General features: G+C 59.4%; 3 protein-coding genes across 3 annotated transcripts; 2 read left to right on the forward strand and 1 right to left on the reverse strand.

Moving 5' to 3' along the window:
• The first annotated feature begins 1,801 nt into the window (after positions 1–1,801).
• On the forward strand, positions 1,802–16,646 carry LOC103300544 (valine--tRNA ligase, mitochondrial). Its single transcript, XM_054721995.1, is given in 43 exon segments — positions 1,802–2,016; positions 2,567–2,709; positions 2,940–3,044; positions 3,372–3,503; positions 3,750–3,846; positions 3,928–4,016; positions 4,204–4,315; positions 4,427–4,495; positions 4,699–4,782; positions 5,005–5,137; positions 5,317–5,447; positions 6,016–6,063; positions 6,203–6,281; positions 6,648–6,901; positions 7,338–7,553; positions 7,669–7,750; positions 7,864–7,964; positions 8,180–8,301; positions 8,401–8,467; positions 8,571–8,668; positions 9,447–9,528; positions 9,654–9,773; positions 10,143–10,254; positions 10,731–10,819; positions 11,134–11,224; positions 11,404–11,531; positions 11,623–11,726; positions 11,841–11,922; positions 12,103–12,179; positions 12,253–12,331; positions 12,487–12,592; positions 12,700–12,770; positions 12,873–12,998; positions 13,166–13,270; positions 13,388–13,456; positions 13,576–13,654; positions 13,763–13,890; positions 13,993–14,145; positions 14,815–15,021; positions 15,618–15,729; positions 15,832–16,007; positions 16,123–16,251; positions 16,348–16,646. Coding segments are annotated over 42 exon segments (4,680 nt in total). The 5' UTR covers positions 1,802–2,016; positions 2,567–2,569; the 3' UTR covers positions 16,444–16,646.
• A 4,664-nt stretch (positions 16,647–21,310) lies between these two features.
• SFTA2 (surfactant associated 2) lies at positions 21,311–21,897 on the reverse strand. Its single transcript, XM_008157430.3, has 3 exons — positions 21,811–21,897; positions 21,504–21,592; positions 21,311–21,394 (listed from the first exon to the last, which is right to left on the reverse strand). Exons 1-3 carry the CDS (start codon positions 21,869–21,871, stop codon positions 21,311–21,313), a joined length of 234 nt encoding a protein of 77 aa, XP_008155652.2. The 5' UTR covers positions 21,872–21,897.
• Positions 21,898–29,220: 7,323 nt separating this feature from the next.
• MUCL3 (mucin like 3) lies at positions 29,221–38,611 on the forward strand. Its single transcript, XM_054722306.1, has 5 exons — positions 29,221–29,320; positions 34,673–35,964; positions 36,409–36,552; positions 37,171–38,004; positions 38,465–38,611. Exons 1-5 carry the CDS (start codon positions 29,221–29,223, stop codon positions 38,609–38,611), a joined length of 2,517 nt encoding a protein of 838 aa, XP_054578281.1.
• The last annotated feature ends 29,970 nt before the right edge of the window (positions 38,612–68,581 follow it).

Consider the following 68,581-nt stretch of genomic DNA (forward strand, 5'->3'; position numbering starts at 1 on the left):
ATATGTCAAATTTGCTGAAGGTGTTAACATAGATATTTTTACACTTAAAAATGTTGAATTTCGTGTCAAAAAAAGAGCATTTGCGGGAAGTTTTAATTCATTATTTTGAAGAAAAAGTTATCATATACTTTGGGAAGCGTATGATGAATATGCTCCATCTCAAGATACTTGTAAATGCTGGTTTAAATGCTTTAAAAGTGATGATTTCGACGTGAAAGAGAAAGAATGTCCAGGTCAAGTGAAAAAGTTTGAAGACCAACAATTACAAGCATTATTGGGTGAAGATGTGTGTCAAACTCCAAAACAACTTGCAGAAAGAGTAAACGTTGCTCAGCAAACAATTTCCGATAATTTACAAGCAATGGGAAAGATTTTAAAGGAAGGAAAATGGGTGCCACATCAACTGAACGAAACACAAATGGAAATCCGAAAAGTCATCAGTAAAATGTTGCTTCAACAGCACAAAAAAAGTCTTTTTTGCATCGAATTGTGACTGGCGATGAAAAGTGGATTTATTTTGAGAATCCCAAATGCACAAAATCATGGGTTGATCCAGGTCAACCATCAACATTGACTGCAAGGCCAAATCATTTCAGAAAGAAGACAATGCTCTGCGTTTGGTGGGATCAGGAAGGTGTGGTGTATTATGAGTATCTAAAACCAGGTGAAACCGTTAATACTGATCAGTACCAACAACAAATAATCAATTTGAACCACACTTTGATCGTGAAACAACCAGAATGTCCCAGAAGACACGGCAAAGTAATTTTGCTTCATGATGACGCACCATCACACACTTCAAAACCAGTTAAAGACACATTAAAAGATCTTGCCTGGGAAGTATTAACCCACTCACTGTATTCACCAGACCTTGCTCCTTCAGATGACCACTTGTTCCGATCGATGGCACACGTACTTTCTGAGCAGCACTTCAAAACGTACGAAGAAGTGGAAAATTGGGTCTCTGAATGGTTTGCCTCAAAACAAGAAAAGTTCTGTTGGGACAGTATCCACAAATTATCTGAAAGATGGGGAAATGTGTAGCTAGCGATGGACATTACTTTGAATAAAGCACTTTTGATGTTTCTCTTGAAATTGTCGTGTTCTCTTTGATTATAAAATCCGCATTATTAACCGGTACACCTAGTAGATCTCACCGGCCTTCGGCCTTCTACTCTGTAAAACGGGAATAATAAAACTGGCCTTACACGAATTTAGGGAAGTGTGTAGCTTTCATCGTGGCTGAAGACGGTCCGTTCCCTTTTCCTGAAGTAGGTTCATAAATCAAATCAGAGCGAGCAATTGAGTTAAACACTGTATTTACTAGGATCTTCTAACTTCACGAGGGCGGGGGCGGGGGTGGGGTGGCGGAAGCATGGTGGATGTGGCAATTATGATCTATTATTTAACGCGCGCAGTAAGCGCACTGGATCGTGTTAACAATTCCTAACTCGCGCAAACGCTCTGGAAAACGCATTATCCCAATTTTACCGGGAGCAACCGAGTCCACGGAACCCAGATTCCTGGGTTTTTAAAACTAAGTGCCTCACCACCAAGCTGTCTGCGCGCCTCCGCCAGGAAGTCCTCGGGCCGCCTCCCCTACCCGTGGGTTAGACCTGCCGAGGGCCGAGGGGCGGCGAGAGTGGAGAGCGACGCGGAACCAAGTGTCCCGGGCTCGGGTGTCCCGGGCTCTCTTTACTTGCTGTTTCCCCGCGGTGCCTTTTGGGAGTTGTAGTCAGACGCGCTTCAGCTAGCTTGCTGGGCGGACAAGGGCAAAACTCCAAATCCCAGTACGCCCCGCGGCGGGCGGGTGCAGCGCCTGCTCTTATCCTCCCTACTTTTCCACTCTTTCCCTTCTCTTCTGAATCCTCCACTCGGGACCCCTGTCTGTGAAATCCTTCGTCGCTCTCCTCACCCTTTTCTCTAAGTTTTAACCGTCCTTCCCCCTATTTCCTGGAGCCAATGCGAGACATTGACTCCGATTAAGCGACGTGCACGCGTTGGGGTCGACGAGTGGTAAGGGGGCCGGGAGAGGGGATGGCGGAGGGCGGGAGCGTTGAGTGAGAGAAAAGTAGGAAGTTAGATCGGACGTTGTGGATCAGGTTGAATGGGTGAAGTAGTAGTCTTGGGGGAAGGAAAAGGAAAGAGGTAGAATTAGATTTGGGAAACATGGAGGGGAGAGGTAGCTTATGGCCGTGCCCAGCAAGAGACGTGGGGCCAAGAAGTAGATGGGAAGGTCTGATAAATGTGGAGCTTATGGCTCCTCTGAGCAGGAGTAAAGACGAGACAAATTACCGAAATACAAAATGATTTTGAAAATAGGGGACAATTAACAGTTCTGTTGCTTGGAAATTGAGAGAAGACTGGAGTTGGGGCCAGAAGTGGGGTGAGGAGGCAGGAGAGGAAGAAGTCAGTCAGGTTTGGGAGAAACAGATGAGTGGCATGGAAAGGGAAACCGGAGAAAGGATGGGGCCCGGTGGGGCCGTGGATCGGGGCCCTGAATGAGAAAGGTGAGGGTGAGTGGGCACGCACTGTGGGTTGTGTTTCTAACACTTGCATCTCTCAGGTGATGGAGAGCGCCCCCTCGCGGGGTGGCCTGAACCGAGCACACCTGCAATGCAGGAATCTGCAGGAGTTCCTCGGGGGCCTGAGCCCTGGGGTGCTGGACCGACTGTACGGGCACCCTGCCACCTGTCTGGCTGTCTTCAGGTGAGGAGGCCCTGCATGTCAGGGACCATGTGGGAGATGTGATGGGCCTGCAGACTGGGAAAGTCAGCATGGGGAGAAGCATCATTCTAAGGGGCTTGGAGACTGAAGTGTATCAGGTCAAAACAGATGGTGTTTGTGGGACAGCGAGACTGGTCAGGTTGTGGGGGGAGAGGCTGAGATGCAGGTGGAGAGCAGTTGCTGATATTAACATTTGTCTCTGCCCCTTGCAGGGAGCTCCCGTCTTTGGCTAAGAACTGGGTGATGCGGATGCTCTTTCTGGAGCAGCCTTTGCCACAAGCTGCTGTGGCCCTGTGGGTGAAGAAGGAATTCAGCAAGTGAGTCTGCTGCATTCTCAACAGCTACATTTCCCAAACTGCTGTTCCTTGGAACATTTTCAGGACATATTAGTGGGTACAGCACAAAGCTCGTAAGTAAATAAGGTTGGGAAGCTCGGCATGCTGTAGTTCCTCGGGGCGGGTTGTGATGTCTGTAGCGAGGCTCCGGTAAGTGCTGCAGTACAGAAATTTGCCCTAAGAAGACTCTGATTTCACCCAGAAACAGTGCTCCAAGGATCACCAGTTCAGAAAAGGTCGGAATGGAGACCATCCGGGGCCTCCTTTTTTGTTCTCCAGACACCCCCTCACTCTCTGTTTCTGTCTCAGAGCTCAGGAGGAAAGTACAGGGCTGCTGAGCGGCCTCCGGATCTGGCACACGCAGCTGCTTCCTGGTGGTCTCCAGGGCCTCATCCTGAACCCCGTCTTCCGCCAGAACCTCCGCACTGCCCTTCTGGGTGGGTATGTCCTTCCTGATCTTCCTGAGCCGGGCCAGGGACTCAGCTGGTGGAGGCAGAGCTCCTGAGGGCCTCCGGCCCTGAGGGCGCCTCCTTCGGGAGTCCCTCTAGGAGTGAGTCGGACCGGATGTGGCTGCACAGCGTGGGAAGACCTCCCACTCGTGGCCCATGCGGACGAGGGTGGAAGGAGGGCAGAGGGTGGGCATGGGACACAGGCAGGGCTCCTTACTCTTGGCCTCTCCGGGCATAGGGGCAAGGCCTGGTCTGATGACACAAGTCAGCTGGGACCAGACAAGCATGCCCGGGACGTCCCCTCCCTGGATAAGTACGCCGAGGAGCGATGGGAGGTGAGGCCTCGGGATCCGTGTGTCTCTGCTTGTGCTCCTACTTCCCGCGGCCCTAGAGCCATCTGCTCTCGCACCCCTCAGGTGGTCCTGCACTTCATGGTGGGCTCCCCCAGTGCGGCCGTCAGCCAGGACTTGGCTCAGCTCCTCAGCCAGGCGGGGCTGATGAAGAGGTGAGGAAGCCAGATGCACGACTGCCTGCCTTTCCTCTGACCGAGTGCCTGGGGCTGGGAGCGGAGGGGCTGGACTGAAAGGGAGAGTGAGCGGAGGGCGGCCAGAGAGAAACCAGAAGACGGGGGACCAGTGGGGATGTGGCCGTTCTCCGTACGCCCCTCCCATCGTCCCTCTCCCCGTCCCCAGTGCTGAGCCTGGAGAGCCGCCCTGCATCACCTCTGCTGGCTTCCAGTTCCTGCTGCTGGACACGCCCGCCCAGCTCTGGTACTTCATGCTGCAGTACCTGCAGACGGCCCAGGTGAGGGCGCTCTCCCCAAGGCCCTCCCTAGGCTGCTGCCAGCAGACTGCGCCCTGACCCTCCTCTCCGTGTGTCCCCCACTCCTCTTTGTCTCTGCCCACCCCTCCTTAGAGTCGGGGCATGGACCTGGTGGAGATCCTCTCCTTCCTCTTCCAGCTCAGCTTCTCTACTCTGGGCAAGGTACGCAGGGGCTGCAGCTGGGGGTCTGGGTGGGCGAGCTGAAGGGGCGGGACGGGAAGGGGACGGATGGGCGGCTGTGCGGCAGCAGAGTGGAGACGAGAAGGAACAGAGCGCGGCCAGAGGTGGGAGAAGAGAGCGGGCGGGCGGGCGTGGCGGGGGCGATGGGAGGTGTTTCGGACCCCAGCTGGCTACCTCTTCCCCAGGATTACTCTGTGGAGGGCATGAGTGATTCTCTGTTGAACTTCCTGCAGCACCTGCGTGAGTTTGGGCTTGTTTTCCAGAGGAAGGTATGAGCACCCAATCACGCTGCGGGAAGAGGCGGGCCCATGTTGCCGGGGCCTTCAGAAAGGAGTGGGCCTTCGGGAGGCAGCAGGGAGCAGTTGCCAGGACTGAATACTTGGGTCCCTTGGGAGAGAAGTGGGGGTGGGGTGCACTGGGGGGGCTCGGGTGTCTCAGGAAGGAAGGCATGACAGCTGCGGGCCCTCCGCCTTGCCCTCCACCCTTCCCAGAGGAAGTCCCGGCGGTACTACCCCACGCGCCTGGCCATCAACCTCTCGGCGGGCGTTTCTGGGGCCGGGGGCACTGCACATCAGCCAGGCTTCATTGTCGTGGAAACCAATTACCGGTTGTACGCCTACACAGGTGAGGCGACAGGCCTGGAAGAGCAGGTTGGGATGGGAGTGGGGAGGGAAGGAGGCCGGAGGAAGTGTCTTTTACTCAGTTTACCTGACAGTGGACACTTCTGATTACACGAGGGCGGGGGGGGGGAGGGGGTCGGGGGGAGGGCCGCCTCCTCATCCTCTCTTCCCATCCCCGGTCAGAGTCGGAGCTGCAGATCGCCCTCATTGCCCTCTTCTCTGAGATGCTCTATCGCTTCCCCAACATGGTGGTGGCGCAGGTCACCCGGGAGAGCGTGCAGCAGGCCATCGCCAGCGGCATTACAGCCCAGCAGGTAGCCCCGCTTGGGGTGTGGCAGGAAGACGGGGTGCACTGGGCTGTGGGGTCCCCTTCGAGAAGGCCAGCCCCAGGCCTGTTGCAGCAGGTGGTGCGACGTGCACGTGCGGAGAGGCGCGGCTCTGGGGGGAGCGGCTGGAGGGAGGAGGGCGGGCTCTGGGTCTGCGTCTTGGCACCACTTCTGGCCGCACGAACAGGCGGTGCTCTTTCCGACTTACTCAGCCTCCTCTGGTGGGAAACGGGAGCCCTGGGTTTTCACCTCCCGGGGCTGCGGGGAGGGTTCAGTGAGGAGCAGCAGTAACACATGAGCTCAGAGCCTGCCACACCTTAGTGCTGCTATTTTAAAGGAAAACAAAATAAGGCTGCAAAGGGCAGATGGAATGGCAGACATGACCAGTGGGAACAGCAACTCGGGACCACAGCTGAGCAGGGCACGGGCTGCTGACAGCCATGTGGCTGCGCGTTTGGAAGCAGTAGGTGATGTTCCGTTGGCATTAGGTGACGGCCGAGGTAGTTTTCCTGCCCTCTTATTCAAGCCCTTGATTTCATTCTTCTCTGTTGTTTAGATCATCCATTTCCTAAGGACAAGGGCCCACCCAGTGATGCTTAAACAGGTACAGAAGGTACCACGCTGCTGGCGGCTGACAGCCCTGGCACCGGTGACCAAGCGCTGGAAAATCTGGGGGGTGCGTGGAGGGCTGGGCCCTCTGGAGCAGTGTTCCGGAATCTTACAGCCATCCCCTGGCCCTGCAGACCCCTGTGCTGCCGCCCACCATCACAGACCAGATTCGGCTGTGGGAGCTGGAGAGGGACAGACTCCGCTTCACCGAGGGTGGGTGGCTTTGCTGGCGGATTCTTAGCCATTGGCCAGAGGAAGGACAATCCGTCTGGATGAGCTGAAAAAGCTCTTGATGCATTTTATTTTTTTGTCTTGCTGACGAGGCACTTTATTTTCGGGCGAGTCTCAAATCTGTGCAGTTTGCGTTTAGAAGAGGGAAGTGGGGAGGGGTAACCTCTGGTTTGGGAAGCATTATGGGTGCGCTTACTGCACAGCGTTCCCTCCTGAATGTGGTTGGAGGAGCCATGGAAGAGACGAGGAGGGCGAGATGGGAACGGGGGGGGGGGGGGGGGGGGGGGTGGGGTGGGGGGGGGGGGCGGCCTGTGGCGCGGGGCTCACGGCCTCGCCTCCTCCCCGCAGGCGTCCTGTACAACCAGTTCCTGTCGCAAGTGGACTTCGAGCTGCTGCTGGCCCACGCGCGGGAGCTGGGCGTGCTGGTGTTCGAGAACGCGGCCAAGCGGCTCATGGTGGTGACGCCGGCGGGGCACGGCGACGTCAAGCGCTTTTGGAAGCGGCAGAAGCACAGCTCCTGAGCGCGGCGCCCCGGGGGCTTGGCGGGCGCGGGGGTTCCCGTGGGGACGCGGCTGCTCAATAAAGTCGTGGAAGTGCTCCTCGCGGCCCGGCCCCTCCCTCTCCGCCGCTCCGCCCCCCCGCGCGCCCATTGGCCGGGAGGGGACGGGCGGGGCCGCGGGGCCGGTTCCGGTTCCGGTAGCCCAGTCCTCGGCGTCGCCGCTGCGGGGCGCCCGGGGGTAGCGGCGAGCGCGTGGGGCGGCCTCGGGGCTGGGACGCGCGGGCGGCGCCGAGGTCGTGGTGACTGGCCGGACCCTTGCTGGCTCTCGGCGCGCCGGTGTCGGCAATCTCCCCGGATCCCCGAGCCCTTCACCTCCCCGCGTGTCAGAGGTCACCCCCTCTTCGCACGTGCGTCGGCTGGGGGCCAGACTGACCCTCCCCGGGAGAGCGCTGCTCGTGGCTCCGGGGCGGGGGCTGTGCGGGGTGGGAAGGAGTGACCGCCGTGCGAGGGGCGTGACCCGCCCGCACCCCTGACCTCAGGCGCCTGTGCGAGCCCTCCCGATGCCGCATTGGCCTCTGGCCCCTGTTCGACCGTGGGGGCTGAGGCCCTCCCGGGGCCTCCCCAAGTCCCATCCCCTTTCCACCCAGTCGGAGCCCTACGGGCCCCCCGCCTCCCGGAGGAACCGCGAAGCCAAACAGAAGCGCCTGCGAGAGAAGCAGGCGGCGCTGGAGGCCGGGCTAGCCGGGGAGAGCCAGGTGGGGCGCACCGCTGGTCCTGGGTCCCTGGGAAGACGGCGGGGCTGGCGGGGAGACTGGGCCCCAGGTGCCTGGGCAGCCCTGGGACCTGCAGCCCCCCCGCCCCTCCCCGCAGTCCCCCGCAGAACCCGGCAAGGCCTGGACGCCTAAAGAAATCGTGCTGTATGAAGTCCCCACGGAACCCGGGGCGAAGAAAGGTAACGAACCCTTCTCTCCCGGGGTCGCCCGTCGGGCTCTGAAAGCAGCCGGAGCGGCGGGGGTGAGGAGCTCTGCCCGCCCCACTGATGGCTCCCATGTGCCGCCTCCACAGACGTCTCCCGGCCCCTGCCCGCTGCTTACAGCCCCCGCTACGTGGAGGCGGCCTGGTACCCGTGGTGGGTGCGAGAGGGCTTCTTCAAACCCGAGTATCAGGTCTGTCCGGCGGGGGGGCCCAGGGGCGGTGCCCGTGAGGTGGGCGGGCTGAGTCTCCGGGGCGGAGCCCACAGCCAATCATTGGAGAGCTTGTCTCCTGCTCCACGGTCCCCCGCCCTGTACTTGCAGGACCCTTCCTTCCCGCGGTTCTTTACGCCATGCGGACAGCAGAGGGAGCTGTTCACCCCTCTCTTGCCCTTTGCCTTGGCTCCTAGACCAGGCTGCCCCAGAGCACCGGGGAGACCTTCTCCATGTGCATCCCCCCTCCCAACGTCACCGGGTCCCTGCACGTCGGGCACGCACTGACCGTGGCCATCCAGGACGCTCTTGTGCGCTGGTGAGGGGAAGGGGGCCGCTGGAGTTTCTGGAGAAGGGAGGGGACGGGGAGGACGGATGTGTAAGCTCAGGGCTTCACGTGTGCGTGTTCCTGTTGCAGGCACCGGATGCGTGGGGATTGCGTGCTGTGGGTCCCTGGCTCAGATCATGCAGGGATTGCTACCCAAGTATGTCATTTGCCACTTTCCTTTTCTCGGGTGCAAGAGAGCCCCCCCCCCCCCCCCCCCCACTCCCCGAAGCCCCCGATTCACTGTCTGCCTCCCCTCCTAGGCTGTGGTGGAGAAGCGGCTGTGGAAGGAGCGGGCGGTGAGGAGACAGGAGCTGGGCCGGGAAGGCTTCCTCCGGGAGGTGTGGCGGTGGAAGGAGGAGTGAGTGCCGAGATCATGGGTCTGGGGCCTTCTTCCCAGCCTCTCTCCCAGCTTGTGGTTGCTCTTCCCATCCCCCCCACTCCCCTAACTTCCAGAGACTTGAGCGCTGGAGCCGCTTAGCCTTTGGTGGGGTCTCCAAGCTGTGTGTCTGTGTGTCTGTGCGTCTGTGTGTGACACAGTAAGATGTGTTTATTGATGTATGTGTATGTGTGTACACTCACACTCGCCCACTGGCCCCATTTTCCTGCCTAGATCTTATCCCTCCTCACCCACGGCCACCTGCCCTCTGCTTGACCCCGCCCTCTGCTTGACCCCGCCCTCCTTTCCCCAGGTCGGCTGCACATGCCAGCTCCTCTGCACAGCTGCTCTGGGTTTCCCACAAGTCGGCTGCCCTGTTACTATAGAACTTCATGTTTTTACAGTATATATGTATTTTTACTAGTTTCAGAAAGGAAGAGAGAGAGAGGTAAAAACATAAATGAAGAGAGAGAACCATTGATCGGCTGCCTCTTGCACGCCCCACACTGAGGATCAAGCCTGCAACCTGGGCCTGGGCCCTGACTGGGGATCGAACCTGACCTCCTGGTTCACAGGTCGACGCTCAACCACTGAGCCGCGCCAGCTGGGCTCTGCTTTTTTTAGTGCCGTAGAAGGCTCCATACTGTCTGCATTAGCTTCCAGGGGCTGGCCCTGCTCCCTCCTCCCAGCCCCCAGGGTGTCCCTGGGCCTGGCCGTTGGTGCTCGGGACATGCTTGCTGACAAACCTCTCTGGGCACAGGAAAGGGGGGGAGATCTGCGGGCAGCTCCGAGAGCTGGGGGCCTCCCTGGACTGGGACCGGCAGTGCTTCACTATGGACGCGGTGAGTGTGCCCGGCCGGCCCGGTGGGGGCGGGTGGGGGCGGGTCGGTAGCAGGGTGGGAGTGCGGGCCCTGAACGGGCGGCGGGCTGAGAAGGGCTGCTGGGTGTGGACACTCGGTCACCCTAGGGCTCCTCGATGGCTGTGACGGAAGCTTTCGTGCGACTCCACAAGGCAGGGCTGTTGTACCGCGGCCGGCAGCTGGTCAACTGGTCGTGCGCTTTGAGGTCAGCCATCTCGGACGTTGAGGTGAGGCCGGGGAAGAGAAGCGGCCGCGGGGAGTGCGTGGCGGGTGGAAGCCCAGAGTCTGGAGCCAGACTGCCCGACTCAGTCCAAGTCCTGCCGCCGCCGGCTCTGAGCCTCGGTGTTCGCAATCTGCACATCAGGGCTGTCGGGAAGCCCTGGGTGCTGTGAGGACGAAGGGAGGCCTCCTGGGAGGGGTCAGCCCAGCACCCGTGTGGCTGTGCAGCGCTAGGTGAGGGCACCGGAGGCGGCACCCTCCCTCTGAGGCTTCAGGTGCGCTGCAGGGGGCTGGGCGGGAGGGGGTGTGGGGGTGGGAGGCCTGGGTGTGAGCCTTGCACGGGGCTGCTCTCAGACCCTGCTTCGTCCACCCTCTAGGTGGAGCGCCGGTCCCTGCCTGGCCCCACCGAGCTCCGGCTGCCCGGCTGCCCCACCCCTGTGACTTTCGGCCTCCTCGTCTCGGTGGCCTTCCCCGTGGATGGAGAGCCTGGTGAGGCCACCACACACCTCTGCTTCCCTGTTTCTCGAGCCCACGTGGGCCTGGGGGGGGGGGGCGGAGGAACCTGGCAGTGTTTGTGTTCTGTGGGCATTTAGCCTGGCTCCTGGGCCCTGGGAGCTCAGAGTAACTCTGCAGGAGGCTGCCCCCGGGGGACACAGGTCAGTTCTGGAGTGGGGTGTGGACAGGAGGTGCTCTCGGTTCCAGGCGGGGCTGGTAGGTGAGCTGGAGTGTCAGGGTGTTTGTGATTGGGGCCCGACTGTCCCCGGGTCCCCTGGGCCCCGTGCCTTCCCGAACACCATCCCTGTTTCTGCCCGGGATTCCAGGCACCAGCCTCTGTCTCCTCATGGCTCGTTATTTCAACCTGGACTGCCCCTGCCCCTCCCTTTCCCAGTCCTCCCGCCTTTAGCTGTGTCTGGGGTGAGGGTGAGAATGACCACTAGCTGGACGTGCTTGAACTTTACCCCCAGACGCAGAGGTCGTGGTAGGGACCACGAGACCAGAGACGTTGCCTGGAGACGTGGCCGTGGCTGTTCATCCCGATGACGCCCGATACACAGTAATGCCCGGCCCTCCTGCCCGGCCTCCTGCCACAGCTTCCTCCCCCCTCCCCACGCCGGCCCTGCTCTCCAGCTCAGCCCCCTGGGCCCGGAGGCTGCCGGTCTCTTCTCCGGGTCGCACTTGCCCTCTCGCTGGGGTTGACCGGGTCTGGCGGGGCAGGGCCAGGCTGTGTTGGCCCCCCAGCCCCTTGAGGAAACGTGGGCTGACCCTCGGCTCTTTACTTGGTCCTCCCCGTCTGGTCCTCGGGCTCTCCCGCCTGCCCCGGCCGTTCGGCCCACAGCCGCCGGGCCTTGCCCCTCTCCCTCCCTGCAGCATCTACATGGGCGACACCTTCGTCACCCCTTGACAGGGCAGCTTCTCCCCCTCGTCACAGACTCTGCTGTCCAGCCGCACATGGGCACGGGTGAGTGCCGTCGGGAGGAGGGAAGCCGGGTGCGGGACCGGGAGGAGGAGGAAAGGAGGGGAACCCGCATGGAGCAGTCTGGGTGGTGGGGTAACAGAGAGGAGGGAGGGCTGGGAGGCACGGGCCATAATGGAAGCCTCGCCTGGTCGGCCTCCCGCTCACGGGCTCCGCTCCCCCAGGGGCGGTGAAGGTGACTCCAGCGCACAGCCCTGCTGACGCCGAGCTGGGGGCCCGCCACGGCCTGCGCCCCCTGAGTGTCATTGCGGAGGATGGGACCATGGCCCCCGCCTGTGGGGCCTGGCTGCAGGTGGGACCGGCCTGCTGTCCCCACCCTGTGGGGCCCCGCCCCGGTCTCCCTTCTTCGGGGGCCTTGAAGCTTTCCTGCTGCGCCTTTCCAGGGTCTCCACCGCTTCGTGGCCCGGGAGGAGATCCTGTCCGCGCTGAGGGAGCGGGGCCTGCTCCGGGGCCTCCAGAGCCACCCCATGGTGCTGCCCCTTTGCAGGTGACCCCCCAGCGTCCTCACCTCGGGCTTCCGGAGGGTGCGGGGCTCTGGGGCTGGAGTGCCGGCTGCTGTGTCCTCAGGGCTTGGGCCCGGGCTCAGCCGTCTCCCTTTCAGCCGCTCCGGGGACGTGGTGGAGTACCTGCTGAAGAGCCAGTGGTTCATCCGCTGCCGGGAGATGGCGGACCGCGCCGCGCAGGTGAGGAAGGACGCCGGGATGCAGAGTCAGGACGCTGTGGCAGGGAGGCGGCGTGGTCCAGAGGGCTGGCTCGTGTCCTCACTCAAGCCCAGAACCTTCTCGGGAGGTTTGGGAGGTCCTTTTGAGCTGAGAAGCAGGGGCGGGGGGCGGGCGGGAGCACTGTGGAAGCGTCTCCCGCAGGCGGTGGCGTCGGGGGCCCTGGAGCTGAGCCCATCCTTCCACCAGAAGACCTGGCAGCACTGGTTCTCCCGCGCTGAGTAAGAGGGGCTCTGGGGGCGGGCGGGGGCGCTGCTCCCGCTGAGAAGCCACTCTGCTCTGGCTCTGTGGCAGAGACTGGTGCATCTCCCGGCAGCTGTGGTGGGGCCATCGGATTCCAGCCTACCTGCTCGTCGGGGAGCCCGGGACGGTGGTAGGAGGCGGAGCGGGCGGGCGGTGCGGGGCTTAGCCCGGAGTCGCAGGCCTGCGGGGGCTCAGGCCATCTGGCCCGTGGTCCAGCCTCAGTCCTGTGACCTCCCCGCACTGGCTTCCCGCCTGCGGCGGCTCCTCACGCGCCTCGTTCTGCAGGGCCACGGGGAGGACTGCTGGGTGGTCGGGCGAACGGAGGCCGAGGCCAGGGAGGCGGCTGCAGAGCTGACAGGGAGGCCAGGCGCCGAGCTGACCCTGGAGCGCGGTGAGGGCCGGGCCCGCAGGGGTGGGGTGGGGGAAGCTGGCGGGGAGGGTGGGGCTGAGCGCGCAGGCTGAGGGCCTGGGAGCTGAGGTTCCGGTTCTGTTTCGCAGACCCCGATGTCCTGGACACGTGGTTCTCTTCAGCTCTCTTCCCCTTCTCTTCCCTGGGCTGGCCCCAGCAGGTGAGGCCGGGCGAGCCGCGGAGGGAGGGGAGGTGGAGGACGCGTGTGGCCCAGTCTCAGGAGATGGCACCAGGGCCTCTCCCGCTTGTCTTTTCCTCCCAGACCCCAGACCTCACGCGCTTCTACCCCCTGTCGCTTCTGGAGACAGGCAGTGACCTCCTGCTGTTCTGGGTGGGCCGCATGGTCATGTTGGGGACCCAGCTCACGGGGCAGCTCCCCTTCAGCAAGGTAACGCCCTGTCGTGCCCTGTCCCTCGGCAGCTCGTGTCCCCAACCTTGTCCTCGCTCTAACCCCTGCCTGGTGGTCTCCCCTCCTGATTCCCTCCCACCCTCAACCCTAAAGCCCACGGGGCCTCGGGAAGGCTCTCCAGGCCGCCCCCCCCCCCTCCGCCCCAGGTGCTTCTGCACGCCATGGTCCGGGACAGGCAGGGCCGGAAGATGAGCAAGTCCCTGGGGAACGTGCTGGACCCTCGGGACATCATCCGAGGGGCGGAGCTGCAGGTAGGATGAGAGCCGGGCAGGCTGGGTTTGTGCGGGGAGGAGCTGTCTGGGGGGACAGGGGGGACCCTCGTAGGGGTGGGTCTGGGACTGAGGCCAGCGAATACTCGCCTGTCCCAGGTGCTGCAGGAGAAGCTGAGGGATGGGAACTTGGACCCCAAAGAGCTGGCGATCGCGGCTGCAGCGCAGGTGTGTCCCGGTGTCTGCCCATCGGCCTCTAGCTCACAGCCACTGGCCTTCTCTGCGACCCAGGCTCCTGGCCCTGCAGCCTCATGGGCATCTGCCACCCCTCCTCCCTCTGGTTGCAGAGAAAGGACTTCCCTCATGGGATCCCCGAGTGTGGGACAGATGCCCTGCGCTTCGCTCTGTGCTCCCATGGGGCCCTGGGTAAGCCGGGCAAGGTGTTGGGGTCGCGAAGAGGGGCTGACAGGGCTGAGGACGCCCTGTGCCAGCGCCGCCCGCCTGCATGCGCTCTCCTCTCTCCCTCCCTCCCAGCGGGGGACCTGCACCTGTCTGTCTCTGAGGTCCTGAGCTCCCGCCATTTCTGCAACAAGGTCTGGAACGCCCTGCGCTTCATCTTCGGTGTCCTAGGCGAGAACTTCACGCCGCAGCCTGCAGAGGAGGTAAGAGGGAGGTGCCTGGCAGTGGGGTTGTCTGCTGTCTGAGGAAAGGGAGGGGCGTGGGAGTCGAGCCCTCCTGTGACCTGCAGCCCCTTCTGTCTGCAGCTGTGCCCCGCGTCCCCCATGGACGCCTGGATCCTGAGCCGCCTGGCTCGCACCGCCCGGGAGTGCGAGCGCGGCTTCCTCACCCGGGAGCTGCCCCTCGCCACCCACGCCCTGCACCACTTCTGGCTCCACAGCCTCTGTGACGTCTACCTGGTGAGGGGCCGGCCAGGCGCGCTCTCCTGCAGGCGCCCCTTGTGCCCTGAGTGGCGCGGCCCCTGCAGAGCTCTCAGCTGGGGTCCCCATGGCCCCTCGTTAGGGCAGGAAGACGATGAGCCAGGGAACCCTGACTCCCCCCGGGGCTGGCCGAGCCCTGCCCTGCCTGTCGCCTGGGCGAGGGAGGCTTCTGAAGCAGTCCGACAGGCAGGCCCGGCGGTGGAGGGAGCTTCTTCCTCAGCCTCTGACTCGGTTCAGGCCGGGCAGCTGGGCGCTGGGCTGGCCGGGGAGGGAGCGCCATGGTGGGCACCCGGGTTCTCACAGCTAATGCCGCGGGAGGGCCAGCGGGTGCCCCGTGGCCCCTGCCCCAGCGCGGGCTCCCCAGGCGGCGGCTGGTGGAAATGGCCCTGCTTGTCCCCGGGATGCCGCTAGCTCAGGACCACTGCCCGGGATGCTGCTTCTCGGTCTTTTACAAAACTCTGTCTCCTTGATGAGCAGGAACTCAATACTTTTCTTTCTAAATTACACAACCTTCCTGCAGTTCGATTGCCCACCTACCTCTGAGAGTCCTGCCTGGGGTTCCCCTCCTTATGGGACAGCCGACGCTGCACCCGCAGTCCTGGCTGTGGGCCGCCGGGGTGTGGCATGACGCGCAGGCTTCCTCCCCAGGAGGCCGTGAAGCCCGGGCTGTCGCACGGCCCCCGCCCGCCTGGGCCGCCTCAGGTGCTGTTCTGCTGTGCGGACGTCGGTCTCCGCCTGCTGGCCCCCTTCATGCCCTTCCTGGCTGAGGAGCTCTGGCAGAGGCTGCCCCCCGGGCCGGGCGGCCCCCGCGCCCCCAGCATCTCTGTTGCCCCCTATCCCAGTGCCCAAAGCCTGGTGAGTCACACATCCCTGGGTGCCCGCGGGGCGGGGTCTCCCGAAAGGGCTAGCTGTGGGCCACTAACAGCTGGCACTTCACTGCGGGGGCTTTGGGGTTCTGCAGCGCCTCGGGGAGCCCCGTTAGCACCGTGGGCAAGAGCGACCGTGCCTCAGTTTCCCTGTCTCCCTGTGGTTAAACCGGGACGGCAGCAGGCAGGGCCATGCTGTGATGAGGGTGGGTGCTGTACAGGGTGGCCCGACGTCTCAGTGCAGTTTTAAGCTTCAATGACCTGCAGAGGATGAATGCCGCAAACTGACCCAGAAACCGTTTTCGAGCTTAACTGAGTTTTTAAATGATGTGCTTTGTGAGTCACGTGGTTTTGTGAGTTTTGAGTAACACGTTTTAAATGTGTTATTTTGGTGGTTTGGTATAGTCAGTCAGAGTGACTGACAGACATCAGCCTCTGATGTCTAAGATTGTAGATGGCGCCCAGGTTTCGCGGGCGACATCCCTGAGGCGGTGCAGAGGCGCGGGCGGGCGGGCGGGCAGAGCCAGGAGCGTTGGCAGGTCCCGGAGCCTGCTGCTCAGCGCCGGCGGTCCGTCCCGCCTGCAGGAGCGCTGGCACCGCCCCGAGCTGGAGCGGCGCTTTTCCCGGGTCCAGGAGGCCGTGCAGGCGCTGAGGGCCCTCCGGGCCACGTACCAGCTCTCCAAGGCCCGGCCCCGAGGTGAGGCGTGGCCTGGGCCCCCAGTGCCTGCGGGAGGAGCATCGGCGGGCGGGGCAGGGGGCGCTTGGGGCAGGCCTTGACCCTGACCGGCCCCTTCCCCAGTGCTGCTGCAGAGCTCAGAGCCCGGAGAGCGTGATGTCTTCGAGGCCTTCCTGGAGCCGCTGGGCACCCTGGGCCGCTGCGGGGCTGTGGGCCTCTTGCCCGTGGGTGCAGCCGCCCCCTCCGGCTGGGCCCGGGCCCCGCTCAGCGACAGCGCTCAGGTCCACATGGAGCTGCAGGTGCCGGGGGAGCCGGGAGCCGGGAGCCGGGAGGGTCAGAGGCCGTGGGGCGGCGGGCGGGGCGCGTACTGAAGTGGGGAGGCGCAGGGCGGCCACGGTGCCCGTCCTCCCGCAGGGCCTGGTGGACCCGCAGGCCCATCTGCCTGTGCTGGCCGCCCGAAGGCACAAGTTGCAGAAGCAGCTGGACGGCCTCGTGGCCCGGACCCCGTCAGAGGGAGAGGCCGAGGCTCGGCGGCAGCAGAGGGTGAGGCTGGGAGGCTGCCCAGGGAGCCCGCCCCCGAGGGAGGGTGGAGGGAGGGGGGGCCTCCTGCCGGATCCTTACTGCTTCTCGCCCGTCCAGCTTTCTGCCCTCCACCTGGAATTGTCGAAACTGGACCAGGCGGCCTCGCACCTCAGGCAGCTGATGGCTGCGTCTCCCAGCCCCAGGGAACCGTGAGCCCTCGCACCTGGCGCTTCTCCGCCCGCCCAGACCTGCTGTGAGGACAGACGGAGCCTGCAGCTGCTGGCAGGGGCCTCGGAAACCACAGGTGCCCCGCGCTCCCGGGCGCAGACCGGCGTGGCCCCTCGAAGCGCGCTCCTGCCCGCTGCCCGTGCGCCCCTGGAAGCTCTGGCACGAGGAGTGCAGATAAACGCCGTCTCAAACGCATCTGCCTGTGGTTCTTTGTCCCTCTCCCCCCGTGGTGACCCCAGCCTTCCACTCCTTCCGAAAGGAGGGCTGCCTCTGCCTCGGGCTCGGGCCGCCGTGGGGCTGGGGGGGGCCGTGGGAGTGGGGCTGGGGGGGCCGCCGTGGGAGTGGGGCGGGGGGGGCCGCCGTGGGGCTGGGGGGGGCCGTGGGAGTGGGGCTGGGGGGGCCGCCGTGGGAGTGGGGGGCCGCCGTGGGAGTGGGGCTGGGGGGCCGCCGTGGGAGTGGGGCGGGGGGGGCCGTCGTGGGAGTGGGGCGGGGGGGGCCGCCGTGGGAGTGGGGCTGGGGGGGGCCGCCGTGGGAGTGGGGCGGGGGGGGCCGCCGTGGGAGTGGGGCTGGGGGGCCGCCGTGGGAGTGGGGCGGGGGGGCCGCCGTGGGAGTGGGGCTGGGGGGGCCGCCGTGGGAGTGGGGCTGGGGGGCCGTCGTGGGAGTGGGGCGGGGGGGGCCGCCGTGGGAGTGGGGCGGGGGGGCCGCCGTGGGAGTGGGGCTGGGGGGCCGCCGTGGGAGTGGGGCTGGGGGGGCCGTCGTGGGAGTGGGGCGGGGGGGCCGCCGTGGGAGTGGGGCGGGGGGGGCCGCCGTGGGAGTGGGGCTGGGGGGCCGCCGTGGGAGTGGGGCTGGGGGGCCGCCGTGGGAGTGGGGCTGGGGGGCCGCCGTGGGAGTGGGGCTGGGGGGGCCGCCGTGGGAGTGGGGCGGGGGGGGCCGCCGTGGGAGTGGGGCTGGGGGGGCCGCCGTGGGAGTGGGGTGGGGGGGCCGCCGTGGGAGTGGGGCGGGGGGGCCGCCGTGGGAGTGGGGCGGGGGGGGGCCGCCGTGGGAGTGGGGCTGGGGGGGCCGTCGTGGGAGTGGGGCGGGGGGGCCGCCGTGGGAGTGGGGCGGGGGGGGCCACCGTGGGAGTGGGGCTGGGGGGCCGCCGTGGGAGTGGGGCTGGGGGGCCGTCGTGGGAGTGGGGCGGGGGGGGCCGCCGTGGGAGTGGGGCGGGGGGGGCCGCCGTGGGAGTGGGGCTGGGGGGGCCGCCGTGGGAGTGGGGCGGGGGGGGCCGCCGTGGGAGTGGGGCGGGGGGGGCCGCCGTGGGAGTGGGGCTGGGGGGGCCGCCGTGGGAGTGGGGTGGGGGGGCCGCCGTGGGAGTGGGGTGGGGGGCCGCCGTGGGAGTGGGGTGGGGGGCCGCCTCGCTGGAGCAAAGCGGAGCGCCCTTGTGGCTGGCACAGGGACGCGGGCCACCTGCTGACAGTGGCCGGCTTCTCCGGGCCCGCCCTCCCCACTTGCCTGCTCCTCCGGGTGGGGCTGAGAGGAGCAGGGACTTCTCCCAGGCCGGAGGGGCCGCCGGGGGAGCTGCTGAGATGTGTGCAGGGACGATGCGCAGACGACACTGCCTGCCCAGGGCTGTCTCGTCACAGTGGCGTTCAGGCCTGGCCCTTCCGGCCCAATCCCATGGTGGCCGCTCGCAGCGGGCCGTCTGGTGCTGCTGAGCCCTGAGACCTGGAGGCGGGGCGTTCTCCCTTCCAAGGTGAAGGAATGTGCCCAGAGAATACGAGGAGCTTGTGTAACAGGGTCGCCTGGGGCTTAGCCCAGTGACGTCATGCGCCTTCGTTCCTACTTGGTGCGGTGGCCAAGCTTCACGCGCATGGGGCTCTGCGCCGGTGGGCGCTCCTCCTCCGCTCGCGTCTGCCCAGTCCCACCGGCACATCACACCCCACCCAGAGCGAGAGGCACGGGGGGCAGCTTCCTTTCTCGTCCCCACGTTCACCAGGGACAGCTCAGCACCGCTCTGTCCTGGGCCCTCGGATTCATCAGAGAAAGGAAGAAACCAAGATCTCTGCCCGGTAGTACTTTGGTTCTAGCAGGGAAAGTCAGAAATAACACGTACGCACGTAGTATGTAGTATGTGGTGTGCCCGAAGGTCATGAGAGCTGGGGGAAGGCCGGGTAGGGCCTGGTGTGTGGGGAGAGCCGGTTGTGGTAATAAGACGGGTCAGGTGGGAGGACTTCCGGGAGTGGACGTCAGGGAGCCACGTCCGGGAGAGGGAGAGCGGCGGCGCATGCCAGGGGAGCTCCGAGCCGGGGCTGAGTGCAGGGCGGGAGCGGTGGGGAGGGGAGGAAGGCTCAGGAGGGTTATTTAGGGTGTGCTGTCCAAAATGGTCACCATTCGGCTGTCTAAAGTAATTTTAAAAGTTCAACATTCAGTTCCTACTTCAAGGACCTGACAGCCACACGTGGCTGGTGGCTTCCACGCCGCTCGGCGCGGCTCCCACGCATTTCCATCATCTCGGCAAGCCCTGTTGCCAGTGCTGGCCCAGGCCCTTGCCGGCCATCGTAAGGGCTTGTTGCCTTCCTTTCCAGATGGTGCCAGGAAGCTGCCCGCTGCAGTTCACATGGCTATCCAAAAGGAGGCGCATGCGTATCAGGGACGCTTACCACCCCAGGTCTAAAGCATTCTTTGCACTGCCCTGTCATGGGTCTGGGGAGAGAATTCTTAGAGAAAAGAATCTGGCGTCACAGCCCAGTAACCTCAGGTCCTGAGATCTAAGAACCAGGCTCTGAAGCAGTCACTGCTCCTCCAGACATTTGGGGACCCAGACTTCTAGTCCCCGGGCTTGTTTGAGCCGACACAGAGGTGTCACTTGCCCACCGGTGCAGGCTGGGGCAAGTCATGACTTCGGGGCCCTCTCCTCGGGGCTAACTCCCAGGACAGGTGCGGAGGGAATGAGGGGGATTTTGAGTTTGTTTTCACTCTCCCACTTCCTATGCCCCCTCGCGTCAGGGGAGCCCCTCCCCCGAGCAGCCGGCTCTCGGCTCTCGTTTCCCAGGTGGTGACGGTGCTGGGTGGGCGCACAGGGGCAGGCGGGCACTGTGGAGAGCAGGCAGCCATCATATCCACACCCCCAAGCGGCGGGTCTTGGCGGCAGGCTCCCAGTTTGAGACGCCGGTAAGAAGTCAAGACGGTCTTCTGCGGACCCACGGGTCCCGGGCCCATTCTGACCGAGTCGCGTACCGGGGTTGCAGGCTCCTCCCGGCCCGGGCCCTGGTCGGGACGCATGCAGGAGGCAACCCATTGACGTGTTTCTCTCACATCGATGTTTCCGTCTTCCCCTCTCTTCCACTCTAAAAATTAATGGAAAAATATCCTCGGGTGAGGATTTAAAAAAAAGTCAAGATGGTCTCGAGTGGGGAGTCAGATGAGAAAACCGGGAGGACGCCCAGCGCCCGATGGGACCGGCTGTCCACCCTGATGACCATCCCTCCCGCTGGGCCCCCGGCAGCAGGAGGCATGTGCCCAGGTGGCTGGTCCGTGGGTCCTCGGCAACCCTACGAAGCAGGTGCTGTCCGGTCCCATTTTGCAGGTGAAGACTGGCAGGCTCTGTGCGGGGGAGAAACCCCAGGATGCAAGTGTGGGTCTGTGTGGCTGGCCGCCCCCCCGCCCCCGGGCCAGCGGCCCCCCTGGAATCAGTGGAACCCTCGCCTCCCACCTGAGCTGCCTCCCCCCCACCTTCCACCTGATTGGCCTGTGTGGGTCCCTGGGTCGGGAGCTCATGTCCTGGGGGTGTCTGTCCACGTCCCTGCCAGGTTCTGAGCCCCCAGCCTCAAAGCTAAGGCAGAGGGAGAGGAGACGAAATTCCTCGGAGGCCCAGGCATCTGGCGTGGCCTCGCACCGCTGATGGGCCTCGGTGCGGCTGAGCCCAAGCCCCACCGGCCCGTGTCCTGTCTGGGAGGTCGGCGAAGGAGCCACTGCGGCTGCAGGCGCTGACCCGGGGCGCACGCCGGGACCAGACGGACTCCAAATGGACTCAGTCACCCCTCATCCCGAGTTCTGTGACCTCACCGGAAGTGTGTGCTCACTGAGGGTGTGCCCCCAGTTCACTCCTCCCATTCTAGGCCCGTGACACGGCACGGAGGGAGCACACGTCCTTCCCGGACTCTCTGCCTCCCAGGGCCCGAGTCCTTTTCCTGCCGCCACCTACTCAGAACCGCAGCCGCCCTACAACCGCCCCTACTCAGAACCCACAGCCGCCCTACAACCACCCCTACTCAGAACCCACAGCCGCCCTACAACCGCCCCTACTCAGAACCCACAGCCGCCCTACAACCGCCCCTACTCAGAACCCACAGCCGCCCTACAACCGCCCCTACTCAGAACCCACAGCCGCCCTACAACCGCCCCTACTCAGAACCCACAGCCGCCCTACAACCGCCCCTACTCAGAACCCACAGCCGCCCTACAACCGCCCCTACTCAGAACCCACAGCCGCCCTACAACCGCCCCTACTCAGAACCCACAGCCGCCCTACAACCGCCCCTACTCAGAACCCACAGCCGCCCTACAACCGCCCCTACTCAGAACCCACAGCCGCCCTACAACCGCCCCTACTCAGAACCCACAGCCGCCCTACAACCGCCCCTACTCAGAACCCACAGCCGCCCTACAACCGCCCCTACTCAGAACCCACAGCCGCCCTACAACCGCCCCTACTCAGAACCCACAGCCGCCCTACAACCGCCCCTACTCAGAACCCACAGCCGCCCTACAACCGCCCCTACTCAGAACCCACAGCCGGGATTCAGCATATTTACTGCCACGCAGCAGGGGGCCTGCTGAAGCCGCCCCCCAACCCCAGGGCAGCTCCGACTGCTCAGCCTGCGCAGGTGGCGTGGTGGGGTCCTGCCTGGCGGGGGGTCATGCGGGTCCCTGGCGGGAGGCGGAGCAGGAGGCAGAGCTGCGGAGAGAAGGGTTAATGGCTCTCACCCAGGTGCCAGCAGAGAGCCCCAAACCCACTCAAACACTGGAGTTCACACAGCCCCACCCCTTCCCTCCGGGGGAGCTACCTTCTGGAGCAGCTCCAGGAAGCTCGAGTCATCGGACGGATTTGCCAGAAAGGAATCCTTCAGCTTCAGCCGCAAAGCCATGCCCGGCCCTGGGGACCCAGAAGCACAGCTTAGGACCCAGTCCCCCCACCCTCCAGGCCGAGGAGTGGGCCCCCTGCTCCCTCTCCCTCCTCCGCACCAGGCCCCTCCAGACCCCTCCGGCGGCGGGGCACCCTGAGCTCGGGCTCAGGACCCGGTGCCGCTGTCTCTCCAGTCCCCTTCCCGGCCTCTTGCCACGAGGACCCTGTGTCCAGCCCTGAGCCCTCACCTGCTCCTTGGGCGCTGCCCAGGAGGGTCAGGAGGAGGAAGAGGGGCAGCCTGGCCCCCATGGTGGCCGCAGCACTCCTCTGAGCCGCTGGCCTCCTGCTGGCCTGCCTGCTACAGCCAATCCTCAGCACAGGTCGGGGGAGGGGGCTGCAGGGGAGAGGGGTGACTGGCTTTTCCAGTTCTCCCAACATGGCTTTGAGGACCCAGGAGAGCCATTCACTGGGCCATGGGGAGAGTGGGTGGTCCCTCCTCACCCTCCATGGATGCCGGTCCTGCAGGTTGTCTGGGCCTCACCCAGGCTGGGCCTCTCATCGCTCTTTAGGGATTAATTATTAACTACAATTAATTTCCATCATTCATGCCACGAAGGGCTCAGGAATGTGGGTCCAAAAGGGAGGGGTGGATCAGCCAAGTTTCTTCCCAAACCAGGTGCCCACTCCGCAGCCCGCGACTTCCCAGGTGAGAAGTCTGGGTCCTGGCAGCTTCCGCTGGGAGTTTCAGTTGCTCCAAACATCCCAGATACTCAGGGGGAGGCATGGGCGTCATCAAAGGCCTCCCGCTTTCGGTCCCGGCGGAAGGACGCCCTCCCCCCGCACAGGCGCGCGGCTGGCAGCCGCCCCGCAGATGGTAGAGGGGCCTGGAGCCCATGCAGTTTACCACTTTCTCTAAAACCAGGAAGAGGCCCAGAGGCTGAAGAACTTCCTCAGGTCAGCAGCCGCGGGCTTAGAACTCATCCTCACTCTGACTGGCCAGATTGACACACCAGTGTATGTAACACCTCCCCCCGCCCCCCAAAACCAGAGGGCCCAGCACAGGAGACTGGAGCAGAGACGGAGGGGACACTGCCCGACAGCGGGACCCCAGACGTGCGCCAGAAGAATACGTGCAGGAAGGCCCAGCGTGGGGCGGCTGAGCTGCCTAGAGGAGGGAGCTCCTGTGACTCCGTCCCAGGCCGGCATCCCCTCCGGGCCCTTTAAGGGCTAGAGCACCTCCTCTGCGGAGTGAAGAGACGGCTCGTGAAGAGACGTCGCGCGCACAGCGGGAAGGACGTGGGTTCGGGGCAGTCGGGCCGGAGCTGGCCCTGATCCTGCAGTGCACTCGCCCTCGGCACGTTGGGGTCCTCCCTGCTGCTCTCCCCCGGAGGAACGGACCACTCTGGGCTGCAGCCGGTGGGTGCGGGAGGACTCCGGCGTCCACCCGCCCTCCCTGGGTCTCATGAGGGCCAGATGCGATCCCCAGGCCAGGACATCCTTCACCCACCAGCTCCCAATCCTGCTTCTCCCAGAGACCCCCGTGTCCTCACCCCATGGCCGTGCTCTAGCAGCAAGAGGAGGCCTGGGGGCAGGGCACCGGGCCCTCCCTCCAGGAGGGTCTGCGTGGAGGCTGACTCAGGCTGGGGAGGTCCCTGGTCTGGGGAGAGCCGAGGGCCAGGTAGGGGAGTCCTCAGGCTCTTACTCACGCTCCCCCTCGCCCAGTGCTTCCTGGGATCAAGCTGGGACGGGTTAATCCTCTGGGGACAGCTTGGCGACCTCTCCCTGGGGACGGAGATCCTGGTGTTGATGGAGGTCCTGGCACACCTGGCTCTCCAGAAGCACGAATAGGTGCCAGGGCCTTTAAAAGCCGGGCCGTGGGCCTGCAAAGGCACCAGGCTGGCACCATGGACGCCGCGCGGGTGCTGCTCCTGGGCCTGCAGGCCTTCGCCACACTCGGTGAGCCGGCTCGGAAGTGGTGCTGGGTGCTGGGTGCTGGGGCGAAGACCCAGGGACGTGGTCGCCTCTTCTCACCGATGCTGTTCTTCCCAACAGCTCAGCTGAACGCATGGAGGGCCACAGCACCTGCAGGCCTCCCCGCTGTCTCTGACAGGCTCTCCCTCTCGGGGGGTGTCCCAGGGGGCCTGCCCACTGTCCCTGGGGGGCTCCCCTCTATCTCTGGGGGTCTCTCTACTCTCCCAGAGGGCCTCCCCTCTATCTCTGGGGGTCTCCCTCCTGCCTCTGGGGGTCTCTCTACTCTCCCAGAGGGCCTCCCCTCTGTCCCTGGGGGTCTCCCCACTGTCCCTGGGGGTCTCCCCTCTATCCCTGGGGGTCTCCCCTCTGTCCCTGGGGGCCTCCCCTCTGTCCCTGGGGGTCTGCCCTCTGTCCCTGGGGGTCTCCCCTCTATCTCTGGGGGTCTGCCCACTGTCCCTGGGGGTCTCCCCTCTATCTCTGGGGGTCTCCCCTCTATCTCTGGGGGCCTGCCCACTGTCCCTGGGGGTCTCCCCTCTATCTCTGGGGGTCTACCCACTGTCCCTGGGGGTCTCCCCTCTATCTCTGGGGGCCTGCCCACTGTCCCTGGGGGCCTCCCCTCTATATCTGGGGGTCTGCCCACTGTCCCTGGGGGCCTCCCCTCTATCTCTGGGGGTCTGCCCTCTATCTCTGGGGGCCTGCCCACTGTCCCTGGGGGCCTCCCCTCTATCTCTGGGGGCCTGCCCACTGTCCCTGGGGGTCTCCCCTCTATCTCTGGGGGCCTGCCCACTGTCCCTGGGGGTCTCCCCTCTATCTCTGGGGGTCTGCCCACTGTCCCTGGGGGTCTCCCCTCTATCTCTGGGGGTCTGCCCTCTGTCCCTGGGGGTCTGCCCACTGTCCCTGGGGGCCTCCCCTCTATCTCTGGGGGTCTGCCCACTGTCCCTGGGGGTCTCCCCTCTATCTCTGGGGGTCTGCCCACTGTCCCTGGGGGTCTCCCCTCTATCTCTGGGGGTCTCCCACCTGCCTCTGGGGGCCTCCCCTCTATCTCTGGGGGTCTCCCTCCTGCCTCTGGGGGCCTCCCCTCTATCTCTGGGGGTCTCCCCTCTATCTCTGGGGGTCTGCCCACTGTCCCTGGGGGCCTCCCCACTGTCCCTGGGGGTCTCCCCACTGTCCCTGGGGGCCTCCCCACTGTCCCTGGGGGTCTCCCCTCTATCTCTGGGGGTCTCCCCACTGTCCCTGGGGGTCTCCCCACTGTCCCTGGGGGCCTCCCTACTGTCCCTGGGGGTCTCCCCTCTATCTCTGGGGGCCTCCCCTCTATCTCTGGGGGTCTGCCCACTGTCCCTGGGGGTCTCCCCTCTATCTCTGGGGGTCTGCCCACTGTCCCTGGGGGTCTCCCCTCTATCTCTGGGGGTCTGCCCACTGTCCCTGGGGGTCTCCCCTCTATCTCTGGGGGTCTGCCCACTGTCCCTGGGGGTCTCCCCTCTATCTCTGGGGGTCTGCCCACTGTCCCTGGGGGTCTCCCCTCTATCTCTGGGGGTCTGCCCACTGTCCCTGGGGGTCTCCCCTCTATCTCTGGGGGTCTGCCCACTGTCCCTGGGGGTCTCCCCTCTATCTCTGGGGGTCTGCCCACTGTCCCTGGGGGCCTCCCCACTGTCCCTGGCGTTGTGTCTGCAACTGTCCCCACTGTCTCTGTGTCTTCAACCTCTGAGACTCTCCCCAGTCGCCCTCCGACTTCCACGCCGACCGTGTCCGGCAGCGCTTCAGGCCCCGGCTCAGCGTTGCCAGGTGATATTTCTGCTGCTCAATCCCTCTGGGCCCGGAGCTCTGGGCGGGGCTTCGTGTGGGCCGTGTAAGCAGCCGTTCCCAGACCCTCATGAGGTGGAGCCCTTTCTGTTTTCAGTTTCTTAACCTTTCCCCTGTGGCCGTGGCCTTTTGTAGTCGCCTGAGACATCCTCTTGCCTACTTCAAGGTCATGAAAATATTCTCGACCATGTTCTTCCAGAAACTTTGTTATTGGTTTTAAAACTTAAGCCTATGAGCCATCTCGGATTAATTCCTGGATATGTAGGGGGGTCAAGTTCAAGTTTCCCCTCACTGGTAGCCCGTTGCCCTGAGCCATTGATCTCCCGGCCTCGGCCGCCCCCACCCTGTGCTGTGCGGGTGCCTCTATGGAAGGCCAGGTGACCATCCATCTCTGTCTGCCAGAGCTCACCCCCACCCCCACCGAGGCTGTTCCCAAGGGGATAGGAGGGAACTCCACCGAGAAGTGTGGTCTTGGGGTCGCAGCGGGAGGCGGGGCTTGAGGCCACCGGCCTCGGTCACTGACCGGCTCTGCTCCTCAGGCCCCGCGCTTCCAGACTGGGCCATCGTGCTGATCACGGTCGCCGTGGTGGCAGCCATCGGCAGCTCACTGTACGGGATCAAGAAGGTGAGTGACGCTGTGGTCCGAATGCAGCGGGGCCGGGACCTGGTGCCCAGGACCCTGACAAGAGCAAGGGCTTTGGAGAGAAGGGTGACAGCTGGCCGAACGCAGGGAGGAGCAAGGAGGGAGGAGGGAGGAGCGAGGAGGGAGGAGGGAGGAGGGAGGAGGGAGGAGGGAGGAGGAAGCAGTAAGGAGGGAAGAGGGAGGAGGGAGGAGGCAGGATCGAGGAGGGAGGAGGGAGGTAAGAGGAGGGAGGAGCAAGGAGGGGGGCAGAGCAAGGAGAAAAGGGAGCCGGGCTGGTGCTGGGAGGGAGCACTGGCCAGGCAGGGGGGCTGGACCACTGACAGGAGCGGGCAGTGCTAGAGGCTGACCAGCTCACAAAGGCGCTGAACGCGCTCTTGGCCATGAAGAATCAGCTGTGGAGCCGCAGTTTGAATCCTGCTCCGACTCACAGCGGGTGACCTTGTGCAGTACCTCCCTCTGCGCTCCAGACCACGGCACTCCTGCTGAGTGACACTTGGGCTTCAGCAGAGGCTGTGGAGGGTGAGAGGGGCTCAGCACAGAGCACTGGGTGCTGGGCACAGCCCGCTCGGCTCCCCTCCCTGTCTGCTTCCTCAGCACTCCTGTTTCTGCTGGGAGGGGAGCGCTGAGGACCAGAGCCGGGAGGCGCCTCGGCTGACCCACCCTCCCCCCTCACCTCACAGGCCTGCCAGTTCCGGAAGGAGATGAGTGGGGGGTGTGGCTGTGGCTCCGTGACCCCGTACGGCTGCCACCATGAGGTCCCCGGCCAGCGCTTCTCGGTCAAGTGAAGGGATGGGCTGGGACAGCAAGCACCCTCCCCTTGGCCTTCCTTCTTCTCCGAAACAGACCCAGAACGAAAACACCCAGAGCAAGTGAACAATCCGATAAAGCAGAAACACCTCCTCCAGGCAGGCAGCGGCTGGGCGGTTTCCAGCGCGGTGGTGGGGGGGCGTGATGGGGAAGGGAGGGAACTACACTGTGTGGAGGTGATGCAGTGTTAACCGAAGTCGAATTGTGATGCTGTCCAGCTGAAACTAGTGTGTTATACACCCATGTGTTCTCAATAAAAAGGATGTTTGGGGCAACTGAGAAAATATTTGTGAGCGGCACCTAGCTTCCATGCGCGCTCAGGGCGCCTGTTCCTGCGGGTGAACTGCTGTGGCCGTGGGCTCCCAGGCCCCACCCGCCGCCGCCCGACGCAGTGCTCTCTCTGAGGGAAGGGCCAGCGCTCCGGGGTCTCGCTGAGTCGCCCCGCGCCTTTCTCCCAGCCCCACCCTCCTCCCCAACCGCCAGAGCTGCTGCAGCTGAGGACACCTCGCGTGGGTCCCCAAGACACAGGAGGGGGTTCCCTTCACATCTCCTTCCATGTGGAGCCCCTGGGCCGCGCTCCTGGCTGTCCCAAGCCCCCGATTCTCATCTCTGGCAGTGAGGGTCCCTCTGTGATGACCCCGGGACGCGTGGGGTGGGGGCTGGGCACATTCTTGCTGAGGGAAACCGTCCCTCCGGCACGCCCAGCCTCTGGACATTTGCCGGGTGCGTGGGCTTTGCCGCCAGGCAGGTACCAGCCGCGTCTGGCCTCTGCTGCTGGCCAGCTTCGGCAAGTCCCGGGGTGTTTCTTCTCATCTGTAAAATGGGCTGGCGTTGCTGACCGACTAGGTGCCCAGAGCCTCACCTGGTGCACGCAACGCTCTGGGGCTGGCAGGGCCGTCTTGGGCCCAGCCCCTCCGCCTGTAGCTCAGACACAGCCCCTCCGCCCTGGGTCCTCTGCCCCAGTGCCTGGGTCCTCTGGGGAGGTTGTGGTTAAAAAGAGGGGGGACCTTTATTTACACAACGAGACCCCCCTGGCACTGCTGACAGCGGGGACTGGAGAGCTCTTTGGTGTGGAGAATGGGGGCGCATTATGGAATGTTCAGCAGCATCTGACTCTGCCCACTCGCGGCCTCAGCAGCCCCTGCAGGCGTGACGAGGATGCCTCGTGTCCCTGGTGGGGGCCAAGCCGCCCCTCCTGGGCCCCGGGGAAGGCTGGTTCCGGCAGGGAGCCCAGGGCCCCGTGTCTGCCTCAAGCCCCAGGCATGGCTGGTTCTGAGGAGTCAGTCTTGGCCTGAAGCCATGGAGCCTCATTAACCCCCCATTAATCACATTAATGAGCAATTGGCCTGCTCTCCTCTTCCCACCCATTCCAGCCCTGCCCAGGCTTAGGGACTAGTCACGCCACGCAGCGGCAGGAATTCACGTGGTCGGCCCCGGGACCAGCGCGCTGCCAGGCCCTGCCTCTTGCCCTCAGTCCTGGTCCTCGCTGCTCCGTGTGCCTGTGCCCTTCCCGCCGGCTTCCGCTCCGGGCGGCCGCTGCCGGACACTGACCGGTGTGCTGTGCGCCAGGCGCCGCGGGCTTCCGAGAGGCGACCCTCAGGCCGCGCAGGGAGCGGGGCTGAGATCCCGCCCTCCGCCTCTCTCCCGCCCCCACCCCAGCCCCGGCCCTGCCACTTGGGGGCCAGTGGATGAGTTTGGGCAGTCTCTGAGCTCATGCTTGCTTCAGGCACCGATCAGGAGGGAGGGAAGGGGGACCCTGGGGGACCCTCGCATGAGGGTCTGCGTTTCTGTGGGTGGATGAGGTGGGAGAGGGGCCTCTGGGTGGCCTGGCCCTGTCCCGGTCCCAGTCCCTGTCTGCTCTTCCCTGTCGCCACCCGCTGTCTCCACGTGCTGTCTCCACGTGCTGTCCGCTCAGGGCACCTGCAGGCACCGAGCCCCACACTGGCCTGTGCGGGGCGCCCCGCCTTTGCTCTTTTCCCTGACCCCTCGGCAGCTCCACCCAGGCGGACAGTGGCCCTGTGTGAGCAAGGGGCGTGGGAGCAGGGCTGGCGCCCGCCGGGAGAGAAGGCGAAGGTGGCAAGAGCCAGAATTTGAATCTCCTCTGAACAGGGCACCGGCCCCCCTCCCCGTCCCGCCAGCCAGGACCCCGTCCGGGAACCTGCCACCTGCTCCCCCTCCCCAGAGCCCCGCAGGGGGCGAGGCCGGCGTCTCCCTCCCAGTTCCTTTCCTTCCCCAGATCCAGGCCCGGGGCAGGCGCCCAGGCTCCTGGCTCCCTCACCAGCGCTGCGGGCTCCTTATCGGCAGCCCTGTGGGGTGGGGCGGCTCCGTTTGTTTAAGGGTTAGGCCTGAGGGGCCTCTGCCCCCATGACGTCAAACCTGGCCCGGTATAAGGTGAGGGGACCACAGCCCTGGGCCTCAGCAGCCCCCGCTCTGCGACATGGCCGGCCCGGCCCACCGCGTCCGCCCCGGCCTTGGCCTCCGCCCCGGCCTTGGCCTCCGCTGCGGCCTCCTCTTCCTCCTCGTTGCTCAGGAAGCAGGTAAGGCGCCTCAGAGGCGAAGGCACCACCGCTGCACAGGGGACAGAGCGAGACGGGTTTCTCCGTTTGGGGGCTGAGTGAGCAAGTGGAAACGAGCGGCCGGTGAGCGTGCGGGGCAGGGCTGGGCCACGGCCTCCAGTCGTCCAGGCTGCGCCCGCGGCGGCCGAGGGTGCGGGCCGGAAGCCCGCCTGCGCTGCTCCCGCAGCCACCAGAGGCTTCCTGCCAGTCGTGGGGCTGCGGGCTCCTGGCCGGCCCCGCGCTGTGCAAGGAGCTCGCAGGCGCCCAGGGAGCTTCCTCTCCGTCATCTCCCCGGACCGGAGGAGGCTGATGGCATCCGTGGCACAGAGGAGAGTGAGGCTCAGAGGGTGAGGGCTGCGGCACTGCCCGCCACCTGGGCACAGGCTGCGCTGGTCCCGAGAGTCCTGTTCTGTGCTGACCCGGTTCCGCCCCAACCGGCCACGTCCTCAGCCCCACACCCACGGGGAGCAGCGCCTGGCCGGCGTCAGGGGGTCCCCACGGCATCGGCAGGGGTGGGCTTTGTCCCCCTTCACGGCTGGGAAACGCCCAGGGCTGCCGTGGGGACATGAGCGTGAATGAGCTAAGCAGACCCTGCAAGACAGAGTGGCCCCCAATCATTTCACGGGAACAGCTCTGAGCCTGACCCAGGGAGGGATGCCAGACGCGGGGCGCTGGGCGGGGGCGGCGCCCAAATCACTGAGACTCCCCTTAGCAGAGGGGGTGGTCCCCGCCCCACGGGGCAGCGAGTCCGGCTGCTCGGCTGCTGGGGCAGGATCTGGGCAGAGCAGGCAGCAACTTCTTCCCAGAGTGACTCAGGTGACATTAGGGGAAGCTGCTCCTTCCCTGAGCTCAGGGTCCTGCTGGGGGCGAGAGACCAGGGCGGGGACAGGACGATGCTGAGGAGTCTGGGCCGCCTCTGCCCGGTCTCGGCAGTGCCTTCGCCTGTGTCCTGGCTTGATGGCTTCCTCCTGCTCGGAGGGTCAGGGACAGAGCCACGGCCAGCCCCAATCTCCGTGTCCCTGTCCCTTTCCCGGGGGCCGCCATCTGCTCTGCTCCCCCGCCTGCTGTGCCTGGAGGGGCAGAAGGGCATGAATCGGGAATCAGCTCCACCAGGTCGCCTCTGAGGGACTTTACTCTGGGGCACAGGACGGCAGAGGGCAGACTCGCAGTCCGAATCCCAAAGCGGAGCACTCGGTGGGGGTGGGCCTGGGCGGTGCTGGCGGGTGGGCAAGGCAAGGGCGGCTGGAGCGCAGACCTGCGGCCAGAGCGAGGGCGGGAGCGGCGGGGGCTCGAGGCCCGGCCGGCGGCATGCGTGTGCGGCCGGCGGCATGCGTGTGAGCGGTGATGTCCAGCAGAGAGGGAGGGAAGGGTGGCGCCCGGAGCCCTTGATCCACGGGACCAGCCTCGACCCACACAGGTAACTGGACCCCAGGCCCGAGCCGGGGCGCAGCCACAGGCCTGCCGGAGAGGCGCCCCCTCTGAGGGGACTCTGCGGGGCTGGCGTCCTGGGGTCCTGGGAGACTCCAACAGGAATGCTATTTGGTTTAAGTTCTGCGACGAAAACAATATATATACGTCTAGAAACCAAAAAATAGAAAAAATTAGAAAGAAAACTCTCCTAATACTTTCTGGTCACCGGAAACACACCGGGCAACCATCCGGGTGTACCTCCTCCGTCTGTTGTTCCGGTGTCACCTCGTGGGTCCACGTAGACATCTGAGCAAGCTCTCCCCCAGGACTGCCGAGGAGAGGCCTGGTCGAGGGCAGGGCAGCAAGCAGCCGCGGAAACGCTGCCTGGTGGGCGCCCTCGGCACCGCCCACACGTGAACAGCCCTGGCCCGTTTGGCTCCGTGGATAGAGAGTCGGCCTCCGGACTGAAGGGTCCCAGGTTCGATTCCGGCCAAGGGCACCTGCCTGGGTTGTGGGCTCGATTCCCAATGTGGGTTGTGCAGGCGGCAGCTGATGAAGGATTCTCTCTCAGCGTTGATGTTTCTCTCCCTCTCCCCCTCCCTTCCGCTCTGATCAATAAAAATACTAAACAACAAGCACCGCGTGAGCGGAGCAGCCCCTCGGCCTCTGTGCTGTCAGGGACGCCCGAGAGCGTCCTAGGGACACAGCCGCTGCCATGGTAGGTCTTCTGGGGAGAAGACGGTCAGCTTGTCGGGGTTCAGTCTGATTCGCCTGAGGTGGGCCCAGGGCAAAGGAGCCCGGGGCTTCCGCTCGTAAATGGGGCAGCCGCCTTGAGGGTCCGCGTGTCCGGCCGCCGGTCCCACTGCTGTGTACACGGACCCGAGGTCCAAGATGTGGTGGTCTGAGGCCGGTCCCTGAGGGCGGCGCCCGTGGCTCCGTGGCAGCGGCGCCCCAGGCCGGGGAGGGCGGCCTCCCCAGCCCGCCGGGCTCAGCACAGGCCGCCGGGTGCGGAATGACCGGCTCGGACCAGGCCCCGGGAGCCCGCCAGGCCCAGGATCGTCTCTCGTTCACCCATCCAACAGGTACTCACGCGTCAGCCGTTGTTCTGGGCTGGGGACGCCGACGAGCAGACAAGCAAAATCCCGCCACGGTGGGAATCACATGACGCGCCGCCGGCGAGGAAGTGGTGACCGCCACCTGATCAAACCCGGGGCGGCGGCCGCTCTGCTCAGAGGCGCGCAGGGCGGCGGGTCCGGAGAGGCCCGGGGTGCAGGGCTGCGGGCCCGGCCCCGCCGGGCGGGAAACGGTGTGACCCGGTCTCAGAGACTGAAATTCAGACTCAACAGACTGTACAGAGCTGCTGCGCCGCACGCCCCGTCCTCACCGCGGCGGCGCGTCCCGTGACAGGCGCTGGGGACGCGGCTTCAGAGCACGCGGTGACCTGAGCAAGGACACCACGCTGGCGCGGGCCAGACCCGAGCCTGGGCTCCGGCGTGGGGGGGGGGGGGTTGCCGCTGTGCCGCGCCCACTCGTTCGCCCCCTGCGGCGTCTGTCCTCCCTCTTCTCCTTTGGGAGCACGGGGTGCCGCGAGCAGCCCGCCTTGGCCGATTCATTTCTTTAACCTCCTCCCTTCACGGTCAGACCCCAGGCCGGCACTTGCCTCAGGTCTGTGGTACAGATGGACTAAGCGATAGACGCAGCCTCCTCCGGGGTCACTCTGGGGCTGCGCTCGTCCTGCCCCACGGGACTAGGCTGACCCGCAGGGGCGAGCGTGGCCTGGGCGCCAGGAGCCCGGAATGGATTCCGTTCTGGCTCAACTGCTTACTTGCTGAGGGTTCTTGGGGAGATTACTTAACCCCTTGTTGGCTCATCTATAAAAAGGGAGAGTAACAGAGTGATGAGGAGTAAATGCGTTAGTGCATGTCCTCATTTGTAGGGCCTGCCTGCTCCGCAGTCGATGGTCAAGAAAGGTTGGTGCCCGGCAGGTGGCCCAGTTGGTTGTGCGCCATCCCAGACACCAAAAGGCTGTGGGTCTGATTCCTGGTCAAGGCACTTACCTAGGTTGTGGGTTTGCTCTCAAGCTGGGGTGCGTATGGGAGGCAGCAGATCGATGTCTCTCTCTCTCTCTCTCTCTCTCTCTCTCTCTCTCTCTCTCTCTCCTTTTCTCTCCCTCTCAAATCAATGAAAACATATCCTTAGGTGAGGATTAAAAAAACAAAGGCTGGCCATTGCTGTTGTCAGGGATTGTGTGAGTCACCATTTCTCCATGAAATTCAAGTTTATAAGGAAGCAGACAGCTTCTAAGGTGCCTTGAGGGGACCTGGGAAATCAGAGGGGAATCCAGAAAGAGAACGTCGGGAGGCAAGCGCAGAGCGTGGCCTGGAGAAGGCGCTGGTGAACGAGCGCTCTGGCAGCCGCGGGAGGGGAAGGCGCTGCACAGGGAAGGGGTGGCCTGACTGTCCAGCCTCCTCTCTCGCCCCAGCCTCCACTCCCTCAGGGACTTGGGCTTCTCTACCACCTCCCCTTCTCCTCCCACCCACATTTCTTTCAAGACTGCCTTCCCCAGCCCCACTGTCCTTGTCAGCTGGGTGGACTGTGGCTCCCCATGATTGGGAACGGGTCCAGGCTCAGGTCGCCACCTTGAGCTAACAGCTGGAAACCTCAGTTATGTAACAACACTATCTCTCATTCCTCGGCGACCTCCTGGCGCTCACTCAGAGACATCTCCTCTGTCCCCGTGTTGCTTTTCATGGAATTAAGGCCCATATCTGTTCATTGATAGGGTGTTTTCGCTCACACCCTGTCCTTAAACATAGTCAGCTTCTCCCAGAATCCAGCCGCCTCCTCCACTCCTCTCAGGACCCTGAGCAGATCTCTTTTCCTTTTTCATTTTTTTTAATTTTATTGATTTTTTTACAGAGAGGAAGAGAGAGGGATAGAGAGTTAGAAACATCGATGAGAGAGAAACATCGATCAGCTGCCTCCTGCACACCCCCCCCCCCCCCCCCGGGGATGTGCCCGCAACCAAGGTACATGCCCTTGACCGGAATCGAACCCGGGACCTTTGAGTCCGCAGGCCGACGCTCTATCCACTGAGCCAAACCGGTTTCGGCAGATCTCTTTTCCTTTAAAGAGTGCTGCCGTCATCTTCCCAGAGACTTCAGCTGTGAGCTTCTAAGAGGAGCATCCAGGGAAGGAACTAGAGGGTTGAGCCATCCCTTCTACTTCCCTTCACCCAGAACAAACTCCACCATCAAGATGAAAGTTTCCTCCATTCCCTTTTTAATGCTTCTCTCACTCATCACCTGTGCTTACTTACTAATCCTTGTGGGAAGTTCTGCCAGAGTCTGACCCCAGCCTCTCACGCTGTTACATTTGGGATGGACCTGGAATGTTAGGGAAAAACAAAGATTCTGATACTTATTACCTTTCTTCTCAGCGCGGCCATGGAAAGGGAGCTCCATTCCATAAGCACCGTATAAACCCTCAAGGAGCATGTGTGCAGCAAAATGCCCATCAGTATCTGTTCTCAACTGTATGGTTTGATAGGCCGGGCAGTGGGAGAGGTACACTCAACTAGCATGTCAAGTTGAGTAATTCACAACAATTTTTGAGCACTGAGGTGAAGCTACATCTTATCTGTTTGAAAGGACAAGGACAAATGCTATAAAGCGAGAAAGATCTAAACTTCGGAATTGGGGAATAGAGGTGGAGAAGGGGGAGGTAACATTCTTGCTGAAGACACAGCCTGAAAACAGGTTCAGAGACTCGAGGTGAGGATGAGGATGAGATGTCCTAGTTTTCTGAGGTGACTGGATGGGGAGCTGTGTCTGGGGTCATAAACGAACTGCTAGCGATGGAGGTGGGCAGGGGAGCCGGGGAGAACATGGAGGAAGTTTCTTACTGGCCCCTCTGCCTTTACAGGTGCTACCACACTTCAAGAACTTCAGAAAACTGGTGAATCCCCAACATCTGATCATTTATCCCCTCCTACTCCAAACCTTGTTTATAGTATTCCCTCACACCACACTGCTCTTCATTTAGGACATAGTCCAGACCATCCTAAATCTACAGAAACCCATCAGCCCAAACACCATTGCAATGCCACACACAATTTCAGACCAATTAACAAACCAATAGATAACTCCAAAAACTCTACAACGCATCATGAAGCTCCTCCCACTTCTGAACAAAACCCTAGCAATCAAGGAAAAGACCCAATTATCCGGAATGGACGCTCTGCTGAATCCGGTATCACACATAAAAAACTGTCCAATGATAAATATCCAACCCCAAAACCCAAGAGCAGAACAACATGTACTACCCTCAAAACAACTAGATCGACCCCTGTTCAACACAGCACATCGGCCCCTGTTCAACACAGCACATCGGACCATGTTCAACACAGCACATCAGCTCATGAGAAGACCACAAGAGTCCCCGCAATGCCTACGGACCATGTTCAACACAGCACATCAGCCCATGAGAAGACCACAAGAGTCCCCGCAATGCCTACGGACCATGTTCAACACAGCACATCAGCCCATGAGAAGACCACAAGAGTCCCCGCAATGCCTACGGACCATGTTCAACACAGCACATCAGCTCATGAGAAGACCACAAGAGTCCCTGCAATGCCTACGGACCATGTTCAACACAGCACATCGGCCCATGAGAAGACCACAAGAGTCCCCGCAATGCCTACGGACCATGTTCACCACAGCACATCGGCCCATGAGAAGACCACAAGAGTCCCCGCAATGCCTACGGACCATGTTCAACACAGCACATCGGCTCATGAGAAGACCACAAGAGTCCCTGCAATGCCTACGGACCATGTTCAACACAGCACATCGGCCCATGAGAAGACCACAAGAGTCCCCGCAATGCCTACGGACCATGTTCAACACAGCACATCAGCTCATGAGAAGACCACAAGAGCGCCTGCCATGACTACAGACCATGTTCAACACAGCACATCAGCTCATGAGAAGACCACAAGAGTCCCCGCAATGCCTACGGACCATGTTCAACACAGCACATCAGCTCATGAGAAGACCACAAGAGTCCCCGCAATGCCTACGGACCATGTTCAACACAGCACATCAGCTCATGAGAAGACCACAAGAGTCCCCGCAATGCCTACGGACCATGTTCAACACAGCACATCTGCCCATGAGAAGACCACAAGAGCCCCCGCAATGCCTACGGACCATGTTCAACACAGCACATCGGCCCATGTTCAACACAGCACATCGGCCCATGTTCAACACAGCACATCGGCCCATGAGAAGACCACAAGAGTCCCCGCAATGCCTACGGACCATGTTCAACACAGCACATCGGCCCATGTTCAACACAGCACATCGGCCCATGTTCAACACAGCACATCGGCCCATGTTCAACACAGCACATCGGCCCATGTTCAACACAGCACATCGGCCCATGTTCAGCACAGCACATCGGCCCATGTTCAACACAGCACATCAGCCCATGTTCAGCACAGCACATCGGCCCATGAGAAGACCACAAGAGCCCCCGCAATGACTACGGACCATGTTCAACATAGCACATCGGCCCATGTTCAACACAGCACATCGGCCCATGTTCAGCACAGCACATCGGCCCATGTTCAACACAGCACATCGGCCCATGTTCAGCACAGCACATCGGCCCATGTTCAACACAGCACATCGGCTCATGAGAAGACCACAAGAGCCCCCGCAATGCCTACGGACCATGTTCAACACAGCACATCAGCTCATGAGAAGACCACAAGAGCCCCCGCAATGCCTACGGACCATGTTCAACACAGCACATCAGCTCATGAGAAGACCACAAGAGCCCCCTCAATGCCTATGGACCATGTCCAACACAGCACATCAGCCCATGTTCAACACAGCACATCGGCCCATGTTCAGCACAGCACATCGGCCCATGTTCAGCACAGCACATCAGCCCATGTTCAACACAGCACATCAGCCCATGTTCATCACAGCACATCGGCCCATGAGAAGACCACAAGAGCCCCCGCAATGCCTACAGACCATGTCCAACACAGCACATCGGCCCATGTTCAACACAGCACATCGGCCCATGTTCAGCACAGCACATCGGCCCATGTTCAGCACAGCACATCAGCCCATGTTCAGCACAGCACATCGGCCCATGTTCAACACAGCACATCAGCTCATGAGAAGACCACAAGAGTCCCCTCAATGCCTACGGACCATGTTCAACACAGCACATCAGCCCATGAGAAGACCACAAGAGCCCCCGCAATGCCTATGGACCATGTCCAACACAGCACATCAGCCCATGTTCAACACAGCACATCGGCTCATGTTCAACACAGCACATCGGCCCATGTTCAACACAGCACATCGGCCCATGTTCAACACAGCACATCAGCCCATGTTCAGCACAGCACATCGGCCCATGAGAAGACCACAAGAGCCCCCGCAATGCCTACGGACCATGTCCAACACAGCACATCGGCCCATGTTCAACACAGCACATCGGCCCATGAGAAGACCACAAGAGTCCCCGCAATGCCTACGGACCATGTTCAACACAGCACATCGGCCCATGTTCAGCACAGCACATCGGCCCATGTTCAACACAGCACATCAGCCCATGTTCAACACAGCACATCGGCCCATGTTCAACACAGCACATCGGCCCATGTTCAACACAGCACATCGGCCCATGTTCAACACAGCACATCGGCTCATGTTCAACACAGCACATCGGCCCATGAGAAGACCACAAGAGCCCCGGCAGTGCCTACAGACCATGTCCAATACAGCACAGCGGCCACAGAGCCAAGCACCGGAGCCTCAGGACAGGCTACAGGGCACACAAAGAAGACCACATCTACCAGAGGGAGGGCCACACCAACCCCAGCAGAGCCTACAGAAACCCCAGGAAGAACCACAGCTGCCACAGAGACTAGAAGGCCTCCAGTCAAGGTCACAGGAGACAAATCTATCAGTTCTTCCACTCCTGGTCCAAATACAACCGGTCAGGTGCCCACTGGCTTGTCTACCCTCCCCACTTCCAGCGTGAAGCTGAGTTCTATCATGTCAGAAGCCCCAGTCAACCAGAGCCAAGCACACCAGAACAAAGATGGTTCCCAGGGAGGTCTCCATGTGGGAGAGATGCAGGACAGTGCTTCATTCCCCGCGTGGGCCATCGTTATTGTGGTCCTGGTGGCTGTGATTCTCCTCTTGGTGTTCCTTGGCCTGATCTTTCTGGTAAGGAACAGGGGCGCTCCAGTGGGATGGACCCATGGGCGAGGGAGCTGAGGAGAGGTAATGGATCAGAACTAGAGGGAGTAACGAGTCTAGCAGAAGAATCATGGTGGGGGAGGTTGGCAATAGAGGGGCAGTGGTGGTGAAAATAATGAGGAAAGACAATAGGTGCATGGGACATAAAATATAGAATTTGGGGGAAGGCTGTGAATGAGGAAAAAGGGTGTAGAGGAGGCAAAATTTGTTAGAACAAGGGAAATAGGACAGAAGAAGGAATTAGAGAAGAGATCTGGGACTCTGTATTGGATCAGAGGCTGCAATAAGGATCAAGTTTGCATGGAATCTTGGAAAAGAAACAAGCAGAAGGGCAGGATTAGGGAAGAGAAAAAGGCTGAGTAGGGGTGTTGAGGAAGCAGATGGCATGGCAGATGATACTCATTCCTCTTTTCTCCTCCAATCCCAGGTCTCCTATATGACTCGAACACGCGGTACACTGGTCCACAACCATGAGGACAATGACCCAGAGGAGGATGGGGGCCCCAACTCTTACCCAGTCTACCTGATGGAGCAGCAGACGCTTGGTGTGGGCCAGATCCCTTCCCCACGATGATCTTTTAGAAAGCGCCCACCCCCAGTTCTTCCATGCCCTACCCTCTCCTGGACGAGGAAATGGACTCACAGTTCCTATTTCCTGGGCTCCCAAAGGGCAAAGTGCTGACAGTGAGCAGCATCAGCCCTCCATCTGCCGTCTTCTTACGGAAACTGGTCAGGGGGGGAGGTGGTAAGCAAGAAGGACGTGGGTTTGGGAGACAGAAAAGAAAGAACCAGTAATAGCAGCAAGTGTTCCTGTGGAAGATGATGGTCCGAGAAGGAAAGTTGTTTGATGGACGCTTGGGGTGGGAACCAATACAGGACACTGGGCGCTGGGAGGGGCAGGGCAGGTAAAGAAGTTTGGGAGTCTCAGAGGCAATGCCCAGATCTGACTTGTCAGGGGAGAAGGGGAGACGGAGCCTGGGTTTCAGGACCAATCTCTCTCATTTCCACTTACTGTCACTGAGCGGGTGTTGAAAAGTCTCTGTTTCCAGGGTCTTACCCCTTCCTTTCTTCTTTCTTTTAAATGAAGAAATAAAAAAGGATCTGAGAGGAAAATATGATTTATTTCCTTCTCCACTCTCTCCATTCCCAGCAGAAATAAAAATTACAAAAAAAGATCATAAACATAACTCACTGAGATGGCTCTTCCCTCTTCCTCCCAACCCCCTTGGCTTTCCTCAGTGTCTGTGCGGGCGCCCTGCGGGTCTGGCTGGCTGGGCTGTGGTGGGCGCAGGGATTGACTTGGGCCTGCACTCTCATCCATCGACACCACCCAGACCTCCTCGGTGGTGTTCTCCACCCAGCGTTCAGTTTCCCGTCTCCTCCACTGAGAGCCACTCGCTCATCTTCTCTACTGCCCCCCCTCATCTCAGATCCTGACGCCCGTTCCCCCCTGCCATGAGTGTTTCATCTGTACGTTTTCTGGATTTTTTTTCCTCCAATTTATTAAAGCCCTTTCACCTATCACTGATTGAGCAGAGGTGAGAGGGAAAGTAGATAGATGACAGATAATGTCCTTGTAGCTCTGGTCTCTTTATAATAAAGTGTAAAATATTTACAAAGTAAGCATATCATACTTATTGAACTATCAGTTGGGAGAAAGTCCTGACTGGTGTTCATGGCTCTGGCTGTGACCTTGCAGATGACCTTGAGCAGGACTGGCTAGAGGGCAGGACCGAAGATCTTTGGAGGCTGAATTTCTACTGCTCATGAAATGGCTGGCTCCTGGTTAGACAGGAGCGGCCCCAGTTCACGCTGAGCTCAATTACAAGGTGACAAAATGAGGAGAAAGCTTGTTACTTAATAAGCAAGTATTTCTAAGCATCCATTATACATTCTGTTGAGGATTATGAAGAGCTTTGAGGCAGAATTCCCACCTGAGACACAAATTCAGGAAAATTCAAATTAAATAATTCAGTAAGAGTTATAAATAACAAGGCAGCACTACAGAGGACGAAACAAGACGAATTGTTAGGTCGAGGCATGGGGGAAAGACCACAGCCATGCAAGCACCCGCAAGGTAGATGGTGACGAAGATAACTGGCGCCTTCCCAGACCTTGCCAGCCTTCCCAGACCCCTGCCTGAGGCAGGAATTCCACACCTCTCATGCCCTCCACTCTCCCCTCACTAAACAGCTGTATAAAGGAAGTACCTAAGCCCCCGTTTTGGCGCGAACTCCCCTGGCCCACTCTTGGACCGGTGAGTTTCGCCCGGGAGCGCAAGATTAAAACCTCCCCCCTTTCCATGGCCTGGACTCTGTGTCTTGTTTCCTGCGTCGCAAACCTTTCATCTGGTGCCGAAACCCGGGTGGGGATTGAGTGTGTATCCCATTTGGGGTACCCCTCCCCACTTGTCTCCGCGGAACCCTCAGGCTTCTTTCCAGCTCAGCAGTGTCAGCTGGTGAGTCCCAGTCCCTATTGACTCCTAGGGTCCTCCGTCGGCGTCTCTGTCCGTAAATCGCGGTCCGCGTCAGAGATTGCTTTCCGGGCATAGCCCTCCGGACCTTTCCAGGAAAGGTTCTGACCCTGGGGGGTAGTGAAGACGTTCCTACCCCGCCTTGGTCTTCGGCCTTTTGGCCTCACTCCGGATCCCAGGGGGTTGGCGAGAGACGTCTCCCACCATCCCTCGGATTCCGTCCGTAGCCTTGGCTCAAAGATTGGGACGCTGATCCTTGGGCCTCGCTACTGACCCTAGGTTTCAAAATGGGCACCAGAAATCCAAAACTGACCCGCAGGCGCCGCTGGGTGCCTGCTCACCAATCTGGCTAAGCTGGGCCTGTCCCAGGATCTGCGTCCTAAACGCCTCATTTACTTCTGTGCCGTGGCACGGCCTCCGTATGAATTGGACAACAGGTCACAAAGGCCTGAACATGGGACTTTCGATTTTAACATCCTGACCGACCTTAACAACTTCCCGCCAACGAGCTGGGAAGGGGCTGGAGGTTCCATGTGTCCAGGCCTTTTTCAGTCTGCGCTCCCGTCCCTCCCTCTGCTCCTCTGTTCTCTCTGACTCTGTCCTCTGCTCCTTCTGTTCTCTCTGACTCTGTCCTCTGCTCCTTCTATTCTCTGACTCTGTGGATCCAGCTGCTCTCTCACTTCCACCCCTCTTCCTCCCGCCGAACGCTTTCGGCCCCCTCCTCTTTCTCCTCCTTCGCCACGGCTCCCTTTCTTCCCCGTGGCAGGTGCTTTCTCGGCAGCGCCACTCCCTCCCACGGCCGCCGCTGCGCTTTCTTCCCCGCGGCCGCAACCATCGCCGCAACCATCGCCGCCGCACAGCGCGAGAGCCACCCGCCCGCCATCCCGCAAGCCGCTCCAAACAGCTGGCTCCCGCGCTCCGGGGTGGGGGAGCGGAGGCGGCCAGGGAGCAGGCGTGGGGAGGGCGGGCAGCGCCGCTGGCTCAGGCACAGGACGCCCCGGACAGCGACCGGGCTCGGACCCCCGAGCCCCCGGGGCCGCGGCCCCTCCTCCTCCTCCTCCTCCTCCTCCTCCTCCTCCTCCTCCTCCTCCTCCCCTCCGACTCGCTGGCCTCCCTGCAACAGGGCTCCTTCCGCCCTGCCTCCTTCTGCCCTGCCGTCCGCTCCCTCCCTTCCCCCATCCTCACTCCCCGACCTCCCCAGGCCGTTCCTCGTCAGGAACCAGGCTGGGAGTACCAACTAGATACCCCGGAAGGGCGAGAGGGGCGCCGACATCGCGACCAGATGCTCCAATGCCTGATAGCCGGCCTACAGGCCGTCTCCCACAAGGTAGTTAACTTTGACAAGCTGAGGGAAGTTACTCAGGGACCAGATGAGAACCCCGAGGTCTTCCTTAACAGGCTGACTGAGGCTCTGACCTTATATACTCGCCTAGACCCTGGGGGTCCCCGGCCGGAGCAACAGTTCTAGCCACTCACTTCATTTCGCAGCCAGCCCCAGATATCCGAAAAAAGTTAAAAAAGGCAGAGGATGGCCCTCAGACCCCTGTCCGGGATCTGGTGAATATGGCATTTAAGGTTTTCAATGCCCGTGAGGAGCAGGCAGAGTACGCCCGCCTTCAACAGGAGATGAGTCTGCAAACCCAAACCTTGCTACCTTTGGGGCCGGCGGCAGCCACACATGGTCCAAGAGGGACTGTGCGTGGTGGGGGTGCAACGAGAGGATGCTTCCAGTGCAGAAACGAAGGCCACAGTGCCCCCAACCCCGGGCTCCAGCCCAGCCTTGCCCGGCGTGCGGTCAAAGCGGCCACTGGAAAAGTGACTGCCCCTGGAAAAGTGACGGGCCCTCTGCGTCTCAACGTAGAGGGGCCGTCCTTCCAGGTCATGACCCGCCGCTGGCCACGCTGGAACTGGCTGAAGGCTGAAGATGCCAGGACTCGACGACCCATCACCCTCGCCGGGCCCCCAGGTAAACGCTCAAGGTAGTGGGTAAGCAGATCTCCTTCCTGATCATACGGGGGCTACGGCTCTGTCCTTGCCCTCCTTTTCCAGGCCATTGCCCCTTCCACGATCTCGGTCATGGGTACTGATGGCAAACATGCTCTGGCCTCAGCGCCTTCTCACCCCGCCCTCTCCCCCGCTCCTCCCTCCCTAGAGAACAACTTTCTTGCTAGCACAGGCTTATCAGAAACTCAGTTCTGAACTCAAGCAGTTAGAGGCCTGTTCCAAGAAGTTTTAAAGTTAACTGTTGACAAGGATTTTAAAAGGACCCACTCACCTGGACGGTCCTGCCCCAGGGGTTCAGAGACAGCCCTCATCTGTTTGGCCAGGCCTAAGAGAGCCCTCCGACAATGCTCATTAGAACCCAGCACTCTCCTCCAGTATGGAGATGATCTCCTTCTCTGCAGCCCCTCCCTGGACATGTCTCAGAGGCATACAGCTGGCCTCCACTGGTAGGATTCTTCCAGCCTTCACCCCATAGCCTACCTGACCATACAGCTTGATCCCAAGGTTCGGGAATGGCAGCCCTGCCTCCGGGCTCTGGCTGCAGCTGCTGCTCTCACCAAGGAGGCCCAGAAGATTTGCCTCCAGCAACCCTTACAGGTCTTCTCCAGGATCTTCTGTCACACCGGTCCTTATCTCTCCTTGCCCCCTCTCCCATGCAGGAACTCCATCTCCTGCTCCTGGAGAGTCCTGACATCTCCCTAACTCAGTCCCCAGCCCTGAACCCAGCCACACTCCTTCCTGCTGCCTCCACCCAACCTGCAGCAAAGCACTCCTGCCCCGAGGTCGTCAGAGGCCCTCACTCAACCTCGGGCAGGACTCTCAGATCTTCCTCTCTCTAATCCTGATTTAACTCTGTTTGTGGATGGAAGCTCTTGTCTAGACCCCCAGGGACGTCAGAAAGCCTCCTACGCGATAGTAACTCAAGCGGACCCTGGAGACGGCCTTCATCCCTCTTCACCTCGCCCACACTGCCAGAGGCAGCCACAAGTGCCTGCTCCTCCTGCTCACCCCAGGGAGGAATGCTCCCCAACTTTCCTACCCATCAAATGAGGGGACACCTCCCAGGGCAGGACTGGCAGGCAGCTGCTCCGGGAACAGGCTGACAGGTGGACGGGACCTCACACAGGAATCCTCACAACCCCCACTGCGGCCAAACTACTTGACGATCCATCGTGGCACCACCTCTCCAGACTCAAGAGGACCCCGGAGCATCATGACTTCTATAAATGTGAGGTGTTGGGCCCCACTAAGGTCTGCCTTAGCCGCCCTCCCCCTCCTCCTCCTCCTCCCAGCCCTGGGCAACCTACACCCACCCCCACCTGCTTATGTGTGGAGGTTCAAGGTCCGTGAAACCTACGACCAGGACAGCACACAAGTCACCCCGCAGGTAGGATCTCAGGACTGCCCTCTGGTCGGATGCCAGGCAGAGATCCTGATTGCTGTCGACCTCCGGTCAGTGTGCAATGGTGGCCGACCATATGCCTACTCTGCTTACGACCAGCGGAACCCAGACAGGTGTAATCGAGACGTCAACACCTGTGGGGGTTGCCGCTGGTCAGGCTGTGGCATCCATGATGCCTACAATGAGGTCAGGTCTGGTCCCTTTTTCTGGAAGGACGGGACCTTCAACATCAGGGTCCGGGACCCCTGGGACCAGCGATGAGTTGCGGGCGTTATGGGAAAACTATATGGGAGTGGTTGGAGCTTAACCCCTTCAGGGACCATCTACATCTCCCGGGAATATGTCATGGCCCAGGAGGCCCAAATCCAGGTCTCCAAAAGCATCCTACAGGCCGAACATTCCCTTAAAGGGAAGCTGCCTGATTCCCCCCAGGTAGAAGTCCTGTCTTCTTGGCTCCAACTTATCCAACACACTCTACTACTCCTTAACGAGACCCGCACCCTGCCCAATGTCTCGCACTGCTTTTTATGTGTCTCTCTCCAAAGACCTTTGCTGGCTGCCGTCCCACTCATGACTCCTCCAGGAACCCAAGGACACGGTGAATGTCAGCCTCCCCTGACTGGCATTCCCCTCTGGGAACCCGAAACTCCAGAGCCCACCTTGCCCCCACGGATATGCTACCAGACCAGCAACCCGGTAACTGTGGGACGGGTCACTTGGAACTGTACCCAAAACCACACTGCAGCCAGTCCCACCAAGGCCAGCCCGGGTACCTTCTTTTGGTGCAACGGCACCTTAAGCAACTGCATAAACTCCTCTGACCCCGGGCCTTGCTTCGGGGTCACAGTAGTTCCCCAGCTAACCTTGTATGGAGAGTCGGAGCTCGCCTGGTTGCTCCCTTCATCCCACCCCCGGGCCCGCAGGGCCGCCTTCCTCCCTGTCATGTTTGGGGTAAGTATTGCTGCCTCAATAGGCCTCGCTGGGGGGGTCCTCGGGAACAGCATAATCTCTGCTCAGGATTACCTCCTTAGCCTCCCTGCAGCGGCAAGTAACATCGGTAGACGTGCAAGACACTCCTGGAACAACTCTCTTTAGAGCTACCTGGACCCTACCCCTGATAGGGCCCCTAATTCTCATCTGTGTCTTTTTTTCCCTAGCTCCCTGCCTCCTCAAATTCATCCGCTCCCGTATCACAGAAATGTGACTGTAAACCAGCTCCTGCTCCATCCCTACACTTGGCTGCCCCTCAACCCGCCTCTGCCTGACCCTGGCCTTTAACATCCCCCCCCCTCTTCGCCCCTGGTCAGCAGGAAGTAGCCAGGACGATTTCGGCGCCCCCTATCACCAAAAGGCTGGGATGTTAGGTCGAGGCAGGGGGGAAAGACCACAGCCAAGCAAGCACCCGCAAGGTAGATGGTGACAAAGATAACTGGCGCCTTCCCAGACCCCTGCCAGCCTTCCCAGACCCCTGCCCGAGGCAGGAATTCCACACCTCTCATGCTCTACCCTCCCCTCACTAAACAGCTGTATAAAGGAAGTACCTAAGCCCCCGTTTTGGCGCGAACTCCCCTGGCCCACTCTCGGACCCGCAAGATTAAAACCTCCCCCCCTTTCCATGGCCTGGACTCTGTGTCTTGTTTCCTGCGTCGCAAACCTTTCACGAATGAGTGAAACCCATTTATGGGCACCTGCCCTGTCCCACATCTCTGCCAAGCGAGCTCCAAGCCATCCCGTGCCCCACTGCCAGGCCCGCCAGGACCCCACCCACCCTCACCGGCCGGCCTCTCGCCACTGCTCCGAAAGGCACTCTGCTGGCCGTGCCTGCCAACCTCGGCTCTGCCACCAGCGAACTGCAGGCCCGGTGGCTCTTCGCTGCCTTTGGCAGCCCCGTGTCGGTGGGACCCGCAGCCGTCCTGGTCAGACATCCTAAGCTGGACACTCCCGCCGCCCGAGCCCAGCGCGGCTGGGAGGGCCTCTGTCTCCCACCGAGACCCACGCTGCCTGGCTCCCAGCAGGAGGCACGAGGGGCCAGAGGGACCCGGATGACGGATTACGTCCCTGCAGAGCCCGAGGCAGAGGAGCTGGAGAGGCGGGTGCCTGAGAAAAGGCATGTCCCACCTTCAGTCTCTGGGCAGACTGACAGCCTGTGGACAGGGTGCCACTCGCCCTGGGAGGAAGGGACTCCCCTAACCCCAGCCTCCTTCCCGGCTTCTTTAAAAAGCAACACAAATAAACAAAACCACCTCGGCCCCTGCCGAGGCACCACCATGGAGCCCTGGGGTCAAAGGTAAGGTGACCAGATTTTAACATTGGTAAAGCGGGACACCATTGACGGGGGTGGGGTGGGGGGTGGGTTCTTTTTTTAAATATATTTTATTGATTTTTTACAGAGAGGAAGAGAGAGGGATAGAGAGTTAGAAACATCGATGAGAGAGAAACATCGATCAGCTGCCTCCTGCACACCCCCCTACTGGGGATGTGCCCGAAACCAAGGTACATGCCCTTGACCGGAATGGAACCTGGGACCCTTGAGTCTGCAGGCTGACGCTCTATCCACTGAGCCACACCGGTTTCGGCCCCGGGGGGGGGGGGGGGGTGTTCTTGATTAAAAATTTGGTCTATATTGTAATCGCTTTTGGTTTTTTTAATAAAAGGAAATTCACTTCTTAGATCATCGATGAATTTGCATCCTCTTTTCTTACTCATTACGTTAAAAATCTAAAAAGGCCTGGCCTGTGTGGCTCAGTTGGCTGAGCATCACCCTGTGCACCGAAAGGTTGCCGGTTCGATTCCTGGTCAGGGCACATGCCTGGGTTACAGGCTCGATCCCCAGTCAGGGTGCATGCGGGAAGCAACTAATGGATGTTTCCCTCTCACACTGATGTTGCTCTCTCTCACTCTCCCTTCCTCTCTCTCTAAAATCAATAAAAACATATTTTAAAAAAATCTAAAAAAAATAATTTAAAATTATATTATAAGTTATTATATACATATTGCTTAAAAACACAGTAAGTAGGTACATAATTACATGAACATATTTTATTGTTAGTTTATAAATCAAATTAATTTGATTGTTATAAAGTAACTATATTTTAAAAATCATTTTAATCCTATATTTCTTTCTAAATAATAACAATACTAACTTGTATTATTTTTCCTCTGAATTTGCCGTAACGTAAGTCGTAAGTGTCACTTTCAAGGCCGGCGCTAGACTTTTTGCCGCCACTATAAAATATAAATAATACGAGTACTGTCTGCTAAATTCAAGAAAATTTATGTATCTATGAAATAAATAAATAAATTCCTTACCTAAATTATCTGAATAGCTGATTTGTAATGACATCACTTGTTTAACTAGCTTACTAGCACGCAGTACGATGTGTATCGTCTGAGAGACAGTTACAAAATGTTTTCGTCGTTGCCAATCCCAAAAAATGCCATTGTTCATTAAGTCCAAACAATGGTGGTCGAATTCTAACAACTGATCAACAATGCGAACTTTGATGAGCAGTTCTCGATAATCAGTTCTCAACAATTATTGGTTATTATTAAAGTTTAACATTATAAAATTAACAAAAATAATATAAAACTCATATCCTGGCTAAATAGCCACATGGCCGCCGAAAACCGTATATTCCCTTCCCGTTCTCCCGCCGTTCCCTAGCTTGTCGTGCATTCTTTCCCAAAATCGGGACTTTTTTAAAACGCCGCGGGTCGCGGGACAAATTGTTAAAAAGCGGGACGTCTGGTCACCTCCCCCTACCACACGCTTTCCTGCGTTGACACGGATTGGAAAGTGCTCACGTGGCTTCGTGACACCGAGTGGTCCTGTTTATCCTCTGGGATGTTGGGCAGAAGCTGTCTCAGTGCTCCAGTCCGTTCAGGGTTCGATGGAACAGGGAGATTCAGTTTCACATTGCCATATCCCATGGAAACCAAAGTTAGATTTTCCTTTTTCCTTCAGACCATCTTATAATGTTATTTTAAGGTTATACATAAATTTCCATCACTTTTATAAACAGCGCAGGCGGCACTGTGGACGAAGAAGAAGAAGATCCACTGAAGAGAGACGTAGCTGACTTCTTCCATGCAGACTTGGAGCCTAATCTATAATTCTTGCAGTTTTACCTTCTCGTGCTGATGTAAAAGTTTTTAAAAGTTAAATGATTAAATTTTCAGTAAGGCTATCTTCCCTTTCCCCCAGTTACAGCCTGCATTTATTGTATTGTCTTAGTGTAGTCCTTGAATGATAGCTGGTGACAGGTTTGTTCCTTTGAAATCTGTTAGTGACATCAGACTCAGCCCGTCCCCCCACTCCATGCCCAGGCGGTCTGTTCACACAAGCGAGAGATTTCACCAGTGCCCTGAGCCCACTCGGCACCAGCCTTTCTTACAGCTGGAATGTGTTCTTTCCAGCTATTGATTGTGGAAGAAAAACAAGACTGTTTTGCTCTACAGGAGGCTGTGAAAGTGACCTAGGCAGGACCTAATGTATTCTGTACCCGAAGGGTTACTTAATAACTGGAGTGGCATTGATTTTTGTTTGACTCGGTCACTGATAAAACATTTGAGTCCAAGTGGGCCTCTAGAACTCATATTAGCTCTGAATTTTTTGGCCTCTCTGACGATATCTGTTACTATACAGTGCTTACCTGTGTGGACACAGAATGATCTGACAGAAACCAGTCAGAACCTTGGAACACCGTGATCACTTACTTCATTCCAAGATAAATCAGAACGATTTCCAACTTTAAAGAAAGATGAAACATTAGTTAGAAAATAATCCTATATAATAAAGAGGTAATATGCAAATTGACTGTCACTCCAACACACAAGATGGCCGGCAGGGGAGAGCAGTTGGGAGGGACCATGCCTGAAAAGGAGGATAGTTGTGGGGGACCCAGGCCTGCAGGGGAGGGCAGTTTGGGGGCTATCAGGCCAGTAGGGGAGGGCAGTTGGGGGCGACCAGGCCTGCAGGGGAGGACAGTTAGGGGTGACCAGGTCAGCAGGAGAGGGCAGTTAGGGGTCACCAGGCTGGCAGGGGAGGGCATTTAGGAGCAATCAGGCCAGCAGGGAAGGGCAGTTAGGGTGATCAGGCTGGCAAGGGAGGAAAGTTAGGGGTGACCCGGCCGGCAGGGGAGGGCAGTTTATGGTGACCTCACCAGCAGGGGAGGGCAGTTAGGGGTGACCAGGCCAGCAGGGGAGCAGTTAGGCATCGATCAGGTTGGCAGGGGAGTGGTTAGGGGGTGATCAGGCTGGCAGGCAGAAGGGGATAGGATCAATCAGGCAGGCAGGCAGGCAGGCAAGTGGTTGGGAGTCAGCAGTCCTGGATTATGAGAGGGATCCCAGATTGGAGAGGCTGCAGGCCGGGCTGAGGGACACCCCCTCCCCCCCATGCACGAATTTCGTGCACTGGGCCTCTAGTGAGATTATAAGAGTTCCAACCCCAAATGGTTACAGGGGTGAGAAGGGTCAAACTGGCCACAAGACAGCTGCCTGCAATGCAGCCTGTAGCAATCTGGAAACACCAGGCCAGTCTAAACACACCTGCAAAACTGCCTTAGGCTGCGCACAAACATAAAACTCAGCTTCTTCCCCTGCCTGGGTGAGTCCGTGTGTGTCCCGGTCAGACACGTGGTGGGGGTCTGTATCTTAGTGGGCCTCAAGCACCTGCTTTTACTCGCTGTTCCCCTCTGAAGTGGGACAGTGAACAGAGAGCACTGGCCAGAGAACCACCAGCTGGTCCAACGACAGGTCCTCGCAGGAAACCCCCAACAGAGGAACCGGAAAAACCTAGGCGTTCCGAAGTTTGGCCATTGTCAAAAACGCCCATCTCCTCCACATCCCAAGCAAGAGTGTCAGAAGTAATGCTTGCACTACTTCTGGGCAAAGGGGACTGTTTCCCTGAGCCCAAGATGGAAACTTGGTTCGACCTAAAACACATGATTGGCATAGGCTGGCTGACCTCCCACACGTTCATTGCACTGGAGGATATTTTGCATGTCTGCAACTTCTGTCAATACTTGTTTGTATTAATTTCTGATGTTCTTTCACTGAGTTTCTGTGTGTAATTAGGCACATCAGCTTTGCAGCAGATTATGCTGCATCTGTGGCAGAATCTTACATTCTTACAAGCCTTTTTGTTGCTGTCTGAGAAAGCAAAAGATTGTGTATTTCTATTAAACATCTACAGTCAACATCCTAAAAAAAAAAAAAGAAAAGAAAAGAAAAGAAAAAGAAAGAAAGCCCTTCATGAGTGCTGCCCCGCGCCCCAGGCGCCCCCAGCGAGCGCGGGGCCTCCCTCCTTCCCTCCACGGACCCGCGTTCCCGTCACCGCCCTCCCCCCCCTGAGGCTGGCTTCACGCGGGGAAATCGGGCTCCGAGTTCAGGTCCGCTGGGCGCCTGGAACCGAGCTCTGAGGACGTGCGGGGTGAGCAGCGATGCTGCCCCAGCGCCGCCTGCTGGGGAGGCAGGGGGTCCCTCAGGCATGGCAGCAAACAGGTCCAGGGGTGCCCCCCCCCACCCCCCAGCGGGCCACCCCCCCTCCACACCTCCCAGGCGCCCACTCCTCTGGGTGTCTGCGTCCTGTGCCCCGGGGCAGCGGCCGGCTTCAGCGCTCCTCCTGGGGCTGGCACCTACAGGATTAACCGTATCACGTTGCTATTCATAGATCTTAGCAAAGGCCTTACCTGCACCTTTCATTGGGCCACACAGTGTAGTAAGGCTCCTGCCCCAGTTTCGCACTTGAAAGGATGTAATAATTTAGATGTATCTCATATGATGAGGAATTAAACGTCTTTTTCAAAAGAAAACACATTTTTATTTTATTTTTAATATATTTTTATTGATTTCAGAGAGGAAGCGAAAGAAACATCAATGATGAGAGAGAATAATTGATCGACCTGGGCACGTGCCCTGACCAGAATCACCCAGGGCCCGTCAGTCCCCAGGCCAACACTCTATCCGCTGAGCCGAACCGGCTGGGCACAAAACACATTTTTAAAATTCTAATTAACTTTCTTGCCAGTAACTGTCGCTTTAGCAGCAATCATTAAATAAAAAGAAAAGCAAAGTCTCATAGGAAATTGCACGAACCCAAGAGAGAATATTCATGCTTGTTGCCCCATTTGTTCAGAATGCAATTTGTCTAAATTTGGCTCAGAAGTTTTAAAACCCTGTATTAGAACATGACAGCACGTTTGCAGTGAACTCTGCGTGTCTCAGGAGAGCTGTGGCGAGAAAGACTGTCCCCCAGGGGGCGTCCCAGGTGGCCGCCTGGGACCCGGGCCTAGGAGTCAGCACTCACAACCACGGCTGCAGTGACTCCATATGAATGAAGGTCACGTTTTTTCTTTTCTGTTTTGCAAAAATACTGTCACAGCCTGATACTCATCCTGTCAGCCCTGCGGTGGGACACACCTGTGGTGAAACTGCTGGCTTATCCCCCCCCTCCTCCCCTTCCTCCCCCTCCCCCTCCTTCTCATTCTCCCCCCCTCCCCTCTCCCCCTCCTCCCCTTCCTCCCCCTCCCCCTCCCCCTCCTCTCCTTCCTCCCCCTCCCCCTCCCCCTCCTTCTCATTCTCCCCCCTCCCCCTCCCCCTCCCCCTCCTTCTCATTCTCCCCCCCTCCCCTCTCCCCCTCCTCCCCTTCCTCCCCCTCCCCCTCCTTCTCATTCTCCTCCCCCCCCCCTCCTCCTCCTCCTCCTGATGTTCCTCTGCTCTTCCTCCTTTTTCTTAAAGACTTGATTGTGGTAAAATATGCGTACCATTTGCATGGGCCCTTGCCCGGAGGCTCAGTTGGTTGGAGCGGCATCCGTACATGGAAAGGTGGGAGGTTTGATCCCAGCACAGGGCACATGCCCAGGTTGCAGGTGCCATACGTGCTTGGGGCTCCTGCAGGAGGCAACCGATGGATGTTTCTCTCACACATCAATGCCTCTCTCTCTCTCTCTCTCCTCCCCCCCCCCTTCCACTCTCTAAAATCAATAAAAAGATGCATAACATACATTTTAGCTTTTTAACCGCGCTGCAGCCTTGTCTGGAGAGTTCCTCCTGCCCCTCCCAGAGCAGCACGCTCAGGCTTCAGCATGGTCCTGTCCCTGTGCTTCAAACGGAGAGACTGTGCTGCTCAGTGGGCAGCGCCGCGGGCACAGCGGGCGGTGCGAGGGCCCTCCCTGACAGCTCTGCAGCTGGAGCCAGGCAGACGAGCGAGGGACTGGAGCAGCTGTTCTCTTCCCACAGGTGGGACAGTTCTTAATTTCCTCCCAACACCCTCTTCTTTCTGAAGAGAGTGCGGCTGCTCAACCCTGCACCGTGTAGCAGCGCGGGAGGCGTCCCAGCGCTCACCGCCTGAGGGGTGTCCCTCTCGGCGGCCACTGGCGGCTGATGACAGTTGCAGAGCTTTTTCTGGACCCAGTTCTCCAGCAGCATCCCAGCTCCTTCCGGGCCCAGGGCCAGGACTGCTCTGCGGGGAGTGGCTTGGCCAGCACCATGGTCTGCGCTGCTCTAAGCACCTCTCAGCTGCCCGATGACCTCTGGCCTAGACTCCGGGCCAGGCACCGCGTATGAGCGCCAATGCCACGCCATGCTCTCAATTCCTACCTGTTTCAACCCTGGCCTCGCCTCCTGTGGTTAGAGTCCATCACGTCCACCAGGTCAGCAGCTCTTCTGTGGGAACACCCCCACGAGGTGGTCACATCCCAGCTCTCCTGTGGGAACGACCCCCACTAGGGGGTCACATCCCAGCTCTCCTGTGGGAACGTCCCCCACGAGGTGGTCACATCCCAGCTCTCCTGTGGGAACATCCCCACGAGGTGGTCACATCCCAGCTCTCCTGTGGGAACGTCCCCCACGAGGTGGTCACATCCCAGCTCTCCTGTGGGAACACCCCCACGAGGTGGTCACATCCCAGCTCTCCTGTGGGCACGTCCCCCACGAGGTGGTCACATCCCAGCTCTTCTGAGGGAACGTCCCCCACGAGGTGGTCACATCCCAGCTCTCCTGTGGGAACGTCCCCACGAGGTGGGTACACCCCAGCTCTCCTGTGGGAACGTCCCCCACGAGGTGGGTACATCCCAGCTCTCCTGTGGGAACACCCCCACGAGGTGGGTACATCCCAGCTCTCCTGTGGGAACGTCCCCCACGAGGTGGGTACATCCCAGCTCTCCTGTGGGAACGTCCCCACGAGGTGGGTACACCCCAGCTCTCCTGTGGGAACGTCCCCCACGAGGTGGGTACATCCCAGCTCTCCTGTGGGAACACCCCCACGAGGTGGGTACATCCCAGCTCTCCTGTGGGAACGTCCCCCAGGAGGTGGGTACATCCCAGCTCTCCTGTGGGAACGTCCCCACGAGGTGGTCACATCCCAGCTCTCCTGTGGGAACGTCCCCCACGAGGTGGTCACATCCCAGCTCTCCTGTGGGCACGTCCCCCACGAGGTGGTCACATCCCAGCTCTTCTGAGGGAACGTCCCCCACGAGGTGGTCACATCCCAGCTCTCCTGTGGGAACGTCCCCACGAGGTGGGTACACCCCAGCTCTCCTGTGGGAACGTCCCCCACGAGGTGGGTACATCCCAGCTCTCCTGTGGGAACACCCCCACGAGGTGGGTACATCCCAGCTCTCCTGTGGGAACGTCCCCCACGAGGTGGGTACACCCCAGCTCTCCTGTGGGAACGTCCCCCACGAGGTGGGTACATCCCAGCTCTCCTGTGGGAACACCCCCACGAGGTGGGTACATCCCAGCTCTCCTGTGGGAACACCCCCACGAGGTGGGTACATCCCAGCTCTCCTGTGGGAACGTCCCCCACGAGGTGGGTACATCCCAGCTCTCCTGTGGGAACACCCCCACGAGGTGGGTACATCCCAGCTCTCCTGTGGGAACGTCCCCCACGAGGTGGTCACATCCCAGCTCTCCTGTGGGAACACCCCCACGAGGTGGGTACATCCCAGCTCTCCTGTGGGAACGTCCCCCAGGAGGTGGTCACATCCCAGCTCTCCTGTGGGAACGTCCCCCAGGAGGTGGGTACATCCCAGCTCTCCTGTGGGAACACCCCCACGAGGTGGGTACATCCCAGCTCTTCTGTGGGAACGTCCCCCAGGAGGTGGGTACATCCCAGCTCTCCTGTGGGAACACCCCCACGAGGTGGGTACATCCCAGCTCTCCTGTGGGAACACCCCCACGAGGTGGGTACATCCCAGCTCTCCTGTGGGAACACCCCCACGAGGTGGGTACATCCCAGCTCTCCTGTGGGAACATCCCCACGAGGTGGGTACATCCCAGCTCTTCTGTGGGAACGTCCCCCAGGAGGTGGGTACATCCCAGCTCTTCTGTGGGAACACCCCCACGAGGTGGTCACATCCCAGCTCTCCTGTGGGAACGTCCCCCACGAGGTGGTCACATCCCAGCTCTCCTGTGGGCACGTCCCCCACGAGGTGGTCACATCCCAGCTCTTCTGAGGGAACGTCCCCCACGAGGTGGTCACATCCCAGCTCTCCTGTGGGAACGTCCCCACGAGGTGGGTACACCCCAGCTCTCCTGTGGGAACGTCCCCCACGAGGTGGGTACATCCCAGCTCTCCTGTGGGAACACCCCCACGAGGTGGGTACATCCCAGCTCTCCTGTGGGAACGTCCCCCACGAGGTGGGTACACCCCAGCTCTCCTGTGGGAACGTCCCCCACGAGGTGGGTACATCCCAGCTCTCCTGTGGGAACACCCCCACGAGGTGGGTACATCCCAGCTCTCCTGTGGGAACACCCCCACGAGGTGGGTACATCCCAGCTCTCCTGTGGGAACGTCCCCCACGAGGTGGGTACATCCCAGCTCTCCTGTGGGAACACCCCCACGAGGTGGGTACATCCCAGCTCTCCTGTGGGAACGTCCCCCACGAGGTGTTCACATCCCAGCTCTCCTGTGGGAACACCCCCACGAGGTGGGTACATCCCAGCTCTCCTGTGGGAACGTCCCACACGAGGTGGGTACATCCCAGCTCTCCTGTGGGAACGTCCCCCACGAGGTGGTCACATCCCAGCTCTCCTGTGGGAACGTCCCCCAGGAGGTGGGTACATCCCAGCTCTCCTGTGGGAACACCCCCACGAGGTGGGTACATCCCAGCTCTCCTGTGGGAACGTCCCCCACGAGGTGGGTACATCCCAGCTCTCCTGTGGGAACACCCCCACGAGGTGGGTACATCCCAGCTCTCCTGTGGGAACACCCCCACGAGGTGGGCACATCCCAGCTCTCCTGTGGGAACGTCCCCCACGAGGTGGTCACATCCCAGCTCTCCTGTGGGAACGTCCCCCACGAGGTGGTCACATCCCAGCTCTCCTGTGGGAACGTCCCCCACGAGGTGGTCACATCCCAGCTCTCCTGTGGGAACGTCCCCCACGAGGTGGGTACATCCCAGCTCTCCTGTGGGAACATCCCCACGAGGTGGGTACATCCCAGCTCTCCTGTGGGAACACCCCCACGAGGTGGGTACATCCCAGCTCTCCTGTGGGAACATCCCCACGAGGTGGGTACATCCCAGCTCTCCTGTGGGAACGCCCCCCACGAGGTGGGTACATCCCAGCTCTCCTGTGGGAACACCCCCACGAGGTGGGTACATCCCAGCTCTCCTGTGGGAACGTCCCCCACGAGGTGGTCACATCCCAGCTCTCCTGTGGGAACACCCCCCACGAGGTGGTCACATCCCAGCTCTCCTGTGGGAACGTCCCCACGAGGGGGTCACATCCCAGCTCTTCTGCCTACAGTGGCCTCACCTCACCTCTACTGAACCCCATCCCCACCCATCAGCTCCTCTCACTTCTTTTCTTTTTTTTTTTGCATTTATTTTTTTATTATTTTTTTCTGATTTATTTTTTTAAATAAATCTTTATTGTTCAGATTATTACAATTGTTTCTCCTTCTCTCCCCCCCCCCATATCTCCCCATAAGCCGGTTCCCTCCACCCCCCGTTGTCCTTATCCATAGGTGTATGATTTTTGTCCAGTCTCTTCCCGTACCCCCCACACAGACACCACTTTCCCCCTGAGAATTATCAATCCATTCCCATTCTATGCCTCTGATTCTATTATGTTCACCAGTTTATTCTGTTCCTCAGATTTCTAATTCACTTGATTTTTAGAATCACTTGTTGATAGATATGTATTTGTTGTTCATAATTTTTATCTTTACTTTTTTCTTCTTTTTCCTCTTTTTAAAGAATACCCTTCAGCATTTCATATAATACTGGTTTGGCTGTGATGAACTCCTTTAGCTTTTTTCTTATCTGTGAAGCTCTTTATCTGCCCTTCAATTCTAAATGATAACTTTGCTGGGTAGAGTAGTCTTGGTTGCAGGTTCTTGCTATTCATCACTTTGAATATTTCTTGCCATTCCAGTCTGGCCTGCATAGTTTCTGTTGAGAAATCAGCTGACAATTGTATGGGTGCTCCCTTGTAGGTAACTAACTGTTTTTCTCTTGCTGCTTGTAAGATTCTCTCTTTGTCTTTTGCCCTTGGCATTTTAATTATGATGTGTCTTGGTGTGGTCCTCTTTGGATTCCTCTTGTTTGGGGTTCTGTGCGCTTCCTGAACTTGTAAGTCTATTTCTTTCACCAGGTGGGGGAAGTTTTCTGTCATTATTTCTTCAAATAGGTTTTCAGTATCTAGCTCTCTCTCTTCTGGCACCCCCAAAATTCGGATATTGGTACGCTTAAAGCCATCCCGGAGGCTCCTTATGCTATCCTCACACTTTTGGATTCTTCTTTCTCTCCGCCTCTCTGGTTGTGTGTTTTTTTCTTCCTCATATTCCAGATCTTTGGTTTGACTCTTTGGGTGCGGTGGTCTACAGATGAGTGTCTGTATATTCTTTATTTCAGACAGTGTATGCGTAATTTCTGACTGGTCCTTTTCCATTTTTTTGGTATTCTCATTAAGGTCCTTGAAGGTCTCTTCAAGTTTCTCAGCGGTTTTTAGAAGATTCTTGAGTAACCTTATAAATGTGGTTCTGAACACTGTGTTGTCCATTAGTTTGCTTTCCTCTCTCTCTCCTACTTGTGACATACTTCGGTGTCTCCACATTTTGGCTGCCTCCCTGTGTTGATGGAGTGGCTTTGTGTGGTCGGTGACCTATAGGGGCCGGTAGCTCAGCTTCCCCAATCACCCTAGGTGGTCGCTCTTGGTACTCCCCTTGGTGGGCTGAGTGGAAAGTCTTGGTGTAGTTAAAAGCCCTGATTGCTGTTGGTACACTGGGAGGAATTGACCTCCAGGCCAATTGGTTGTGAGGGCCTGCTGTGTCTATAACGGAAGAATTGCTGTGCTGGAGACACAGTAGGGCTTTGGTGCTCACTGAGTCTGCCTCTTGAATGTGTCTCTTATGAGAGTGGTTGAAATCTGGTGTCGTCCACACCGACAGAAAAGTCATTCTCACTCTCCGACCGATGGCCGAGAGTCCCGTAGGCGTCTGGGTCCCCCAGCGTGTCCCCAGAAACTGGAGTTCAGAGTGGTTGGGATTGTTGGTATCACTGGCGGGAATTGATCTCCAAGTCAGTTGGCTGTGAGGATCAGCAGTGTCTCCGCTGGGAGAGCTTCTGTGCTCAGCTTGGATGGGGCGGCGTCTCAGGATGGCGCAGACAAGCTTTGGTTTCCCATCTGCTCCGCCCTAAGAGGGCCGGTTCCTCCGTGCCCTAATCAATGGCTGCGCCCTCTGAGAGAAGGCAGCTTTCGAACCTCACCTGCTGCCAAACAGACCAGTTTCTCCCCGACCGCAGCTGGATTTCAGTGCAGTAGAGAGGTTTTGTTTTTCTCCCAAACGAGAAAGCTAGCCACGCAGCGTCTGCTGTCCTCCCTCTCCGCGCCGCCGCGAGCAAGCCTGCCGCGTATTCAGCTGCCCGCCCTTTCCGCGCTCACGGATCTCCGCACCTCCACAGCTCCTGAGGCTCAGCGTCCCCCTCTCTTTTTTTCTCTAGTTGTAGGTTTTCCACTCTGCCAGCTATCCGGTGGTTCTGGACGGTGTGCGCTCTGTTTTCCAGTTGTAGTTTCAAAATTGTTGTGGTAGGCAACAATTAGGTGTTTACCTTATGCCGCCATCTTGGTTTCTCCCCAGCTCCTCTCACTTCTGAGCTCAGTACAATCAGCTGATTCCTCCCCACCTGCGACCCCACCCCACCCCCATCCACTGGCCCTGGCTCAGCGCCTGGCGCCTCCTGCTGTCCGGTCCTCCACACGCAGCGCTGGGGGCCCAGCCGCCTGTTCCTTCCCATGGCAGCAGCTGTGGCTCCTGGCCTGTTTGTGACAGAGCCGCTGGGACCCAAACACCTTTAAAATGCGCCCTCTGACCCTTCCCAGGGAAAGTGCGGCCTCCTCTGGGCTCAGACCTCAGCGATTCTCGTGTTTGCTCGTGCTCTGAGCAAACCCACAGGGCACGTGCCACCAGCGCTCGCGTGGGACAGGCTCTCCCTGCCCCCCAAACCCCGCCCCCACCCCGCCCTGCTTTGCTCTGGGCCGCCCAGCGCCAGGCAGCGACTCGGCTCCGCCCGTGGCCTCTGCCCACCGAGCCCAGCCACTGCGTGGAGGCCGCCCTGGGCCTCTGCTGAGGCCGTGCCTGCTCCCCGCCCTGCGCACCCGCCTCAGGCCTCACCTGGGGTCACCTCACCTCGCCTGCAGCCGGGCGCTGCCTCCCCTGCACGTAGACCTCCTTCCCTGTCTGGAGGGACACCCCCCAACCCCCACTCCCCACCCCGTGCACCCAGGGCCCCGTCACAGAGTCACCTCGGTCTCGCTGGCGGCCACTCCTGAGGGTGCACAGGCTTCTGCAGGAATTGGGTCGCATTTCCTGGACCCGCTGCCTCCCCGCCAGCGCCACCAGGGGACACGTGCTGCCTCCTCTTCTCTAAGACATTCCCCTGCCCTGGGCCCGGCCTCCAGGGAGCCACTGCCTGGCACTCCCACCCCCCACCCCCTACCACCACCCCCACATTGCTCTCCCGCCACCACCCCCCCCCCCCAATCGCTCTCCCGCCACCACCGCCACCATCGTGTGCTGGGCTCACTCCTCTGCTCCCGGCGCCCCCCCTTTAATGGTCCCACCGCCAACCCAGCGAGCTGTGTCGTGTCACCTGTTTCCTAGGCACCGGGACCGCCGGGACCAGACCCACGCCCCCCGGCTCTGTCACCGCGGGAATGGAGGCCGTGAGCACTGCGGGCAGTGCGGTGCCTGGGACCCCGAGGACGGCCGGCCTGGGCTCCCCCACCGCGGGAGCCACTCCCTCTGTCCCAGGCCCCCGTCCCCGCAGCACAGGGCCCTCGGCGGGGCCGGCCAGCAGTCCCGGAGCCAGCACCGCCTTCCCGGGGACCGGCTCCGTCCCCATGGGCTCCAGCACTGGGCCCGGCGGCCTCCGGCCCACAGGCGGCCGAGCCCCGGGGGTGGGGGCGTTTCCCCGCTGGGCCGTCGTCCTCATCCCTGCGCGGTGGGCGCCATCGGAGAGTCAGCAGGAGCGAGGTTTGCTGCTGAGTCACAGTGGTGGACAGGTGGCCCTCCTAGCAGATGGGTCACGAGTGGGCGTGGAATGACAGGCGGAGGATGCCCGAAGGAGAGGGCCGTGGGCAGAGTCGCCTTACCCACGCCCACTGCCCACGAGCAGCTGAGCAAGCGGTGGTCTCCCAGCGTTTAGTGGCTCAGGCCACAGCAGAGACTGCAGAGGGCAGCCAGGAGCTGCTCCGGAGCCAGGGCAGGCCCTGGGGGAGGGGCATTCCTGGGGGAGGGGGCACCCCTGGGGGAGGGGCACCCCTGGGGGAGGGGCAGCCCTGGGGGAGGGGCAGGCCCTGGGGGAGGGGCAGCCCTGGGGGAGGGGCATTTCTGGGGGAGGGGCAGGCCCTGGGGGAGGGGCATTCCTGGGGGAGGGGGCACCCCTGGGGGAGGGGCACCCCTGGGGGAGGGGCATTTCTGGGGGAGGGGCACCCCTGGGGGAGGGGCACCCCTGGGGGAGGGGCAGGCCCTGGGGGAGGGGCATTCCTGGGGGAGGGGGCACCCCTGGGGGAGGGGCACCCCTGGGGGAGGGGCAGGCCCTGGGGGAGGGGAATTTCTGGGGGAGGGGCACCCCTGGGGGAGGGGCACCCCTGGGGGAGGGGCACCCCTGGGGGAGGGGCATTCCTGGGGGAGGGGCATTCCTGGGGGAGGGGCATTCCTGGGGGAGGGGCATTCCTGGGGGAGGGGCATTTCTGGGGGAGGGGGCACCCCTGGGGGAGGGGCACCCCTGGGGGAGGGGCATTCCTGGGGGAGGGGACATTCCTGGGGGAGGGGCATTCCTGGGGAAGGGGCAGGCCCTGGGGGAGGGGCATTCCTGGGGGAGGGGCAGCCCTGGGGGAGGGGCATTCCTGGGGGAGGGGCATTTCTGGGGGAGGGGGCACCCCTGGGGGAGGGGCATTCCTGGGGGAGGGGGCATTCCTGGGGGAGGGGCAGCCCTGGGGGAGGGTCATTCCTGGGGGAGGGGCAGGCCCTGGGGGAGGGGGCATTCCTGGGGGAGGGGCATTCCTGGGGGAGGGGCAGCCCTGGGGGAGGGGCATTCCTGGGGGAGGGGCATTCCTGGGGGAGGGGGCACCCCTGGGGGAGGGGCACCCCTGGGGGAGGGGCATTTCTGGGGGAGGGGCACCCCTGGGGGAGGGGCAGCCCTGGGGGAGGGGCATTCCTGGGGGAGGGGCATTCCTGGGGGAGGGGCATTCCTGGGGGAGGGGGCAACCCTGGGGGAGGGGCAGGCCTGGGGGAGGGGCAGCCCTGGGGGAGGGTCATTCCTGGGGGAGGGGCAGCCCTGGGGGAGGGGCAGGCCTGGGGGAGGGGCAGCCCTGGGGGAGGGGGCATTCCTTGGGGAGGGGCATTCCTGGGGGAGGGGCAGGCCTTGGGGGGCAGGCAGCTCCGGGGAAGGGCTGGGGCAGGTGCGCCCTGGGCCCTGGGCTGGGTAATGGAGCGACCCCGCGCAGTAGACGTGGGTGATCAGAGCCGCTCCTCCGCGCCTGGCTGGGAAGCGAGGCCGCTTCTCTGTCAAAGTAACAGATTCTCAGACAAGATGGGGCCGTTTCCTTCTCACTGAGATTTCAAACAGCAAATCTGTGTCAGCTGTGAGCTTAGAGAACTCCATTTCCCACGGACTGAATCCGTGGAGTGAGCCGTCGCTCAGAGGGCCCCCCCCCCCCCCCCCCCGCTGTGTGCCTGGGGCGCCTTCGCAGCCCACCTGGAGCCGGGGTCCCAGCTCCCCCAACCCACCCCCGGGCCATCCCAACGGGAGCGGCAGGGAGCTGTGGGGCTCTCAGCCGGGTGTTCCCTCTCTGTGAGGATGACAGAAAGCCCAGGAGGAGGGAGAGGGCACATACCGACAGAAGAGGGAGCGGGCGGGGCGGTGTGGAGGGGCGGGGAGGCTCTTTCCCTGCCCTGTTGGATTGTACCCGAGTGAAAAGAAATTCTCTTGGAAATGTCAAACTACGTCATTAGAGGCTAAGCTGGGTAACCGGGAAATAGCCTTAACGGGACAGAAACCAGGAAACCACGGCAACGTGCGCCCCCCCCCCCCCAGCCCTGCAGGGGCCTGTGGTGGGCGTGCCAGCCCCAGCCCTGCCTGCATTTCTGCATTCTAATCTCCACCCTGCTCTTCATCTTCTATTCTAATGTATTTTTCTTGTTCTATTTTTAAAAATACTTTCCTGTTTTCTCATTTTGGCTGTACATATTTCTGTAATGGTCTTCCACATGTGTAGGATGACTCAGAATAAATACGCAGTAAATGAATGAAAATTCCACACACCAGCCAACAAATCATTGGCATAATTTACAATTAATTTATTTGAGTTTCTTATTTCAGAACTAGTGCCCAGTGCACGGATTTGTGCACCTGAAATGAAATCGGGAGCCCACGCAGTGTGCCGGGGATTTCCCACGTCCCCGCGAGCCGCAGGGAAGTCGCATGGGGACTCTGCCCTCCCCGAAGCTTTCTGAAAAAATATTTCCAAATGTCCCGTCTGCGGCCAGGGCTGCGCCTTGCCAGCCGGGAGGTCCCCAGTGGAGCCTTGGGCCATGCTGGACACTTTCCACCACTCAGAGCCGGAGAAGAGGCGTTCCAAGGTGAACAATACAAAGTTGGGGATCTTGGGGGAGGGGGGTGCTCTCTTGCCCATGCTCCACCCTTCAGATCCATCTCTCTGACTTTTACCCCGATTATCAGTCGCCACTTGTGGCCACTGTTACATTGCTGCCTCCCTCTATAGCTCCGGGGCAATCGGTAAGGATGAGATTGGATCTCGAGGCTCGAGGCAAAGCTCCAGGAGCCCTGCAGCGATATCAGGCTGGCCCTGGTTGCTCGAGTGTCCGCACTTCAATCACTCTCCGAAGATTGTAACTGCAGGCCTGTGGGGTACGAGGGATGTAGCAGTGCACTAAGTGGCAGGTGTCCCGGGAAGAGCCTGGGCGGGCCGGTCCCCCTGCGCCTGCTGCAGCTGCACTTGCCAGCTGTGAGCCCAGCTTCTGGCTGAGCGGTGCTTCCGTGTGGGAGCTCACTGACTACCGAGCGTCTGCCCCCTGGTGGTCAGTGCACGTAATAGAGACTGGTCGACCGGTCGTTCTGGTCATCCAGTCATAACGGTCGCTTCGGCTTTTATATATAGATAGATCTCCGATCCCTTTCTTTGGTGAGAACAAAATGAGGGTCCCCAGCCATGCCAAGCCCCTGCCTGTTTAAGATGAAGTGTGACAATAAGTAGCATTTTATTAACTGTGTACTGGGTGTGAGGTTCAGAGCTAAGAGAGCAGGAGACCACACCTGCCCTTAACTCTGCCCACCCACGTGGGGCATGCACCCATTTACCTGAAGAGACTGGGGTGACCTTCTGAGGACACGGGCGGAGGCGGGCTCGGCCCGTCTGCACAGGAGTTTGTGCTCACAGCCCAGTGCTTGGGCGGCTCGCCAGGCCTTAGCTCTGTGGGCGTTCCCTTACCTTTTCTAAAAATTGAAGTATAACTTATAGGAAGTGCATGAATCTCAAGTGTAGAGCTTCATTTAGTGTAAAAATGTGGGCACACCTGTACCACCACCACCCAGTTCAAACTCTCGAACATTTCAATCATCTGAGTGGTTTCCTCTGTGCCCCTCCCTGTCAATACCCGCCCCACCCGGGGAACTACTGTTCTGACCTCTGTTCTGTGAGCGCTCGTTATTTGTACCTGTCCTCACAGACAGGTTGGATGGTTAACGTGACAAAAGACTCAACCCCTCCTGGGGTTCTGGATTCACCTTGTCCCATAAGCCTAGGCACATGCTCTCCAGGACCTTGCAGGGCCTCCCAGGGAGAGTGCAAGTGCAGGAGGGAGGGCGGCAGTTTGCTCCCAGTGACTGCACAAATGAGAGGGAGAGAAGCAGCCATAGCACGCCCACAAAAGGAATGAATGAGACGCAGGGAACCCAGATGGCTGTGTAGGTAAACATGGTACTCACCGCCTCCCACAACCACATCAAAATTACAACTAAGTACAGAACAACCCTCATTCAGAACCACTGAATGGAAGTCCTACAACTAGAGAAGTAAAGAAGAAAGCACACCGAGACTGGTAGGAGGGGTGGAGGCACAGACCAGCTTGGCCCAACACCCACATGTGCCATTTTTTTTTAAATCAAGAGGGCTATCTAGGCTGCAGTGGCTCCCCGCCCCAATGAGGAGCAAGGGGTCCCAACCCCACACCTGGGAAGAGAAGTCCCCATAACCTCAGGCTGTAAAAACCAGCAAGGATTGTGGCTGAATGACAGAGAGGCTACTGGAGGCCCAGATGTTCTTCTTAAAGGGCCAGTACATGAATTTACTCGACTTGATCCCCTGAGTTCCAGCACTGGGGTGGCAGCTTGAAAGGAACCAGGGACATTCAGGAGGAGCTGGATGGTCTGGCATCAGGGCAAGAACACAGGGATGGCTTTCTCTCAGATGGGGGTGCTTGCAGGGGTCATTGTTGCTGTGTTGGGACCTCCCCTGTCTCAGGGCTGATTGACAGCCATACCTGAGTCTCCATCAGCCTGTTTGCTCCGCCCTTGGGATTCCCTGAGACCCCACCCCATCCAATTTACAGCCCTACCCAAGCTCTTTGCAGAACCTTTTCCATATGAATGGCCTGTCCTGGCTCAGGCTTCAGACTTTGCTAAAATCTCTCAAACAAGCATCAGCTGGTGACCTGCAGGGGAGGGCAGTTGCAGGGGGACCCAGGCCTGCAGGGGAGGGCAGTTGGGGGGGACCAGGCTTACAGGGGAGGGCAGTTGGGGGGGACCAGGCCTGCAGGGGAGGGCAGTTGGGGGGACCAGGCCTGCAGGGGAGGGCAGTTGGGAGGGACCAGGCTTGCAGGGGAGAGCAGTTAGGGGTGACCAGGCCTGCAGGGGAGGGCAGTTATGGGTAAACAGGCTGGCAGGGGAGCAGTTAGGCATCGATCAGCCTGGCAGGGAAGTGGTTAGGGGGTGATCAGGATGGCAGGCAGAAGCGGTTAGGGTGTGATCAGAAAGGCAGGCAGGCGAGCAATTGGGAGCCAGCAGTCCTGGATTGTGAGAGGGATATCTGACTGCCCATTTAGGCCCAATACTACCGGGATCAGGCCTAAATGGGCAGTCGGACATCTTTCGAGGGGTCCCAGATTGGAGAGGGTGCAGGCTGGGTTGAGGGACACACACCCCTGTGCACGAATTTTGTGCACCGGGCCTCTAGTTGAATATAAAAATCACAATAAACAAACAAGAAATATAATTAACAAAATAAACTGGTGAATAAAATAGAATCAGAGGCATGGAAACATGGAACACACTGAGAAATCTCAGAGGGAAGGGGGTGGGGGTGGGAAGAGATTAACCAAAGATCTTATATGCATATATGAATCACCTATAGACACAGACAATAAGGCGGTGAAGGACTGGAGTGGGATGGGAACCAGGTGGAGGGGGGCGGGGCGGGTGGAAGTGGGACATCTGTAATACTCTGAACAATAAGATTTAAATAAATAAATAAATAAATATAAATAAAAAAAGAGGAGAAGAATGAATGAGAACAGAAGGGGAAAAACACAGAGTATTGCAAAGTGAAATTTTTTTACTTTTGACAACCCAAGAAGGTTTAATGATAGGGAAGGAAGTATTCACTCTAATAATGTTTTGTGTTTTTTTAAATATTTTTAAATTTATTTCAGAGAGGAAGGAAGAGGGAGAGAGAGATAGAAGCATCAGTGATGAGAGAGAATCATTGATTGGCTGCCTCCTGCATGCCCAACACGGGGGATTGAACCTGCAACCTGGACATAATCCCTAACTGGGAATCAACCATGATCTCCTTGTTCATAGGTCAACAGTCAGCCATTGAACCATTGGGCTAATAATGTTTTTTTTTTTTTCCTTTTTCAGAAGGAGCTTTGTTTTCCTCCATGCATTTGTCTGGACCTGGGCACAAGACTGGGCCCTGGAATGCTCCACAGCTTGGGAAATGAGCTGGTCCATGGAGGAGCACATGGCTTTGGACACGGAGTGAGCCATGGCATGGCCATGAATTGAGCCACAGCCATGAGGTGGTTGTGACATGGATCATGGCAGCATTATGGATGTGGAAGAGGCCACTTCCATGTCCAGGAAATAGCCATGACCTGGCTCACCGACGAGGCCCTGAGGAAGCCATGGAGGCAAAGGGCAGTGTGGACATAAAGTGGACAGTAGAGTATGCTGCCAAAAGAAAATATTTGGGAAGAAGGGGATTGTGGAGGAGAAGGCAGTGACCATGCATAGTCTGGATGGGCTTCCAGAAGGCAATAGAGTGGACATTAATCATGCCTCAGGGAGAGCAGCAAAAACTGCAGGCAAATGTTGGGAGATGTCTTGGTAATCGTATTAGTTAGCTGGGGAGATAGTAGGAAATATTTGGATTAACAACCGAGAGAAGGCGATACTCAGAGACTGAAAGAGTTCTGATCCAGCCTTTACATTGAGGGCATTTGTCAAGTCTGGTGAACTTCACGTGAGGACGCAGGAGGCACAGTGCGGGGATACCCTGGATAAAGCAGGGCCCTGCGGGCTAAAGCTTCCAGGGCCTGGTTAGACTGGAGTAAGGTTGAGCGTCAGGCCCAGAAACATCTACTGCTAACCCTGACGCTGAGCGGAGGGTGTGGAAAGTCTCCCCCGAGGACTCATAAATTGCATGACCTCCTTCATTGTTGTTGTTTTTTAATATATTCTTATTGATTTCAAACAGGAAGGGAGAGGGAGAGAGAGATAGAAACATCAATGATGACAGTCATTGATTCGCTGCCTCCTACATGCTCCCTATAGGGGATTGAGCCCTCAACCTGGGCATCAAACCTTGACTGGAATCAAACCCAGGACCCTTCAGTCTGCAGGCCGACTATCCACTGAGCAAAACCAGCTAGGGCATCCTCCTTCATTTTTAAAAAGGTCGAGCAAAGCAACTTTATTGACTCCTTTTGTAATGACAGTAACAATAAAAAGCACACAGAGAGAGCAGTTAGACATTTCTTAAGCAGGGAAACTGAGAAACCTTTCATAGCATTTGCTAAAATTACCAGTCTAAAATGGCAAAAACAACAGAGAAGGTAAAAAACACTGTTGGGTTCATTTCTAAGACTCAAGACATAACAACTATCTTACTGGACTCTGGAAAGGAGACTTTCACACCAGAAACCTCTCCTTCATGGAAACGTGGTCTCACATCAAAGATTATCTTGGCAACAGTGACCAGTTCATATCTCCAGGACGCCAGCTGTGGAAACAGCTGTTGTGGCTGGTTGAAGGGGGATATTTCCAAAGCAGTGGGATTCAGAAACTGTCCTGCACTAGAGACTGAGAGGCGTAGCAGATCTACCTAATACATAGTCACAAACCCAAACAGGCACCAAAATGAGGACACAAAGAAACAACCCCCAAATGAAAGAACAAGAGAATCCTCCAGAAGAAGAGATAAATGAAATGGAGATAAGAAATTTATCTGATATAGAGTTCAGAATAATGATGGTAAAGATGCTCAACAGCATGAGAAAAGATATAGTAACTATGAAAATAGAAATAAAGAATTACATGGCATAAATAAAGAACACATTGGATGGAATACACAGCAGATTAGGGAAGCTCAGGATTGAATTAGTGAATTAGAAGACAGGGTTGAAAAAAATCACTTAATCAGCAAAACAAAAAGAAAAACAATTAAAAAACCAGAAGACAGCTTAAGGGAACGCGAAATGTAACAATATTTGAATAGCAGCTGTGCTAGAAGAGGCAGAAAGTAAGCAAGGGATAGAGAACGTGTTTGAAGAAATAATGGCAGAAAACTTCCCTAACCTGGTAAAGGAAAAAGTCACCCAAGTTCAGGAGGCACAGAGAACCCCAAGCAAGAAGAACCCAAAGAGGCCCACGCCCAGACACATCATAATTAAAATGCCAAAAATTAAAGACAAAGAGAATCTTTAAAAAATTTTTTTAAATTAATTTCAGAGAGAGGTAGGGAGAGGGAGAGAGAGAAACATCAATGATGAGAGAGAATCATTGATTGGCTGCCACCTGCATGCCCCTCCACTGAGGATCGCCCCCTCTCTCCCCCACTGAGGATCGAGCCCACAACCTGGGCATGTGCCTTTGACCAGAATCGAATCTGAGACCCTTCAGTACGCATGCCAAGCTCTATCCACTGAGCCAAACCAGCTAGGGCCAAAGAGAGAATCTTAAAGGCAGCAAGAGAAAAGCAAACTGTTACCTACAAAGGGGCTCCCATAAGGAAGTCATCTGATTTCTCATTGGAAACTCTACAGGCCAAAAGGGAATGGTGTGAAGTACTCACGGTAATGGAAAGCAAGGATCTGAGACCAAGATTACTATATCCAGCAAGGCTGTCATTCAAAATAGTTGGTGAAATAAAGAGCTTCCCAGACAAAAAAAAGGCTAAAGGAGTACATCACCACCAAGTCAACATTACAAGAAATGCTAAAAGAACTGCTGTAATGAGAAGAAACACAGAGAGAAACCTAGGCATACAGAATTAAAATGGCAATAAATAAGTTCCTATCAATAATAACCCTAAATGCAAATGGATTAAATGCTCCAATCAAAAGGCATAGGGTAGCTGAATAGATATGAAAACATGACCCAACTATGTGCTATCTACAAGAGACCCACCGCAAAACAAAAGACACACACAGGGTGAGAGTAAAGGGATGGAAAACATTTTCCCCATGCAAATGGAAAAGAAAAAAAAAGCTGGAGTAACAATTCCCCATATCTGACAAAATAGAGATCAAAATGAAGGCCATCACAAGAGACAACAAAGGTCACTACATAATAGTAGAGGCATCGATCCAACAAGGGGATATAATCCTAGTAAACATATATGCACCCAATATAGCAGCACCTAAATATATAAAAATTCTTCTAGAGGACTTTAAGGGAGAGATCGACAACAACACAGTCATAGTAGGGGACTTTAGCACCCCACTGACTGGATAGATATTCCAGACAAACAATTAACAAGGAAATAGTGACTCTAAAGGACACAATGGATCAGATGGATTTTTAAAATATATATTTTTTATTGATTTCAGAGAGGAAGGGAGAGGGAGAAAGATGGAAACATCAATGAGGAGAATCATTGATTGGCTGCCTCCTGCACGTCCTGTACTGGGGATCAAG

The sequence above is a fragment of the Eptesicus fuscus genome, chromosome 10, assembly GCF_027574615.1.
Source record: "Eptesicus fuscus isolate TK198812 chromosome 10, DD_ASM_mEF_20220401, whole genome shotgun sequence".
In the NCBI taxonomy this organism is placed as follows: domain Eukaryota; kingdom Metazoa; phylum Chordata; class Mammalia; order Chiroptera; family Vespertilionidae; genus Eptesicus; species Eptesicus fuscus.

Excerpts from the sequence above, each read along its gene's own strand:
- SFTA2 (XM_008157430.3), bottom strand. The coding sequence starts at position 21,871 with ATGGGGGCCAGGCTGCCCCTCTTCCTCCTCCTGACCCTCCTGGGCAGC. Across the intron at positions 21,593-21,810 it reads GGGCAGCGCCCAAGGAGCAG|GGCCGGGCATGGCTTTGCGG; the intron begins GTGAGGGCTCAG and ends CTGGGTCCCCAG. Across the intron at positions 21,395-21,503 it reads TCCTGGAGCTGCTCCAGAAG|CTCTGCCTCCTGCTCCGCCT; the intron begins GTAGCTCCCCCG and ends TTCTCTCCGCAG.
- MUCL3 (XM_054722306.1), top strand. The coding sequence starts at position 29,221 with ATGGCCGGCCCGGCCCACCGCGTCCGCCCCGGCCTTGGCCTCCGCCCC. Across the intron at positions 35,965-36,408 it reads CCGCAATGCCTACGGACCAT|CACAGCACATCGGCCCATGT; the intron begins GTTCAACACAGC and ends GCCCATGTTCAG. Across the intron at positions 36,553-37,170 it reads CCGCAATGCCTACGGACCAT|CACAGCACATCGGCCCATGA; the intron begins GTTCAACACAGC and ends GCCCATGTTCAG.